Source organism: Brassica napus, chromosome C4 (assembly GCF_020379485.1).
Source record: "Brassica napus cultivar Da-Ae chromosome C4, Da-Ae, whole genome shotgun sequence".
NCBI lineage: Eukaryota > Viridiplantae > Streptophyta > Magnoliopsida > Brassicales > Brassicaceae > Brassica > Brassica napus.
Window position 1 is genome coordinate 17648280 of NC_063447.1, and position 72089 is coordinate 17720368.

A 72089-nucleotide genomic window follows, 5' to 3' on the forward strand; every position below is an offset into this window, starting at 1 on the left:
CTCTCTCTCTGTCCCTTTTCTCTCTCTCTCTCTTTGGACGTGAGTTTTATGTATGACACTAAATGATTTGACCCATGGACGTACTCCCTATATATAGGAAACTAAAGGTAACCTTTGTCCAATGCGGAAGAACACATCTCTTAAAGGCATCTTTTTGTGAACAATCTTGGCCATCGATTTCATCATCGGTCCAGATTACACCCATCGCCCATGGCAGTTACCAAACGCTCTGGGCCTGTCCATTCACTGCTAGACAAGTCAAACCCAAGCCCAAACTGATTGCCCAAGACAATGGCCCGACCGCAAGAGCCCACTAGCCCATAACCGCCTTTGGCCGACCAACCGGCCTGGTAACCGCCCGGACTCGACCCAACTGCCCGAGACCCAAACACTAAGTCCAGATGAGTTAAGCCGATTCCCAGCTGACCCAGCTGAGTGAGCTAGTAGCTCAACTAGTTGAGCTGTCATAACTTGGACCTAGCTAGACTGCACTTGATCAAGCTTCGTTCAGCTGATCGAGTTACCCGTCTACATTGTCCAGCTATCGTACAACTCGTCCATTTTTGTCTCTTCATCTTATTCAATCCGTCTATGTACTTTGGTCCATTTATTGACATGGACTAAGCTTTCCCAAGATCCATTCCGATCATTCTCCTCATCACACCTTGTTCACGATCAATTTCCATGATCTGAACCAAGGTAGTCTTGTTTCTATCAAAACATCTACCCCCAATGTCAAATTCCCGGGACGGAGACATAACATCATTCGTCGGGAAGGCTGAATGGAGAGAAGGCGGTCTCAAATTTATCTGTCCACTGCACAACGAACAGAGTTAGCAGATGCTGATGAAGATGTGAAGATTCTCGAGTTCCTCTCCTTCCATATTAAGTATATGCAAGGCTGGAACAAGAGCTTTACAATACAGCGTGCTTGAGGCGTAGAGGAATTTCGAGATAGATTAATCCAAGCAGTAGCTGAGTGTATGTCTAGAGGCGGGTTAGGCCAGATCATTTCAGCTAAATAAGTCCAAATGCTTGCTGAGAAACCACACTAAAAAGAGAGGTGGTGGTGAGTTTCAATTTTGCTCCCACACAAGACGCATTGTTCTGGGACGTTGAGGCCCCATCTTCTGAGTCTGTCGCGAGTAGGCAGTCTGCGGAGAAGCGCTAACCAGGATATGAAAGAGTTTCTGGGTATATAATCTTTAAACCATATGGTAGAGTGCCAAGGTTGGATAGGATATGAGGTTCTAATACAATCCCATGTCACCTTCGAAGAGAAAGAAGTTCCAAAAGTCCAATTTGCATGTATCTAGAGATACTTATCCTCTCCCCTTGACTAGTTTGGAGATGGCGTTGTTGTTAGCATAACCTGAAGAGATTCATTCCGTTCTGATCTGGCTGCACGGAGATTTCATGTATCATTCAAAGTTGCATCTGCCACTGTGGAAGACAATTTTTTTTAACTAACTAAACAAGTTACCCGAGGATGATATCTTTACTAGTAGAGTCTTCTGTTTTGAGGGTAGAGGTGCCAGGTTTGAGTTATACCAGCTGCGAAGAAAGGATTAAACAACCGGTTTTTATCTATGGCCTAAAGAGATCACAAAATTTGGCCCGAAACTTCTTGCAATTAAAAAAAAAGAAACATGCTAAGTGGGCTGCCGATTGATTGGCCACCTAATCATAAACTAATATCCACATAAAAAGAGCATAATAATATTAGACATCTTAAAGAATAAGGTTAAAATCATAGTATGTATGTCAAGATCGATTGCTTCAATTAACTGCTTTAAACCCTAGAACGAATCAATATCTAATGCATAAACAGTCAGAAGCACGAACACACATATTTTGTTGACTCTGAGTTCACCCCTTAGTGTGAGGGGAGCCACATTTCATGGGATAAAAATCAGGTCTCTCGTCATCTCCATTGATTACCAAGAGCTACATCTGTATGGGTAACAATAGAACTCTTACGCTCAGCTAACACCCTAAGTTGAGCTTCTCAACTACAAGGAACAATGAAGAAGAAGATGAATAAGAGAAGAAGAGATACACAAGAGGAAAACTAGAAGAACTCAACACCCAGCTCTCTCTTTCTCACCATGTCTCTCTTTGGAGCAGCACTACAAGAAAACATCGTAATTCTGACGGACATTCTGACGGAAAATGAGATCCTCGGAATATTCCGACGAATTTCCTCGGAATATACCGATGAAATACCGAGGAAGGCATATTCCTCGGAAAACATCGACGAATATCCGAGTATATATTATAGCCGTTGGGGATTTTAAAAATTCCGAGGAAAGAGCCGTTGCCGTCGGTATTCCGTCGGAATTTCCTTAGTACTGTCGGCAGCAATTCATCTATAAATACCCGCACCCCCCAACCTCTTCATTCACTCCATTTCTTCATCCTCTCACATACTATATTTACACACGAATTTGATTGAAAAAAGCATGTCTTCTTCAAATTATTATCGTTCTTGGATCGATCGACCTCATTTGGATCCGAACACGAGATTGCTTACGGAAGAATACCAACGAGGTATAACCGAATTCATGGGGTTAGTTCAACGACAACCGGAAGCAGAAACGGGTATGTTACGATGTCCTTGCTCTAATTGTAAAAATAGAATGATTATTAAAGAGTGGGATGTTTGGACTCATCTATATTTGAATGGGTTTACACGAAGTTACAAAATTTGGTATCATCATGGAGAAACTGATTATGAATATGGTAGTACTAGCGAACCTCAGCCTGCGGTTAGGTTAGAAGAACCAATTAGAATGGATGTAGATTATTGTGTAGGTACTGAGCAGATGGTAAATGATCATTTTAGAGGGGAAGATTTACCCAATGCAGAAGCTATGAGATTTTATGATATGTTGGATGCTGGAAAGCAACCCTTGTACGAAGGTTGCAGAGAAGGTCATTCAGCTTTATCATCTGCAACAAGACTGATGGGCATTAAAAGAGATTATAATTTGGATGAAGACTGTGTGGATGCGATTGCTGATTTTGTAAAAGGTATTCTACCAGAGGACAATGTAGCCCCTGGTTCATACTACGAGGTTCAGAAACTGGTAGCTGGTCTTGGTTATTCGTATCAGGTAATAGATGTATGCAGCGATAACTGCATGATTTATTGGAGGGCGGATGAAGAGCGGGTTACATGCAAATTTTGTGGAAAGACTCGTTATAAAGATACGAGTGGAAGAGTTCCAGTGCCATTTAAAAGGATGTGGTATTTGCCTTTGACGGAAAGGTTGCAGAGGTTGTATTAGTCTGGACGCACAGCGCAACCAATGAGATGGCATGCGGAGAATTCAACAAATGGTGAGATTAGACATCCTTCAGATGCAAAAGCGTGGAAGCATTTTCAATCAAAATATCCCGACTTTGCGTATGAGAAAAGAAATGTCTACCTTGGATTATGTACTGATGGTTTCAGCCCGTTTGGCAAGAGTGGAAGACAGTATTCTCTATGGCCAGTCATTCTTACACCATACAACTTACCGCCAAACTTGTGCTTGCGACGAGAGTTTTTGTTTCTCTCCATTCTCGTTCCCGGACCAGAGCATCCTAAGAGATCACTAGATGTGTTTCTTCAGCCACTAATATATGAGTTGCAACAACTATGAGCTCAAGGTGCTGAAACATACGATGTTTCATGTAAAAAAAACTTTCAAATGCGGGCAGTACTTATGTGGACAATAAGTGATTTTCCAGCATATGGTATGTTATCTGGATGGACAACGCATGGAAGGCTATCATGTCCATATTGTCAAGATGACACAGATGCTTTCCAACTAAAGAACGGAAGGAAAACGTGTTGGTTTGACTGTCACAGACGATTTCTACCACCTGATCATCCATACCGCATGAGTAAGACTTCGTTTACGAAGAACAAGTATGTGTTTGATGGTCCACCTGAGGAAGTTAGTGGGAAAGATTTGTTGAAGCTGTTTAGGTATTTTGATGCAGAAAGGACGCCAGATGTAGGTGGACTTGAAAACATTCGAGTCAGTGCGGTTGGAGAGCTACATAACTGGCACAAAAGAGTATTTTCTGGGATCTGCCATACTGGAAGGATCATCTGCTGAGGCATAATTTAGATGTCATGCATATTGAGAAGAACTTTTTTGACAATCTCATGAACACGATCCTTAACGTTCAAGGTAAAACAAGGGATAATTTGAAGTCAAGACTGGATTTAGTCGATATATGTGCTCGTTCAGAACTTCATGTTGATGAGAATGGTAGGGCTCCTTTTCCGATATACCGACTTGATGCAGAGGGAAAAGATGCGTTCTTTGATTGGATTTCAAACGATGTGGAATTTCTAGACGGTTACGCATCTAATTTGCGTAACTGCGTCGACAGAAAGGAATGAAATTTTATCGGCTTGAAGAGTCACGATTGCCATGTAATGATGCAGCGCCTCCTTCCGTTTGCCTTCAAGGAACTATTACCACGAAATGTTCATGAAGCAATTACAGGGATTAGTGCTTTCTTCCGCGATTTATGCACGAGATCAGTGACTCTTGAAGGTATTGAAAATGTGAAGACTAACATAGCCGTGATTCAGTGCAACCTTGAGAAGATATTTCCTCCATCATTTTTTGATGTTATGGAGCATCTTGTTATTCACCTGGCAAGAGAATTGGAACTTGGTGGTCCTGTGCAGTATAGATGGATGTATTTTTATGAGCGGTATATGTACCATTTGAAGAAGATGGTGAAAAATTATAGTAGGGTGGAAGGTTCTATAATCGCACATATGATAAATTCAGAAACTTCAAACTCTGCCGAGTTCTACTTTCCAGGAAAGTGCAGACCAAAAAAAGAAGACCTGCTCGGCATGATGATAGAGGCGAACGGGCAACATATCATGTTACGGTTCCAGACATCGTCACAGATTTTGGATGACTTAACGGAAAACCAAAGGACCGTCGACTTACTGAGCAGGAGCGCAGTCATTTGCAAACATATTTGCTCACCAACTGCGAAGATGTTCTTCAATATGAGAGGTAAATAAATTAGCTTACAAATTTTTATTTTAACAAGTTGAAAAATAAATCTTAATTAATTATATTATTGTCAACATATGTACAGGATTTTCATGGCAGAAAAGCGGTTTGAATATAGATACGCCACAGAGGAGGAACTTGAAGAACTGAAGCAGAGAGAATTTTCTGGATGGATGCTTACTTATGTGAGTGCTTAAAACAAATTAAAATATTATTTATCACATATTTATACTAATTCACATATATTGATAAACATATATATGTGCTATTAATAGGTGTCTGCTGGTATGACCAGAGGTGAAACATTTGACGATTGGATACGCGAGATGGTGCGTGGAGCAGAGTATGTTGTGAAGTCATATCCGAGATTTTATACTCGAGGATATGCATTCACAACTCAAAAGAGGAGACGTTCGAGTACGACTTATGATGCTGGCGTTTGTTCTGCATCTGGAGATGATGTATACTACGGAAACATACGGGGGATTATGGAAATCAAGTATGGGGCATGGTTGGATTGCACTGTACTGTTTTCTATTGTGATTGGTACGACAACACTCCAGATCGAGGTGTGAGAACAGATGCATTTGGTGTTACATCAGTACATTCGAGGCGAAAGTTGCAATATTATGATCTTTTCATTATTGCTTCTCAGGCCGATCAGGTAATTAAATATACATATATCAATTATACATAATGATTCATCATCATGTGTATTAATAACACTTATTTACAAATTAAATAATTTTTTAAATGTTACAGGTTTGTTATATCAAGTACCCCCAGGTTAGGAACAGAGATGATCCATGGGTCACTGTTACATCACTCAACCCGAGAGGCCGAGTTCAGGGAAGTTCTGACCTGGAAGACCCACTACAACCAAGCACATCCGGTAACTTACGTGCAGCAGAAGATTTAGCTGCAGTTGGCCTTGTAGTCGATTTAACCGACTTTGGAGAGAAAGCCGTCGTTCACGTAGAAGATGAACAAGAGATTTGAGAGTTTCACCAAGATCCAGATTCAGATTCATCTGGTGATGATGACTCAGAAACAGAGTAGCATCGCTTTTTTTTTTAATATAAGAATACCGAGGAAATTCCGAGGGATAATAGGATTTAGGGATTTCCTCGGAATTTCCTCGGAATAGTCCGAGACTTTTCCGACGATTTAAGGCTTTTCTTTTAGGGTTTCAGTTTCCTCGGAAAAGCTTCGGAATATTCCGAGGAAATTCTGAGGAAGTAGGGTTTTTAAACCGAAAACAACGTTTTGCGGTTTGAATAACACTTATATAACCCTTATTAAGTGTCTTAGACTGATTATGAAGTCAAAAATTTGTTCCTTACCCTATAATAAACAATTTTCTGATTGTATGAACGAAATCCCCACAACATAAGAGAAACACTTATACACTTTAATGAACGGTAAAGGGAATACTTACAATTCGTTTTGAAATTTTGTTATTTCATAGTTTATGATCATATTCAAAGATTCCTCAATGGTACGCATTGCATTTGTATAAGAAATGATATATGGCAAAAAAATTTGATATTTTGAAACCCCAAACATGTGTTCCTCGGAATTTTCTCGGAATATTCCGAGGAAATTCCGAGGAACAATATAAACCAATAGAAATACATGCATAGGATATTCTTTTTCCTCGAATTAATAAAATATTCGAGGAAATTCCGACGGATATTTAAGTGTCCGTCGGAATTTCCTCGGAATATTTTCATTTTACCGGGCAAACCAGCCGCGAAATATATCGCGAAAATTGAAATTGAAAATACCGAGGAAATTCCGACGGATAGTTTCCGTCGGACCCTAGGTTTTATAAAGATGAAACACTTCTTCTTCCCCATTTCTCTCTTCTTCCTCTCCGGCTCCTCTCCCTCCTCTCCGGCGATCTCCCCCTTCTGTCGCGACGATCTCTCCGGCGAATCCTCTCTAAACCTACACAAATCATGTAAGGACCCTATCCCACTCTCATAGGTTCTATTTGTTAGGTTTTTGTGTAGATTTGATGATTTTAGAAGTTTTTTGATAGATTTTTGTTAGGGTGATTGGTTAGGATTGTGATTTGGTTGTGTAATAGGTTTAGAATTGTGATTTGGTTGGATAATTTGTTGTGGTGAATTGATTTAGATTTTTTTTATAAATTTTTTATTATTTTTGTATTTATAAAATCGATTTTTGTATATAAATTCAATTTTTGTATTTTACAAAACGTTTTTTGTATATAAATTCGATTTTTTGGATTTTACAAACCGTTTTTTGTATATAAATTTGATTTTTGGATTTATAAAAGATGATTTCATATTTATAAAAATATTTATATTTATTAAAACTAATTTTGTATTTATAAAACATTTTTTTGATTTATAAACACTATTTTATTATTTTTTTTATTTATAAAAACTATTTTTAAATATGTTTTTCAATTAATATTTATTAAAACTATTTTCAAATATGTTTTTTTAATTTATATATTTATTATAACTAATTTTAAATATTTTTTCAATTAATATTTATTAAAACTATTTTTAAATATGTTTTTTTAATTTATATATTTATTATAACTAATTTTAAATATTTTTTCAATTAATATTTATTAAAACTATTTTTAAATATGTTTTTTTTATTTACAGGTCTACTGGTGATCAGACCCGGTCTCGATCTCGTCGTGCCTCACCACGAGGTCGTAGTGGTACGGGGAGCCACTCTCAGGGTTCTTCCAGCCACTCTCGTGGGTCGAGCAGCCACTGTCGGGATTCTTCATTTCCCGCTCCGGTTTTTGCTCCCGCTGCTGCACCCCCTCCCGTTGCTGCACCCCCTCCCGCTCCTCCAGTCGTTCCGGGAGTGATGACTGTTGCCCAGTTGGTTCAACAACCCGGTCGTGAGCATCTTCCCTATCTCACTCCGTGTCCAAAGGGACGACGTCAAACATGGTAATTAAAAGTCTTTTTTTTTTCCTTTCATTAAAATTTGATTCATTATTAATAATTTGTTTCTTATATTAGGTTCGACCGATCCGGGAACGGGATCAGCGCATGGATCAACTATATGATGTACTCGAACCTCAGCAAGGGATATCCGACTTTCACTCACTTCCCTGCCGAGGACCAGGAGATGTGGTTTCGTCAGTTTGCGGTAAGTATTCTTATTTTTTAACTTATATTTTTAATCTTTAATATAAAATTTCTACAAATTGTGTTTTTTTTTCAGCAAGAGTTCACCTGGAATCCCGATCACACGAACTTTATCCGTGACGCCTTCGTCCATAAAGTTATTAACAACTATGGGAAACAGATCTACGAGTGGAAGTAGAACTCATCAACCAGGCTTTTTTTTAATTTATTAAACAATTTTTTGAATTTATTAAACTATTTTGGATTTATTAAACTATTTTATTTTTTTTATTAAAAGGTCCCGAAGTCGATCAACAGCACGGTCTGGGAGGAGTTGTGTGTGCATTGGGATAAGGACTTGACGAAAGCTACCTCCGTGACCAACTCCGCCAACCGCAAGAGCGATCGTGGTGGGAAGGGCATGTACAAGCACAATTTGGGTGCCCAGACTATTGCCACTCTGGGGGATCGCTTGGTAAGTTCAATCTTTTTTTTTAATTATTTAAGTATTTTTATTTTATTTTTTATGCATTTTTTCTAATTTCTAATGTTTGTTTAACTTTTGTTTTTTTCAAGGCGGATGAAAATGATGGCGAGCCAGTTGATGATTTCGTCCTAATGAAGACGGCGCATACCAACAAGCACACCGGGGAGATTGATGATGGTGTTGTGAGGGATGTGCTCAGCCTGATCGAAACTCAGAAGGAAGACGAAGAGACCCGTCTATCTCAGCTTCAAACCGACCTGGACGCCACTTCGACAGCTTCGACCAACTTGTCCCGGATTCGAATCAACGAAATCGTTGAATCGGTATGTTCTTAATAAAAAAGTTCAATTCATTTATTTCTTTATTTTCATTTTATCATCTTTTCTATTATTTAAATTTGTTTATTTTCTATTTCAGTCGGTTCCAAAGAAGAAGGGACGTTTGGTCGGTTTGGGTCGTCGAGCCCGGTCGGTTCTTCCTTCTGCACCACAGCCCTATGTTGATCCAGAAGTGCTGGACCAGTTGAAGGACAAAGATGACCGCATAGCTGCGTTGGAGCAAAAGATGGTGGATCAAGAGGCGGGATGGGAGGCAACGAGGAGGCAGAACGAGCAAATGATGGAGATGATGAAGAGGATGTACCCAAACGAGCAGTTCCCGTAGTTTCTTTCTTTTTTTTTTTCAAAAACTCTGAATGTTTTATTTTGGTACGTACAACTTTGAATATTATCTAATATGTTTTCTATTTCAATTTTAATTTATATTTTCGAATTTCAATTAAAAAAATAAATTTTTAATTTTTTTAAAAAAATTATTTTTGGGAATATTCCGAGGAAGTGTATCCCTCGGGATATTCCGACGGATACACTTCCTCGGAATATTCCGACGGCAATGGTTTCTCGGAATATTCCGACGGCCGTAGTTCCTCGAAATATTCCGAGGGCATATCTCCTCGTAATATCCCGACGGATACACTTCCTCGGAATATTCCGACGGCAAAGGTTTCTCGGAATATTCCGACGGCCAAAGTTCGTCGGAATATTCCGATACCTCTTTTCTCTCGGAATGTTTCCGAGGACCGTTCCATCGGAAATATCTGAGGAGATACCGACGAATAGTCCTAGGAAACGTTTCTTCGGAATGTCCTCGGAATCTTTAATTCTCGGTATTCCCTCGTAATTTTCCGAGAAAATTTTGAGAAAATTTTACTTTCCGACGACCATTCTCGTCGGTATGTCCTCGGAATACCGTTATTCCGAGGACATACCGACGATATTTGTCGTCGGAATACCGGTGTTTTCTTGTAGTGCAGTCTATAGCCCTATATATATATGGTTTATATATCACCTCAACAGAAACCCTACAAATTAGGTACAGTGAAACCTATCTTCTATTCAGAGCCTTTTTCCTTCTCCTTATGTTTTGTGAAGCTAGACTTCACAGACTTATAAGCCAAACTTCACTATACTCCACGCTAGACTTCACTATAGCTTTTTTGTTCTTGTAATTGTTTCTTATTTAGTTCTAGGTTGGATCACAAGACAACAATCTCCACCTTGACCCAAGCTTGAAGCTACCTTTGAAGCTTGTACCCTTAAAACCTTTGAATCACATCACTAACTTTGACACATTACATGCATAAGTAAACTTTATGCAAGAACTATTCAAAAAATTCAACTCTTGAATTTTGCATAATACATCAATTCATCATGCTGTGAATAACCGCAAAACCTTCATGAAACTTTGACTATTGCATTGTCCTTCCTTCATTGGCGCAAGCCAGTACTCCACACATCCTTGTGGTAGACTTATCATGCATTGAACTTTCCGTGATATCTTCATAGCTTTCATCATGATAACCCACTCATAAGCTAACCCTCAACCATGTTACAACACCATCAACATATTCACTCAACAGAATACTCCACAAGCTAAACCACTTACTAGCTATGCAATCACACAAGTTCCACCATAGCTTATGTTAAATACCATTGACCTGTTACAGTGATTGCAATCAACTTCTCTTTTTTGCAGAATATGTTAAATACCGCTGGGAAGTTGTTGCAGCTGGGACACATAAGACATCATCTCGTCTCACGATCAAGATCACCTCTTTTGCCTCAAACCAAGCTTCAAATGCTCCAAATCCATAAAATGGTATTCATAAGGACAAATGCACATAAAATGTGCATAAATATACTCCAAATGCACCTAAATGATTCAAATGTGAGCTAAACTAGGGTTAAAACTTAAAACAATGCAAAAACACAAGATATCACCTAGCTTAAACTTTGCAACTACAACGAACAAGGAAGAAGAAGGTGAACAAGAGAAGGGGAGATACACAAGAGGAAAACCATAAGAAGTAAGAACTCTACACCAAGCTTCCTCTTTCTCTCTTTCTCTCTTTCTCACCTTCTCTCTCTTTGGAATAGTCTATAACCCTGTACATGACTCTTAAGTCTGCTCAAAGAGGCAGAAAAGAGTATATATATATCACTTCACCAGAAACCCTACCAATTAAGTACAGTGAAACCTCTTTTCTATTCAGAGTGTTGTCTTTCTCATTTTGTTCTGTGAAGCTAAACTTTACAAACCTATAAGCCAGACTTCACTATACTGCACGCCAGACTTCAAGTGAAGACTTTCTTTGTTAGCTTTCTTCTTCTTGTAATCTTTCCTTCTTCAGTTCTAGATTCAAGTTGGATCACACAAGACAACAATGTAAAACATATAGTAAATGAATTGTGCCATCCCTGCAAATACACATGCATTTTGGGAGATAAATTATGCATCTATTTCGAATACGTACCTACGTACCTGATACAACCTCATTTTCTTTTTTCATTTAAGAATGTATCACTGTTCTTCAATTTTTTTTTGTTGCTTTTTACATCATTTCTTAACACTCATATCGATAATATATATTTAAGTCTTTTCTTGACTATATCCAAATTCCAGTTGAATAAACATATATGTCAATATTGAAAATAGGTTTCTTTTTCATTGCCATGTCTATCTGTTCTAAACTAACTACTTTATCAAAACTTATTGTTCCATCACCATAAGAAATATTTAAAACAGCAACCATTAGCTCGTTTGTTCAAGAACATAGTTGAAGATCCAAGAATAATTTTAAAACCAAAACTAGGTTTATAGGAACTCTGACTTCACAATGCGAACAATACGGTTAAAATGAAAATAATCAGTTACTTCCTATATTGTCATAATATCACGTACATTTAGTATGACACACATATCATGGTCTTTTTAGCACCTGGTTATGTAATTATTCATCTCATCAGAGCATTCATGATTCCAGATCAATCATTATTGATATCTGATCGAATATAATACCGGCGATATTGATAAGCATTACGTAACAAGCTCCCACTAGCACAAGCGCATCATGTCTAATTTCAGTAAGAAATGAGGCCATTGTTATTGTGAGTGAACCAATATTTTAGGGTTGTCATGATAGTCCCCCCTGAACTACACATACCCATGCTTGAGAGCACTTCCAACGGAGATTCTTGCCGTTGGGGTTCTTAATATATGTTATATATATATATATATGTATGTATATATTATATATGTATGAATGATTGTGGGGTCCACAATTTTTGTGGAACCTCGTAGGTAAGAGTTTTTAAAAGAAAGTTTTAAAAATTCTTAAGAACTTTTATTTATGGGTTTCCACAATAATTGTGGACCCCACAATTATTTACATATATATAATATATATATACATATATATACATACATATATATATACATAATACATATATTAAGAATCTCAATGGAAAAAAACCCAATTGGAGATGGTCAACCCCACCCCCCTCCTCCCAAAGTTTTACTCTCCCCCCCCACGAGCCCCACAAACTTATTTTTTCCAGCAATTCTCCACCTAAATTAAATAATCCAGTCTAATTCCACGAAACTAATAAAATCAATATAATCACGTTGCATAATCTTAATAGCATTTTAAAAACTGCAGTTACCCATAGCCATTAAAACTTGATTATGACCCGTCAACGTTAAACCTTATTTCTCACGTTTTTGAATTATCTCCCTCGTCTCCTTCCTTCGACTTAACAGAGAGACGACGTAATGGAGAGAGACAGAGAATAGAGAGAGCGAGAGATGATAGGACAGAGAGAGCGAAAGAAGATAGGACAGAGAGAGACAATTGAACAGAGAGCTGATCACTTGAGCGTATGCAGACTTAAAAATATTCAAAGTCCAATGAAAAAGCTCCTGTTCGGGCTCCTTTACGTTATAATTACATGTTTGTGAAATAAGAAAACTGTTTGATTATTGTGGTTGTCTTTGAAAAAAAAAATAGAACATAGCTTTTCTGGTACTCTTGTTTCCTACATGACTGATAAATAGTGTACACAGATTATAACAAAATTTTACATATAAATAATAAGAAATATACAATCCTGGTCTTCAGTAGCAGAGCCAGGAAATATTTTTAGTGGAGTCATAATTTATATTAATATTTTTAAATATTTTTTTAATATCAGTTAAAAATACTATTACATAAATCATTAGATATTAAAAATCTTTTAAATTTTAAGAGAATATTCGATAAAACAAAAAAAAATACAGTGCTAAAAGTATTTTAGTAAAAAAAAATTATTTGTTATACCAGTTCCAAAAAAAATATTATTTAAGGCTTTGAAACAAAGTAGAAAATGATCTTAAATAATTGTAAAACAAATAAAAATTCAAAAGCTTTTAACATGACAAGAAAAATATTATCTGTAGAAAATATTTTAAAGAATGAGAAACGTTTGAAGCTAAAAAAACATACAATCAAACATCTAAGAAACAATGGAAAGATACAAATAAGTTTGAAAAGCAAACAAAAACTAGTTTGACCCATATATTCAACATAAAATCAGGCTTTTAGGTCCATAATTATGTAAAGAAAAAGGTAAAAAAAATGTCAACTTGAACTAGGTGCAGCATTGAGGTTTGATCGTGGAAAAGGGCGGTCAAGGCAAAGGTATTTAAACCAACTGAGCAATTGATATTAACGTGTCTAAGCTTATATATTTTAATTTTCATATTTTAAGCTGACCCCCTCCTGCCCATGTAGATCCCCCCCTGCTGGTCTTGGCTCGGTTACATTAGAATAAAATTTTAAGGATCCTGTTTTTCAGTCTGTTGATGAGTTTCAATCTGGTCATGCTTAATAAGCAATGACAGAAGATGACTTGACGAAAGTGCATAGGCTTCACCCGACTTGACAAAGCACCCCTTCACACGCCTTCTCACATTAAACCTCTCCTAGAGACATAACTCACTGTTCTCGCCTCTCTCTGTTCTTATCTCTCTATGTTCCTGTTCTCTATCTCTCTCTGTCTGTTATGTCGTCTCTCTGTTACGTCGAAGGAAGGAGACAAACGATATATAATTCAAAGACGTGAGAACTATGGTTTAACGTTGACGGGTCAGGTTTAATGATTATGGGTAATCGCAGTTTTCTAATCGCTATTAGCAGGATGAAACGTGATTATTCTGATTTTATTAATTTTGTGGAATTAGGTTGGATTGTTTAATTTAAGTTTGCGGGGGTTGTCGATGAGAGTAAAACTTGGGGGATATGAAACTTCTTAATAATATGCATCAATAAAAAGAACAATGCATATTTTTAGATATATATATATATCTCGTAGACATTAATTGAAAAGTGATTTGCTTAGATTTTTTCACCATAATCATTCTAACAAATAAATGATGACATGTACATTAAAAATGATAATATGGATTAGCATATGTTGATAACATAAAATGAGTGGATGGCGATATTGGCGACGGCGGCGTGAGACTGGAGATCTACTCTAATCAATACACTCTTTGGTGATTGATTGATTGATTAGTCTCTCCCCATCAGATCGATCCTTGTCGTCTGGTGGTGTATGTCCTCTTTCATCACAACAAAGTTTCTGCATTCGCTCCTCGTTCTATCGATCTGTAACCAGTCATCACATCATCTATTGTTTCTTTGAACGATAGTATCAATACCAATGGCATCTAGCAAGGGCAAAGGCATACTCATTGAGGACGATGAGGAACCGATCTTGTTACCGGATCAAGATGATGAAAATCACATTCGGGATTATAGTTTGTCTCTTATTGGCAAAGTATTAAACCCAAAAAAAAACGTAGACCGTCTCATTGTAGCTATGCCTGAGCAATGGGGTATGTCAGAAAAGATCTCAGCGTGTAATCTGGGAAACGGGAGATTCTTGTTCAACTTTGACAACGAGGAGGATCTTAATTCTGTCTTCAGCCAAGGACCCTTTCACCATAACTTCTGTATGTTCGTCCTTGTACGATGGGAGCTTGTGATTGATGAGAACTATCCAACGATGATCCCATTCTGGATTCAGCTCCATGGAATCCCCTTACATCTCTGTACTGAACATAACCTCAAAGCTATTGGAGATAGACTCGGAAAGCTTGAGAATGTTGACACTACTGATGGAAAAATCCAGGTTGGGATTGATTCATCAAAACCATTGTTGTTCTCCCGTAAACTTCAAACAAGGAATAAGGAGGACATCACAATTAAGCTGCATTATGAGAAGCTCTTTAAGCACTGCTCTACATGTGGCCTTATGTCACATGAGAACCAAGACTGTCCTATGAAAGCAGTGGAGAGCCAAGTGACACCTCGTGAGACAGTGTTTGACAGAGTAAGTTCGGACAATACCATAGGGCGCCTACCTGATGAAAGGCAGGTGGGAAGCTCGCGTATAGAGAGTTCACGGGTACTACGATCCTCACATTCAACTCGTGCTCAAAGAGATCTTACTTCTCGAGACACAAGATACAAGCCATATACGCATGCTCGAAACCGGCCCAATGAAGGTAGATACGCAGAGCCTAATAAAGATCAGGTGTGGAAAGAAAAACAACAAAGGCCTCTGCAGATAAATGACAAAGGTGCAAGGGATTCAAGAGCTTACAAGGGTTCAGGATCGGGGACAGCTCTTGTGGCTGAAACATCCCAGGCAGTAACGGAGAGCTCAACTGCACGGGAAGCTAGGATGAGTACCAAGACAGTTAATGATCACAATGTTACTTTCCGCCCCTCCTCGGACAGAGCCGGTTCTCAGGTCAAACAGAGTTCTGTAGCAGATGACCTTATACCTCCCTATGATGCACTCAAGATAGATGCGCTTAATGAAGATGAACAGGGGAATGAAGATCAGATAGTCGATGCGGAGATGCATGACCCTATCGTTGGTAATGAACTCATGTTGCTTGATGAGGATGACCTGTTGGGTGATGAACTCACAGAGGATAAGAGCCAAGATGAACAAAGCCTCGACAGAACATTGCAGGGGAATGAAACTGATAACTCAATTCTTATGATTGAGGCTAAGGAGTTAAATGAGGAGGCTGATAAAGCACTTACAAGAAGTGCTACTCGCTCGTTGGTCTCCGCAGGTTCTAATCAAAGACGAGTCTCTCCAAGAATCAATGCAAAACTGTCAGCCGAGAGTGGTACTCAGGCCCGAAGGGGACAGCAGCTAGTATCAGCATCGCGGAAGCCGCGGGCAGGTGCGATCGTTCAGAAGAAAGGTATGGTGGATACCAAACATCCACCCCACCTTGATCAATGAAGGTACTCAGTTGGAACTGTCGAGGGATAGGGAACGACCTCACAGTTCGACGCCTCAAGGAGATGTGTCAGAAGCATCGCCCAGGACTCTTGTTCCTCTCTGAGACTAAGAATAGGTTTTAATAAATTGTTTACCGTTGAGCCTCTTGGCCAACGTGGTGGTTTACCTTTATTTTTTATGGATGAATTTCAAGTTGATGTTTTATTTTCTAATAATCGAATGATTGATGTTAAAGCAGTCATTAATGGAATAAAAGTCTTTATGACGTTTGTTTATGGAGATCCTGTGTTAGAAAAAAGAGACGAAGTTTGGGAACGTCTTACGCGTTTCTCAACAACTAAAGAAGGACCCTGGTTTATGATAGGCGACTTTAATGAGATCACAGGACACAATGAGAAAGAAGGGGGAAGAAAACAATCTGATGCTTCATTTCTTTTTTTAAATCAAATGATATCAGATTGTGGAATGCTAAAATTCTCTTGTACTGGGAACCAACTGTCATGGGCAGGAAAACGTACTATTGGCACTGTTCGATGTCGAATGGATCGGGCTCTTGGTAATGAAGATTGGCACAAGAAGTTTCCACATTCCAAAGCTCAATACTTAAGAATGTGGGGATCAAATCATCGTCCGGTTCTAGCAGATATACTATTCAAACCAACCAGGAAGAGGAAAACTTTCAAATTGATATACGCTGGCTGGAAAGTGAAGAAATACAACAAGTAATCTTAGATGGATGGAACTCCCCAGAAATTTCTCCTAATGCAAATATAATGGATCATATATCAAGCTGCTGGAAAGCACTAGCTCAGTGGAAGAGAGAAAGGGATTTGAACTCTGCAAAATTGGTCGAGGACCTTAAAGCTAAGGTTGATAATCTTTACTCGGACGATGATGCCACAACCGAAGAGATAGCAGAGGCTTTGAAAGAACTAACTGATGCTCTTAAGGCAGAAGAACAATTCTAGAAACAGAAGAGCAGAATTCTTTGGCTTTTGGAAGGTGACTTGAACACTAAATTCTTTCATGCCATTACAAAACAACGACGAGCCAGGAATAAGATCACAAGCCTTATAGACTCAGAAGGAAACCTTGTAGAGGAGGAGGAAAAACTAGTAGCCGTTGCTACTAGTTACTTTAGAGATTTGATTCAGTCATCCAATCCACAACTCATTGATGAGGCTTTGGAAAATGTTACTACAACCATATCTGACCTGTGGAACACAGACCTTACAGCTCCTGTTTCGGAATGGGAAGTTAAATTGGCCCTCTTTGCAATGCACCCAGAAAAGGCGCCGGGTCCTGATGGTTTCACTGCTTTATTCTACCAAAAGTTCTGGGACATTGTGAAGGAAGACTTAACTTGTATGGTTAATGAGTTCCTTTTTGATGGAACAATGGCCAATGGCCTCAATGATGCAAACATTTGCCTAATACCTAAGAAGGAGAAACCAAATGAAATGTCACAGTTTCGGCCCATTAGCCTGTGTAATGTCAGCTACAAGATAATATCTAAGGTCCTATGCCAAAGATTGAAGAAATTGCTACCGGATCGAATATTTGAAACTCAGTCAGCCTTTGTTGCTGGAAGACAGATAACAAATAATGTTTTGATAGCACAGGAAATGTTACATGCTCTACGCACGAATTCCAGGGGAAGAGAGAAGCGAATGGCGATAAAGACTGACATGAGTAAGGCCTACGATAGGTTAGAATGGGATTTTATCAGTGCGGTCATGAAGAATATGGGATTCTCAGATACTTGGATTGAGTGGATAATGCGATGCGTATCATTGGTGAAATACCATGACCTATTCAATGGTCAGCCGCGAGGAAATATAATCCCAAAATGGGGATTGCGACAGGGAGATCATTTGTCTCCTTTTATATTCATCTTATGCACGGAAGCGCTCATAAGCCTTCTGAATCATGCAGAGAATCAAGGAAAGATAACGGGGATGAGCGTTTCACGCGCTAGCCCTCTGGTATCCCACCTTCTCTTTGCTGATGATATCCTGTTCTTCTGCAAGGCCGAGCCATGTGAATGCGATGAAGTCATGAAAGCACTTTAGACCTATGGAAAAGCTTCTGGACAATGCATAAATTTTGAAAAATCTTCCTTACTCTTTGGTAAGAGAATACCGGGACATGTTAAGGATACTTTAAAAGCGTCAACTGGGATTGCAAATGAGGGGGGGGGGGAATGGGTACTTATCTTGGTATCCCTGAAGATATTAGCGGTTCAAAGGTAAGGCTCTTTGCCTTTCTGAAGGAACGACTACAAGGCGGTGTAAATGGCTGGACATGAAGATGGCTATCAAAGGGAGAAAAGGAGGTGCTCATAAAGTCTATATTGTTGGCTCTGCCCACGTATGTAATGTCAACCCTCCTTATACCTTTAGAGACATGCGAGAACTTAGCTAGTGCCATTGCACAGTTCTGGTGGAGCTCAAACCCTCCTAAAAGAGGAATTCACTGGGTTAAGTGGGAGAAACTCTGCAAATCAAGAGATGAAGGAGGAATAGGATTCATGATGATTCATGAGTTTAACCTCGCATTACTTGGGAAACAGTTATGGCGATTAGTGCAATTTCCTGACTCCTTATTGGCAAGGGTTCTGAGAGGACGATATTTCCGATGTAGCTCACCGTTGCGACTAAACGTTGTGAACAATCCCTCATATGGGTGGAAGAGTATAATGGCTGCAAACCAATTGATAGAGTTGGGGATTAGACAAAGCGTACATTCTGGTAATGAAATTAGGATCTGGGAAGATCTTTGGATCCCAACTATACCGGCAAGACCAGCTAGGCCAATTGCACTGGTGCTTCACTCAATGTTGCCAGTAAGTGAACTGATGATTGGGAACCCGAAGAGATGGAATAATCAGATGCTAGAAAACTATGTCCATCAGGATGACATCCCATTGATCCAATCGCTGGCCATAAGCCAGGATTATCATCGAGATGGATATTGCTGGAGCTATACGAAGAATGGAATGTACACTGTCAAATCAGGTTATTGGGTGGCAACTAACTTGCTTAAGGAGGAAACAATGGAGGCACAAGAACCTAGTATTACAAAGCTCCAGGCCTTTGCTTGGAAAATAAAAGCGCCTTCAAAGATCAGACATCACATCTGGCAAATGATACCTGGACAGTTAGCAGTAACGAGTAATCTTACTCATCGTCATATGAGATGTGACAACCATTGCCCTCGGTGTGGTGCAGATGATGAAACTATAAATCATGCCATCTTCGAATGCCCTCTGGCCCTACAGACTTGGGCACACGCGACAACACCAACCCCGCCAACACTATTCCCAAGTGGAAGCCACTTCACAAATATAGATTACCTCTTCTCGCGAAAGAATGATAATGAAGATCCAGAATTGGACAAGAAGGATCCATATCCTTGCATCATATGGTACATCTGGAAAGCGAGAAACGATAAACTCTTTAGAGGGATAGATAGGGACCCTTTGGAAACTGTTAGACACACGGAATCAGAATGCCAGGCCTGGTTTGAAGCAAACCAAAGACCAGAAGGATTGGTGGAAGCACAAAACCCAAAACGGGCTCCAATCTTAGAGAGATGCATGATAGATGGATCCTGGACACATAACGCACTCTTTAGTGGCTATGGGTGGACATGGATAAACTCAAGAGGAGTGACGCAACTTTTGGGAGCAAGGAATCAACGCCGACGAATCTCACCATTGCATTCAGAACTGGAGGCTTTATCTTGGGCAATGGAGTGTATGCTTCAGGTATCGACATGTCAATCCTTTGAGACCGACTGCAAGGGCTTAATCTCGATGATCAAAGACCCCAGAGCATGGCCAAACTTTTCTACTGAGCTGGAGGAGTTTATGAAGTTGAAGATCAGATTCACGGAGTTCTCGATTGTTTTTATTCCTCGTTCGAAAAATGTATAGTCTGATTCATTAGCTAAGATAGCCAGATCCTTTCATAAGGAATTGTATTACATTGGTTGTTCTGTTCCGATCTGGTTCCCCAAACCACCTCAAGCTTGAGTAATAGAATAGCCGTTTGAAGAAAAAAAAAATGAGTGTAGGAAGGGGGGGGGAAGGAATATGACACTTCTTAATAATATGCATCAGCAAAAAGAACAATGCATATCTATTAGATATATTTTATCTCCTAGACATTATTTGAAAAGTGATTTGCTTAGATGTTTTCACCATAATCATTATAACAAATAAATTAATAATGACATGTACATTAAAAAATGATAACATAGATCAGTATACGCAGCAAAAGGAACAATTTCTATCTTTAAATATATATATATATATATCTCCTAGACATTACTTGAGAACTGATTTGATTAGATGTTTTCACCACAATCATTCTAACAAATAAATGATGACATGTACTATTAAAAACGATAATTTGGATTAGTATACGTTGATAACATAAAATGAGTGTGGGTATGTGTTTTTCGGAGGAGGGGGGGGGGGGAGAGGGAATATGACACTTCTTAATAATATGCATCAGCAACATGAACAATATCTATTAAATATATTTTATCTCGTAGACATTATTTGAAAAGCGATTTGCTTAGATGTTTTCACCATAATCATTCTAACAAATAAATGATGACATGTACATTAAAAATGAAAACATGGATCAGTATACGCAGCAAAAGGAACAATGTCTATCTTTATATATATATATATATCTTCTAGACATTAGTTGAGAAGTGATTTGATGAGATGTTTTCACCATAATCATTCTAACAAATAAATGATGACATGTACTATTAAAAATGATAACATGGATTCTCTATAATTATGATTTAGTTTAACAAAATTATGATGTAAAGTTCAGTTATAGAAATATGACACTTCTTAATAATATGCATCAACAAAAGGAACAATGTATATCTTTAGTTTAGATATATATATCTCCTGGACATTATTTGAAAAGTGATTTGCTTAGGCGTTTTCACCATAATCATTCTAACAAATAAATGATGACATGTACATTAAAAATGATAACATAGAATCAGTATACGCAGCAAAAGTAACAATGTCTATCTTTAGATATGTATATCTCTTATACATTATTTGAGAAGTGATTTGCTTAGGTGTTTTCATCACAATCATTCTATCAAATAAATGATGACATGTATCTATTAAAAATGATAACATGGATCCTATGTAATTATGATTTCTTTTAACAAAATTGTGATGTAAAGTTCAATTATAGAAATTAAAATATAAAATAATAAATATATGGGACTTACTATAATTATAAAGTTATAAGCAAAGTAACTTAAATCTTAGATAATTTATTATAAAGTTACACACTAAACAAGTTACTAAAAAATATTCATTTATTTTCTTATTATTTTATATATTTTTAATGTTTGTAATGAGAAACATCTATATATGGTAAAATTGTAATAAAATATTGTGTCACTAATATGCATCAGTATACAGAGCAAAAGTAACAATGTAGATATATATATATATATATATATATCTCTTAGACATTATCTGAGAAGTGATTTGCTTAGGTGTTTTCACCACAATCATTCTAACAAATAAATGATGACACATACTATTAAAAACGATAAGGAACAATGTCTATCTTTAGATATATATATATATATATATATATATATATATATATATATATATATATATATATATATCGTAGACATTATTGGAGAAGTGATTTGGTTATGTGTTTTCACCACAATCATTCTAACAAATAAATGATTACATGTACTGTTAAAATGATAACATGGATCCTATATAATTATGATTTGGTTTAACACAATTATGACATAAAATTCAATTATAGAAACTCAAATATAAAATAATAAATATATGGTAGTTACTATAATTATAAAATTATAAGCAAAATAACTTAAATTTTAGATAATTTATTATAAACTACACACTAAACAAGTTACTAAAAAAATATTCAAATATTTTATTAGTATTTCATATATATTTTAATGTTTCTAACGAGAAACATCAATATATGGTAAAATTGTAATAATGTATTGTGTCACTACCTTAATTTTTATACATAATATAATGTTAAAAGAACAAACCTACAGTAGTACATGCATCAAACTCTTCGCAAATCTAAAGTCTGACAGAAGTAAGATACAACTTACCTTTTTTTTTTTGAATGACTTCAGTAAACGGGTCAGCTACCATATCTAAAGACCATCTCTTTCTTTGACACAATGTTTATGTCTCAAAGATGTATGCTGACTTTTAGGTCTTCTGTACTCTCATGACATTTGTGAATTGTGATCCTTCATTTAAAAATACAAACTTGACTATTCATATATGAATAGTCAGATGACATAAATCATCTGTTGTGACTTGTAAGCTATTTAAGAATATATTTAGCCATAAAACCTCTTTAACTTATGCTAAACATGCAATGAACGTAGCCTCCATTGAGGATAAACTTGCTAATAAATCAGAAAGATCTACTTCAATCGAATTATATTACAACAGAAAAGCTAAGAAGTTACTCTTTCTCTTAATAGGTAAATGTGAGAAATAAAAGAATATGCTCTTTTATTTAAATAACCTTAAACGCACAATTTCATTTGCAGAACCTTTATTAAATAAATATAGTATAAAATTGCTTATCTAAAAAATATATATTAATTGATCTTATGGATTTCTTTCATATTACCAATAAGTTAGATAGGTTTTTATATATTTCCTTTATAAAAATATCTAAATTTGTTAGCAAGTTTGAGAATCTAATATTGATTGATAGTTGTTTAGATACATATAAATACTTATTATAATCTACTAATTTAGAGTTATCCTTTTTATAAAATAAATCCACATATAAACGCATACACAAACTATTCATAGTTCATATAACCAAGCTATGAAGAATGAAATAGAAGAGAGGTTTGAAGATTGGAAAGGTAGAGAGGCAATCCCTGGCAAACATGGTGGGATCGGACCGGCATCTATTGCTTGTGGTAAAAATAAATAATCTGAAATGTTCTTCTTTATTTGTAAGAAAGTAATATTTATATAGTCATTATATGTATTTGTTGTGGTAACTGTAGTTGTAGAGGTGATGGAGAACATAGTGTTCGTTGCTAATGGATTCAATTTCGTTGAATACTTCATGAGTTCGATGCACTATTCACCAGCCACAGCAGCAAACATGGTCACTAACTTTATGGGAACAACGTTTTTGCTCACTCTTCTTGGTGGTTTTATTGCCGATTCTTTCCTTACTAATTTCACAACTTTCATCATCTTTTGTTGCTTGGAACTCATGGTAATTTAAACTTCATAAAGTTTCACCTAAACGTACCTGGCATTTACATAGTGTATTTAATATTAAAAAGAATATCACATTTTAACGCTACGGTTTACTCATATTAATAGGGATTAATCTTGCTGACATTCCAATCTTATAGCCCCAAGCTCCAGCCTGAGAGTGATAAAACACCCTCAACTCTTCAAGCAACGATTCTTTTTACAGGACTTTATGCGATGGCTTTTGGTGCTGGCGGTATCAAAGCCTCGTTGCCCACCCATGGAGGCGATCAACTTGACAGGGGAAATCCAAGACTGATCTCAAGATTCTTTAATTGGTTTTACTTCTCTATATGTTGTGGATCCATCTTGGCAGTAACTATTGTGGTGTCAATCGAGGAGAGCAAAGGTTGGTTTTGGAGCTTTACTATCTCAGCCGGGACTCTAGCCCTTGCACTTCTTATTTTCATGGCAGGGTTACCGTTTTATCGATTCAAGTCTCCTACTGGAAGTTCATTGACAAGGATCACAAAAGTGATTGTTTCTGCTGCACGAAACCGAAATAAGTCTGATTTGGATGAGGAGATGATGCAAAGTCTTACCTCTACGGACGAGGGCATTTCTCATACCAAGTTGAAGTAAGTGGTCTAACGCATTTGATTATTGTTTGTATTAAAAAAATATTTTATATTTACTTGAAGCTATTTTTTAGGTGTTTAGATAAAGCAATGTTGAACAAAAACATCTCAGCAATAGAAGTTGCGGAAACAAGAACATTTTTGGGTCTCCTGCTAATCTTTTTTAGCACGATTGCTATGAACTGCTGCTTGGCACAACTATCGACTTTCTCGGTACAACAAGGCATGATCATGGATAGAAAACTCTTTGGTTCCTTCGAGATCCCCGTGCCTTCTCTGGTCGTTATTCCTCTACTCCTCGTGATTTTATCAATACCTTTATATGACTATTTCGGAAAAGGGATCTCATCAGACATATCACCAAGCTTCAATTTAAATCGCATCCGACTTGGCCTAGCTCTCTCATCTTTTTCGATGGTGGTTGCAGCGATTGTGGAAACGACGAGGAAATATGTAGCGGTTCATTACGACTTCAAAATATCTGTTTTATGGCTAATGGTTCAGTATCTGATGCTAACTGTGGCTGATACGTTGGCATTTGGAGGGATGCTAGATTTCTTTTATAGAGAAGCTCCATCGAACATGAAAAGTATGAGCACGGCATTGGGCTGGTGTTCGGCCGCATTTGGTTTCTTCCTTAGCACAGCTCTTGTGGAGATCACCAATACGATCACAGGTTGGCTTGGTCATCAATGGCTTGGTGGAGAAGATCTCAACGAAACAAGTCTTGAATTGTTTTATGTGGTCCTTTTTGTTCTTAATACTCTTAATCTTCTTAACTATAACTTCTGGACTAAGGGATATTAAGCGACACAACAAAGTATCAATTATGTATGAATTATGTCAAAAATGTCCATGAGATATAGTTCTAGTATTATCTAGTATGTTGTATTATTTTGATATGTCATCATCCAGATTCAACATGAATATCATAAATATTGTTGACAAAATAAATGAATTTTGAAAATATTTATTCATAAAAAATTGAGTTTCACAAAGACGCTTTGAATTATTATTTTACTGCAAAAAATAAAGTATGTATACTGAGAATCAGTTGCATGTTATGCATCACATTCTTTAAACCTTTTATTTTTAGGGTTGACATAGTTGGCAATTGGCATAATAAGCCATTATACGTACAGTGGAATTGGTTTGGTGAATATATGTTCTGTGAAACGAAACAAAAAAAAAATTGTGCAAGGAAACGAGTAACGGTCTTGTAGTGACGCATGCGCGCAGTTTTTTTTTTTCCTTTTTAGTGAAACTTTTTTTTATTGATTTTCAACCCTAAATGGCAACCGAAACAGTAACCTCCGGCTGGGATTAAGGACAAACAGTGGCTAAATGGAAGGGAAAAAGTCGGTGACATTGGGGAGGAAGACCGAACACCGGTGGACGTGAGCATAAGAACATAGCCATCGCGCCGGAAGAAGAGCTGAGCGCCGGATTGTCCAGACCTGGCACATAGAGCCCCTGGAAATAGGATAATAATCCTATCTCCGGGATCTGGTCTTTCTCTGACCCACGGACAACAAAGTTGCCTACCGCCAGAGAAATAGCTGACCACCGCTTTCCACATCTGGACCAGCTATTTAGCCGCGTTTGTCACCTCCACTCTCAGAGTTCGGTATTGCTTTATTCATGCAACAATGGCCCAAAGTAAATAAAACTTGGAGATAGTATATATATTACTAACATAAGCGGAGAACGTATCACTGTATCAATCACGGACTTGTTCATATCCTTCAAGAAGATCGCATGAGCCTGTAAATATTAAAACCACACCAAAAAAGGAGAGATGGTTATTGCATGGTTTTGTTAGGTTGCAGATAAATTTTATATTAAACATGCAAGTTAGAGATGGCTAATGTCGACAGATGCCTCATCAGGACCTCGGATGGATACAATAGAAGACTCAGTGAGACAACCGTAAGCTTCCCCTGGAGCAATCAAGTAAGGATGATAATCGTTAGCTCAGTGACCAGCTAGGCATGTTAAAATAAATTGCAATTACATATATGATATTTAAGCAGTACATAAATGTGAAGATAATCTATATATTTACAAAACTGATTGCTTTACTGAATTATAAACCATATATTTGAAATTTTAATCCAATAAGGTGAGAAACCTTTTTATTAGCACCTCACTTGGTCAATCAAATCTGGATTCGTAAAACCCCAACATTTGTTTCTATATGTGTGACAAACATCTTCACATGAATTGTAGCAGTCATGCGCTTGTCCTGCAAGGAAAAACAACATACGTCACATGAAAGCTAGGAAAGAAAAATTGAAAACAAGCCATCAACTATTCTGAAATAATGTCTCATACCAAAAAAAAAAGTTACGTTTGTGCTAAGCAATGAAGATCTACTATATTTACGCAGTTATCTATTTTCTCCTTGTTCAACGTCAGGTCTGCATCACAAAATGTAACAGTAAGGACAGTCCATATGAAATTACATGGTTTAACGAATGGAATAAGTAAAAGACGCACCCAAGGTTCAAGAGAAGAGTCTGTCCAACACGCTGATGAACTGCTATGGAGACCTGAGCTTTGGAGTAAGGTACTGTAAACATTTGCTTTAGAATGTAAACCGATTGCTCCATGTGTCGTGAAATTAATATCAATTCTAGCAGAAAACTGAGTCGTGACGATTAGGAGGTTTGCGGGGAATACAGATTTCTGGGTTATTTCTCGGGTGAGTTTTCTTAGAGTTGTATAAATCCATAAGAAGACGCTGCTGTGGACAAAGAGAAACGTTTTGCAGAGATATTAATACACTGATTTTGAAGGTAGGAGTTGAAGCGGCTGGGTCTGGTGTGTTCACTCCATTTTATATAAGAGATATATGAGTCCACAAAACGAAAGTCCAAAATCGTGAAAGGATAGGTTTTGCGAAATGGTGACATGTCATTCTTTCAATCTTTACTTGTTTAGGTGGCAGCATTAGAGAAAAGATGATTCTACTTTATATATATATATATATATATATATACTAGTGGTATTCGGGCGCTACGCGCCGAGTTTGTATGTTTTATTTTAATGAATTTTAAATTAATTTTATGGTTTTAGTAAATAAAATATTTTCAAATATATGAAGATGTAAATATCTTGAAATAGAATGATAACTTTTCCGATTCATTTTATAGTGGTTAGCGATCGTAGTGTATCACTTTGTTTTGAAGTCGGTTAGGTAAAAGAGGAATAGCATAGGTAGTTTTCACTGATCGATTCAATAAAAATAGGATAAATAGCTGATAGTCGTAATAAAATTAATATAGTTAAACTTTCAATATAAAGTAAAGTTGATGTTCGAAAAGGAAAAATGTAGGGCTATGCAAATAAACTGAACCCAAAAATCTAAACCGAATTCGATCCGATTAAAATGAATCTGAATCGATCCAAACTTGACATAAATACTAAATGGATATTCTTATATGGTATTTTGGGTTATGAGTTTTATCCGAACCGAATGCGAACCTAAATGGATATCTGATAGAACTCGAAATATTCAAAATCCCAAAAGAAACTTATACCAAACATAATTTCAATTCCTAATATGTATTAATATCAATGTTTTTATATTTTGGAAATTACATTTGAAATTCGTTTATGAATAAGTTTCTTGCCTGAGTTTAAACAATAATTATCTTAGACATTGCAAGACTGTTGGGTGTGCCTAATTCATTTAGTGTAATGTAAGTGTCTCTGTAGTGGCTCAACTTTATTTGCTTTTGAAGACGATCAACGAATTTGTTCATCCAAAACATACGCAGAAGCTGAATAAAAAATTGTTATCTTTATCTTAGGGAACTCATCCAATTAATAACCGGTGAGATCAAAGGGAGGACAGACCAGAGTGAGTCCAATTTCCAATCAACTCAACCATGATCAGTTCATAACCGGAAACTCATCCAATATGTTGATCAAGCAGACGTGCTTCTAGGGGATCCGATAAGGAGCAAGCACCTGCTAAGCGGACCTAATGTATTTAACTGTAATCAACATCGTACTTATCTATAATTCCTTACCAATTGCATTGTGTGACTGTTTGAATGTATATAAAATGACTAAGGTTTAGACGTTAGTCATTGTTATTTGCTTGATTATCAAGGAATCAGAGGTTTTGTTTTCGTAGTAATATACTTTGTTCCGAATCGTTTTTGTAAGACTAACTTAATATTAAGTTTTTCAGCTAAGTAAAAGTTTTGAAAAAATCTTCATTGGAGCTTCCTGTCTTTGGATGTGAAATAACTAAAGACAATAAGCTTTTATAAATGGGTTTAAAAAATAAATTTGCGCCCAAAAGGTTTCTGGGTGACCTAGCCAAGAAAATAGTAAGAAACAAAGTGAAGACCGAAATAAATCATAGATGGGAGTTCGTAGAAAATTTATTTAAGGTAAGAAGAAGATTTAAAAAACGGAAAAGCAGGTTGTTTAAAATAAAAAAAAAGGAAAAGCAGTAACAGGCATTGAGCTTGTACATTCCCAAATCTGGCAAGCTAAACATTGCATGGTTTTTTACGACGTCAACATCCTCCGGAAGTTTTGTGCACCGTCAGCTGTGACTCCACCCGAAACAGGTTTTACAATGCTGCAACTACTCGCCCCTGTAGCTTCTTCTGTAACGCTACAAGCAACCATACCAGTGTGGTTTACAGGGACAACGTTGGTAACATTACTGGAGGGCTGAGGTTTAACTGCTCCAGCTCCTGGCATATCATCGCCAAGGTTATTGGCACCTCCCTGCGCATAGACAAGTAAAAGACTTAAAGTCCTAGACAATATAAAAGTCTGGAGACCTTAGAACAATAAGTTGTAAACATGTTTACCAACTGCTTAAACTTACGTTTCCAGTAGAAGTTCGGGAGTGGAGGACATTGGTTGCTGTAGAAGATCCTTGATATTGTGAAGGGCTGATGCTTTGAAAAGAGGTTGAATGGAGAAATCTTCAACTGGAAAGTGAAGGTGCTGCCAACCAAATCCTTTAAGCGCTGTGGTAGGGGTCTCTGATCTGGGTCATCCACACCTGGGTCATGTACAGAAATGTAGGCTTGGTTATTCTACAAACATGAACTTGCGTAGAAAAATCATAGAGTTAAGAATAAAAAACTTGGAAAAAGGCGTGATTGTAGAGTTGGAGTCATAAAAATGAAAAACCTTGAATTAATACAATAACTACTTTTCACTTTTATGTATTATTTGCAATGAAATACATTGAAGACAAAATAGTTACGGAAATAAATATCAAGCAAATGTTAACCATGAATTTAAGTAAATAAATATATTTGTTACCATAAGTTAGGCAACCTTTGAATCTCCGCATTTTTTAGCCTGGTCATCTCACCATCAAATGCTACGAACCTAGCAGATTCTGACACAGAGAAATGGACATGAAACCTGCACAAATCACAACGTTGAAATCGTCCAGTGGTTGTTACTTTACAAACGCAACCAAAATGTGTACTTCTAAGAGACCCAAATAGCGCCAGTCTATGCATGATCACCTGAGAACACCAATAGCGTGTTGTCATTATAGCAGGCTGCACATGTAAGTATGAGAATCCTCTCTAAGCTTTCTATAGAATTTTGAGCAGGAGGTGTAACACAACTCATTAGTGATATCAATACTATCAACTTCACCGGCACAGAGGAACTCCACAGACTATGATCAAATAGATTAGAGAGCATTTTAGTTTACAGACAGGAATCAACAAAAGACGAAGAGTGTTAAAATAGCACCTGTGGGTCAGAGTTAAGGACATAAGCGCTAAGCTCAGCAACAGTGACGGTCTCAATTTTATGTACACCTTCGTATTAAACTAGAGGAAGTAGTGACATCGTGGAGAAATTTTCTGTTGAATCAAAAGTTTAAGAAGGTGAAAAGGAAAACATGAATTTAGTTAACAGAAAAAATAGAGGGTTTTAATCTTACTCTTCATAAAGACTTTGGCCAGCACCACTTTCTTTGTCGTAGTGGAAATGGGTGCTTACGAAGAGACAACCTGCCATGAAATTAAAAGTAAAAACTTTAAGAGCCGCGTCATGAAGTTGATGATTAACAAGATTAAGTTGGCTAGAAATCGTAGTACCTCCAAACACCTTAGGCTCAACACATGAGGCCACCAATTTCTCATGAAGGAGAGTGGCCATCCCATCAAACACAGTTAAACAAATAGTCGGCCCTTGAAGATTGGTACAAGTTTTTTATTTCAGAATTGAAAAAACAACCTTAAAAATCACTGCATCTAACCAAAATTTCCAAACAGTGAGGCTTTAACATACTGTGGTAACTGAATGTTAACTATAAAACTCTGAATACTCTGGAGTTCACCGATATAGGTGGTTTTGAACCCCATGACTCACCACAATATCTAATATGAAACCGTGATGAAGTAAAACAGTTCATCGTCAAACCGATGAATTTAATCTAACCAATATGGAGTGAAACCGTGAATAAATAAAACATTCCCATCATCAACCCTATGCATATAATTCATCCAATATGGAGGAAAAGTTCAGAAACTGCCTTGGAAAGTAGGTGTTGTGTTGGCGAGTAATATCATCTCATCATAATGGCCTTCAACTCAGAAAGAAGCAGTTGAGGATTTGCCATGATTGTAACCTTCCTTGCAGATTCTTAAGTATAATTGAACACTGCAAGACGACAAGATGCACAGGCGTCCTCTTCAACTCCATATATATAGTGCACAAAACAGTGAAAATTTGAGGAAAGCTGGAAGGAAGGAGAAGTCGTTGAATGAAACGAATGAATGCCATCATTAACCTCTTACAATTAACCGAAGGGAAGTGGAGGCAACAATTAACGCCATCGGTTACAAAGATCCCTAGGCATGAGTTTGGTGACAGAGATGAAGTAGCAAATGGTTTCGGTGGTGGACCCGTTGACCTAATTTTTAATGACCCAATACAAATTAAGTTAAATGGGCAAGAGATTATATAACAATTATACATGAACGAAAATCTAGTTTCGTTGATTTTTTTAACATGACACATGGCAAAAAACGCCTTCATGCTCTTGCTGACGTGGCTTAAAGAGGAGAGAGCAAACTCAACTTTATTATTATAGATAGATATATTAAAGTTTGGAGATATAATTATTTATTCATAAATTACTCTGCCACACATGTAAAACACACAACAAACAACATCAAAGAAAATGTTGACAGAACAAAAAACAACAAAAGAAAAGGAAACAAATATCTTATACATAGATTAAATTATTGAAAATAGACAAACAAGATAACCACGTTGAAGGTGATGAAAATCATGATTGGGATTATGTTGCCTCTTCCTTCAGACCTTGGTCCTTGTAGTGATCATGGTTTACTCAGGCAAATTCAGATTGGATCTTGGACGGAATGCTTCAAAGACATTGGTTTTATGATTATTTTCAACCATGGGTCCATGATTAGAAATAATCATATTAGGATTATAGTTGGACGCATTCCCATCGAACATGCTTGTTTGGTCGAAAAGATCGACATTGCCACCACCAACAATGTTGTTGTAACTTTCACCATAATAATTGGGAGGATCAATTGCTTGCAATTGTTGGGACCGTTGACTTACCAACTCCATTTTCAGATTTTCCAGAGCTCTAGTTAGACAAGTGTTTTGACTTAAGTCAAGTTGATTAGGAGATTTTTCCCACCATTTTTCTATTTCTTCTCTCTTATTTTTTATCTCATCCAACTCTTTCTTCCTTTTTTTCTCCATTTCAAGGATTGTCAACTCCTGCAATGAATTTTATCATGTGTAACAGTAGAACCAAACTGAAATAGAATATGTAGTTTTTTCACCGATATTCTTAAAAACAGTGTCTGATATTATAAACTGATTAAACAAAATAAACAGCAATCGATTGATTAAAATATAATATATAGTAATAGAACTATATGTATATTATATAATATGAACATAATTTTTAATAAATAATTCTTTGTAATCAATAATTATTCAGTAAACTAGAGAAAATAGTATATTTATAATTTAGAGAAATGTAAATATTATTTTAATGTTTCAAAAAGTTTGATTTATAACCATATAAAATAAATTCAATAAAAATTCTTGAAAAACTAAATATAAGAATGGTTTTCGATTAATAAACATATACATCAAAAATGAAAATATTGAAACCGAGCCAAATAAATATATATATTGTTTTAATACAGTAAATAAAATTTATTACTAAAAAACTAAACCGAAACAAGAAAGAAATTCAGAAGATCCTAACAGTATTCAATACTTTTTCATATGAATATAAAGTAAACCTAGTTTAACAGTGAACTTTCAAATTAATTTGACCATGGAAATTTACAATTAGAACATATCTATGTTTCTAAACATGAGCGAGATTCTTACAAAACATACATCAGTTTTTAATCCTGGCACAGTCTAGAAAACTATTTGTTCTTTTAAATCGTGGAAAAAAATAATTAACGATGCTTTGGATTATATATATTTAGATTACTTCATAATCTTATAGAAGCGTACAAAGAAGAAAAAATTTGGTCTTTACCTGAGTGAGTAAGCTGTTGAGATTTTGGATTGTTGGGTTTAAACCGTCTTGGGTATATAAAAGAGGACTATGGTTGTGATTTTTAAAATTATCGATTACAGATTTAACATCTGGATTGCCAAAAGAAAATACTTTTTGACCTGGTGAAAACACAATTACTCCCATTCCTACATTACATAAGGTGCAAAGTTCACTAGCTTTTTTAAAAAGACCTTGTCTTCTCTTTGAAAAGGTAACTTGAAGGTTGGCATCCTTCTCCATTTTCTCAATCGGTATTTTTTTACGACCTCCTGTGCTTCTTGGCATTCTCAAAAATACTTTTAACAAATAAATAAAAGATGATGTTGGAAATGAAAGAGTATATTTATTATTTATAGAGAGTTGTGACATATGGGTATTTAATTTTTATGTCATTTTAAAGTAAATATATCTTTGACTTTATGACAATTCTAGAGATTTTTTTTTATTTCCACTACAAACTTTTAATAGTCATCCTCATACTTAATATGTAAGATACAATTATGATATTTAAAATGGAATGATATCTGTTACAGTGCACCATGATCTGTCAAAATGCACTATTTATTTTCCAAGAAAATATAGAAGTAGATTTTTTTTACAATATTCCCCAAAAGTATTACATAGAATTATCTTACCATGGAAATAAATTTTACTGTAGTTCTTATCTTTCTAATCTGAAAATAGTTAATGTTGTTCAATATGTAAGAACATAGTTAAAACTGAAAACACTAGTAATTGCTTTTTAGACTGATGCATTTTTTTCATGTGTGCGGAGAAAAAATATTTTTCACTTAGTTGGAGATATTTAGTTGAATAACCAAGTCCTTCTATTTTAAGTATGACGCCGATCTTTTTCTTGCCAAACGCATTTGATTTTCGGATCAGGTTTTTTTAATGTCTTTGAGTATAATAAGAAAGAATCTAACCTAGATTTTGACCATAATGATTACAGCTAAATCAATAGGTTTGTTCCGGCAACAGAGTAAATATTTTGAATTTTTCTTATCTTGCTTGTTGTAGGATTAGTGTTTTCGAGGTTCTTGGTATATATATATATTCAACTTTTACGGTTATGAAGCTCTTGATCGCATTGTGCTTAATCATGTAGGCATGTTTATCTTCTTTCATTGTGATAAAGCAGTGGACACGATGGAGAGCATCCTCCAACGAGATGTTGTTGTTAGTGTATAGATCTTTTTTGAAGGGCGGGTGTATCCACAGTGCATTACGCAGAGCCTCCACTGCTGTGGAATCTAGAACGTGAACTTTGGAGACCAGTTCTTTAAATTTTCCATGAAACCCATGAGCTCTTCTTTCTCGCCATCTTCCATAGGTCAGTGGCTGAATCCCCTTGTCAGATAAACATCGAGTAATATATAAATAATTCGGTAGACAGTCCGTAAAAACTGTCAACAAAATCCTCTTTGAGCCTTGAAAACCATGTCAAAACTGGTCTGTTGAGATTTTCCACGAACAATTCATAATATCCCGCAGCTTTCTCTTCAGCGGTAAAATGTGCTTGTTCCAAGGCTATGTTGAACACAATCATATAATCACTAAGATCATATTTGCCTGAGAAATATAGTACTTTTAGCTTATCCAAATATCGGACTCTGACGTTGGTGATCTCTCTTTGAAGGAGTCTTTTGCGGTCCACACTTTATCCCGGGAGCCAAACTCTTTACCAACTGGATCTTTGATGAGATATCCTACATCGAACTCCAAAGAACATCGATTTGTTGAGATGTTGTGTGGTTGGTCTGAGTCATTGTGGCTCCTTGAACTGTTAGATTCAAGTTTGTATGGGACAATTGTTTTCTTGTAGTCTCCATCATCAGGTGGTGTAAAACAGGCGACTAGGGCATCTAGGCACTTGTTGATTGCTTTGTTTGGTTATCTTGTTGATTGAGACGTTCCATTAGGTTTTGAATCATGGTCATCATAGTGGTGAGATATGTGACCGACAGGATAGTACATGTGCCTATCTGAGTCTCGTCTCCAACCATTTATGATCTTTTTTGGCGTTGCATTTTTTTAGTTTTCTATAGACAGTGATAATTACTTAATTTGAATTTGGCACGTATCAAAAATAGACGCGAATTCAATGATAAGTTATTTGAAAGACGTATATTCAGGGCCGGCTCAATTGTGTCATGGGCCCTGAAGCAAAAAAAAAAAATTAATTTCCAAACTATTGTTTTTCTTTCAAAAATCTGATAGACATATGTTCTTTTTCAAAATACCATAAGTGTTTTTAAAAATAAATCTATGGAAACAAAAAAATACTTTCATATAAAAAAAATTTGGACCCATTTTCTTATTTTTAATATAAAAATACATGTATTTTTAAAAAAAATCGAGCTCTTATCTGTTAAGAAATAGGGGGACAACGGATTGGGCCCGGGGCGGTCGCACCGCTCGCCTCCCTAAGCCGACCCTGCGTATATTGAGATATCAAAGGTTGAATACAAGAAAAATATAAGAAACTCGTGTAAGTTAAGAACTTGACAAAAACGATTAAGATGTGAACATTCTAATTCTTGTGTTGATTTTTGCGTAAATTTCAATGTGTCTTCTTTGAACTAGGCCTTCTCTACTTATAGGCGATTTTTCTTCTTCTTTTTTAATATTTAAATCGACGTACTCCTTTGATAGTCCCATAGTCTAATGGGCCGAGGTCAGTTTACTCAATGGATCTTGTCAACGAACAAAAACAAGCTATCTCTAATAACTAGGATTTGTTTTTGTTATTTAGAATTTAAAATTTGTCATGCTCAAAAATGATTTATAATATGACATGTGACTCAAACATTAGTTAGTTAGTTAGTTTATTAGACCCCAAGAAAACATTAGTTAGTTTATTTATTTTACCAATGAGATGTGCAACGCTTAACGATAGAACCGACGAACAAGTTATGATTCTCTTGAACATGTAGTAGTAGTCCATTTTTATGGAAATACCTTCAAACAAAGTCACGGAGAAGTCCCTAAAATGAATCATTCATGAATTTGAAATTTCAAAGTCCGCGTCCAAAAGTTTGAGTATTTACGTTATAGAGAACTCGGCGAGTATCTCAGTAATCTACTAATAATAGCAATCCTAATTAATTCCAAAATTTGTGTGCTTTTATAGAATCTCAATTTTTGTTAAAGGTTGTGTTTGTTCATTAAGGTGTCTTTTGATTAAAGGTTGTATCTATTCAATATGAAACTATTGTAAGAATTTGTGAATAAATGTTATGTTGTGTCTTTTCATCATAAACATGTATATTAATTGATTTTTGTTTAAAAAGTTATATATTACCATTATAAAGGTGGTATTTTAAATAACTAATTAAAATAAGTTTTGATTATTAATATGATTTTTTTATGAAAAGACATATCTTTATGAAAAAACACATCTTTATATATTTTCACAATCTATAAGAACTAATGCAGTGTTTAAGATGAAAAGTTGCATCCTTTCATATTTATTTGAATGTTTTCACTCTTTTTATTTTAAATGTATTAGTTTTGAAAGTTGTGTCTTTTCATAAGCAATATATGCAATTTATCATCTTAAAAACTAAGAAATGTAACTTTTCATATAAATTGTTTAAGAGATTCAATTTTTATATTAATACACTGATTTTTAGATATAAAACAAGTGTAACTATTTATATATAAAAAAGTAGATATGAGAAAAAGAAAAGTGAAAGACACAATTTTTCATCTCAAAAACTTAACAACCTAATTAATGTAGAAAAGTTTTGTCTTTTCATGAAAAAAACTGAAACCAGTTTTGTAAGTTGTCAAATTATAAAATGATGTGTTTATCTATAATTTTGTGTCTTTTCATTATAATGTCAAAAGTTGTATGTTTTCATTCTTTTATTTTTAAAATGTATTAGTTTTAAAAGTTGTGTCTTTTCATAAGCAATACATGCAATCTTTTATCTTAAAAATTAATAAATTCAACTTTTCATATAAAAAACTTAAGAGATTCGATTTTTATATTAATACACTGATTTTTAGATATAAAATGATTGTAGATATTTATGTAAAATAATAATAAATAGATATGAGCAAAATAAAAGAGAAATATACAACTTTTAATCTAAAAAAAAACTAATGACTTTTTTTTTCATGTAAAACAATTTTAAGAGATGCAACTTTCACGTATAAATTAAAAGATTCAAATTTTATATTAATACAATAGCTTTTAAATATAAAAAATTGCAAATAGTTATAAAGTATTAATGAATAGATGTGAGCAAAGTAAAAATAAAAAGACATAAGTTTTCATCTCAATGATAATAAATACAACTTTTCATATTAAAAACTTAAGAGATGAAAATTTTCATATTAACACTGATTAAACAATTATGAATATTAATATGGTGTCATTAACGAAGAGGTATAAATTTGTTTTGATCTAAGAGGTATGAATGTGTCGTAATCTAAGAGGACGAACATAATGTGATCTACGAGGTATGAACATGTTATAATCTAAAGGGTGCAAACGGGTCCTGACCGAAAATGTGCAAATGGGTCCTGGCCGAAAGGTTACAAACGGGTTGTGACTGAAAGGATGCGGATGGATCATGATTGAAAGAGTGTGAAAGTGTCGTGAACGTGACCAAAATGGTGCAAATAAATTGTGACCAAAAGGATGCAAATGGTCATAATGAATAGATATGAGCAAAGTAAAAATAAAAATACATCAGTTTTCATCTCAGTGCTAATATATACAACTTTTCATATCAAAAACTTAAGAGATGAGGTTTTTTATATTAACACTGATTAAACAATTATAAATATTAATATGGTGTCATCAACGAAGATGTACAAATTTGTTTTGATCTAAGAGGTATAAATATGTCATAATCTAAGAGGTACAAACGTGTTGTGATCTAAGAGATATGAACGTGTCATGATCCAAAGGGTGCGAACATGTCGTGACTGAAAGGGTGCGAATGTTTCATGACCGAAATGTGCATACAAGTCGTGACCGAAAGGTTACGAACGGGTTGTGACCGAAAAGGCGAATGGATTATGACCGACATGGTGTGAAAGTGTCATGAACGTGACCAAAATGGTGCAAATAGGTCATGACCAAAAGGATGCAAATAGTCATGACCGAAAAGTTGTGAATGGATCGTGAAAAAAAAGTGCAAACGGGACATGAACAAAAGGTGAAAATGGTCGTGACCGAAAGATTGTGAATGGGTTGTGACCGGAAAAGTGCAAATGGGTAACCAAAAGGGTGTGAAACGATCGTAACTGAAAGAGTGTGAATGAGTCGTGACTAAAAAAGGTACGAACGAGTCGTAACCAAATGGATACAAAATTTCAAGTAAAAAAACTTAAAGATGCAACTTTTCATGTAAAAATCTTAAGAGATTTAAATTTTCATATTAATACACTTATTTTTAGATATAAAACAATTGCAAATATTTATGTGAAATATAAATAAATTGATATGAGCAAAGTAATAAAAGAGAAGACATAATTTCATTTCAAAAACTAATAAATACAATTTTCTTGTAAAAAAAATCCAGAGATGTAACTTTCATATAATTTTTTTTAAGAGATTCAAATTATCATATTAGTACACTGAGTTTTAGATTTAAAACAACTGTGAATATTTGTGAAGCATTAATAAATTGATATTAACAAAGTACATAGGAAAAGATATAGGAAAAGATATGAGTTTTTATGTTGAATAAATTGATGTATCTTTTCAATATCACATTAATTGATGTGTTTTTTCCAACAAATGTTAAGTGATGTGTTTTTTCATCTATAAATTTTATTAGTTTTAAGAAAAAAATATCTAAAGATGCTTCTTTTCATAATGATGTATTTTTTCATCATAAAAAACTGTATAGACTTTTTAAAAGTTATCTTTCGTTTAAAGATGTGTCTTTTTATTCTAAAAATTACATATATATTTAAATTCATATAGAAATGTCTAAAAAGTGTATATTCATTCTAAAAATTGCATAAGTTTCTATTTTCATGTCTATTTATATAAATGTTAAATTAATCTTAAATTTTTAAAAAATATTTTGATATTTTTTGTGTTGGGTAATTAATATTTTATAATATTATATATTTAAAAATTTTAATTTATGGTTTTCAGTTAATATTTTGTGGTTTGCAACATGGTTTGGTACGTTTTTGGTTGATTTATTTTTATTCGGATTTCAAATAAAACGTTCTGACTTATTTAAATAATTTATTTGTTAACAGATAAGTATTAACAAAATAGAAACCAAAAAAATTATATTTACTTCTGCACATTTAAATTTATGTTTGAGTTTGATATAAGTGATTATTAAGTGAATCTCTAATTACAATTAAATGAGAAAAGATAGTCAGAGATTTAAATAAAATTTTGAAATCGTTGAAGTTAATTATTACATTTACTTAAATAAGAAATTACAAATGATTAAATGAAACGTTGCAATTGTTGGTGATTACATTTTTTGGTAATGGGTTGTTTTAATCATAGGTCACGAAGCATTATAATTGCTGGTAATTGTTGTATATAGTGATGTGTCCTTTAATCTTTTGGTATTAGTATTGCAATCATTAGATGAACATTGCAATATTTGGTTGTCAGTTATTATAACCATTAGTCTTCTATATAAATAATTATGGATAATAACCAATCATAACCAAAATAACAACAAAAAACTCAAAAATATATTAGAAAAGAGAGAGTTTCATTGTCAAATTTGTCATATATCAATTTTTAAATAAATAAAATGTTAATAATGCACAAAGAAGAATGTGTGATTTACCAATAAAAATATGTATTGTACAACATCTCTTAAAGTTGTCATATAATCATGTTTTGACAATACATATTTTTACAAAGCTTCAAAAATCATGAATGTAATACTTGTCATTATAAATTACCTTACTAAATTAGTAAATGATTAAATTTAAATATGTCGCTTATTTAATTAATTCAAAAATATTTTTTTTTTTTAAACTTACCTGAATTAATAGAAGATTTATATTTTGGTATTGACATATTTGTATTTTAGTTATAATCTAAAACTATAAAATATAAGTTTATTATATTATCTAGAATATAAACACATATATTCTACTTTTTGACATGAGAATTTTTTCGAAATTAAATTAATTTTTTTATATAAAAATTAAATTATAAAGTGATATGTATTTTTTTTTTAAATGAGCTCCCATGCGATATCGCGTGGGTTCCTTACCTAGTATGTAAAATCTCATATGAAATATTGTAAAATTTTATGAGAAACTCTTAATACATACTCTCTCCGTCTCTGAATAAGTGTCACTTTGACATTTTTCACACAGATTAAGAAAGTGGCTGAAATATATATGAGTTGTTATTAATTACACCTCTCTGACCAATAGTATTTTGTGATAAATAAAATTATTTACAAAGTCAATGTAGTTTGCAATTAATTTTCAGCTGAAAGTAAGTATAATTTGCATTGAAATTGAAAAGTGACATTTTTTGTTTAACAAGAAAAAAATGTTATAATGACACTTATTATGAAACAGAGGGATGTGTCTTGTTTCGACGGGTTCAGTTTCTTATTAGTGTTAAATTTTAATTCATTCTTATATTATATTATATTAAAATCATATATTTTCTTGTCTAAACTCCATTTTGAAAACTTTTGCCAATGTGGTGCTCTTACAGCCACCAGCAAACATAAACTTTTAAACATATTTTCAGACGGTTTGTAACGATTCCGATTTCAATTTTAAATACATGTTTCATTGATCTATTCAGATCGCTAGTCTTAACCGGCTATTGCTTCCGTATATGTAATTGGCACTGGAAGAAGCCAACTTTTAATGGTGCTATTCACAGACAAATTGTCTTTTACTTTTGTGTTATTTTCATGAATGATTATGTTTTTTATAAAGGTGGCACATCAACGATGGTGACATTGGTAAGGCACGGTAAAATATTGCACGTAGGATCATATATGCGGCATATCCACTACCTGGCATAACTTAATTGGGTAGACAAGATTTTTTTACATTATCAACAAATATTTGAAAACTTTTTTTTTTATTTGTCAATTAGTTTACCTACCGGCGAAGATATCCATTATTGGGAGTGACCAAAATTGGAATAGTTTACGCTTTCCAGATTTATAGTTTCTACACATGTTTATGTATCTTTTAAGGTTGAAGACTTGGTTTCCATGATGGGAAAGGGCACTCAAGTATTTTGTTGTGTGGCTAAGATAGCAATAAACCCATTTCTTTTCTTCGTTTCTAATCATTTTCAGTTTTCGATCTTTCTTTATGCCAACACAAACCGATGATTAAACTTTTCTTTCCTTTTTTTTCTTTTTTTTTTCTTTTTTTTTTCTTTTTTCTTTCTTTCCTTTTTTTGCTAAACAGATTTTTTTTCTCATGTCGGTCAATACACATTATTGTAGAAATGGTGAAAGCATTACAATTAAAAAATGATAGGAAATTCTATAAGAAAAAGCAACTGTAGTCTTTATGTATCCAAATTAAATTGCTTAAAAGTTAAAAATATAGGGATTAGATTATATATGTTACAGAAAATTATGTATTATTAAATAAAAAGGAGAAAATTGGTATTGTGATATTTCTTTGTAGAAAGAAAGTAAAAAGCATTACCAGTTAAACTGATGCATGAAAAACCAAAGATACAAATTCTAATCTATGTTACAGAAAACCAATTGTAATGTATAACAATAGTTGTGTTCTAAAGAAAAAATGTATAACAATAGTTATAAATTACTAAAATATATAAAGGATACATGGGATGTGAATTGGATACATAGTGATAGGGAAATGTCAAAATCATGGGAGCCAACTAATTTGGGAGGATCTTTAGGGGAAATGTGTGGACAAATGCGTTTCTACATTTTGGCATTTGTAAATATATATAAATATATGGTAGATTTATTGGTAAACATTTATTTCATTAGTAGTCAGAGATTTCGACCACCTGCCTCATATTTTTTGAATTGTATTTTTGCTTTGTTTTGTAAAAAAAATATATATATATAATATTATATCAAAATGATATATTCTCTAAATTTTGGTTTTGCTCGTTGATCATTTATTAAGAAAAAAAATCATTTTCTCAATTTTCTTAAGATTTTTTTCTAAAGTATTATTACTTAAACTTTTCATTTTTTTGTTTGTTTTGGTTAAAATTAAGGATGTGTTTTTAAGACTCATCCAAAATATTTATAGGGGTTCTAAATTTTTATCATGGATTTTAAAACATTTGAAACAAGAAATTAATTTTACAAATACATAATAAAACAAATTAAAAAAGAACTTTCTGGTGCGCGAATTTCATTTATCGATCATCAATAGTAATTCATATAAAAAGTGCCGTGAGCATATTGAGACGATGTTTAATCATATCACTTATCTAAATAATCTCTATCCCAATATTTGGTATATGTGTATTTTGCTTTGCTAGTTTTTCTTATTGTAAATTCGTAGAGTATAGTTGTAGTTTTCTTTTTGTACTGCTTGGATCTGTTCGGTAACCAGCATAAGAATTTTTTTAGTCAAATTTTTAATACTATACCAAAAAGGCAATACTCACAATTTAATGCCAATAGCATCTAAAGTTTAGTGTTGTTATGTTGAAAGAAATAAGTTCTTGTTACAAAAGTCAAGATGGTTTCGTAAGGAAATGAAGATGAAGCCCATGCCATTAATATTCACAGTAATATTTGTCGAATTCTCTGTCTATATAAGAGATCGTAATACGTTCATTTTATTTCATTTTACTTTGCCCCTTTTCGAACATAATAACATCCATCTATCTTCTTTGGTATACTACTTCTTCCTCTCATTTATTATGATTCTTACTCTTTATTATTTTTCCTCTACTTTCTATTATTTACGTAACGTGATCAAACAAATAAACAATTTATATATACGTAACACAAATAAAACAATATATAATATAATTATAACACGTTATCAGCACGATTACTCTATTATTAAATTTCTTTCCTTTGATTATCATGTTCGGAGTGGAGCCTCCATTTTTATTTGTTCACTACAAGAAAACACATGCTTAGCGAGGAAATTTAACGAGGAAAAACAATACTCGTAAATTTACGTCGATTTTACGAGGAACTTTCGTAGAAAACTAAAGTCATCGTTATTTCCTCGTAACGTAACGACAAAAGTGTTTCGTCGTAAAGTGGATGTAATTTAACGAGTATTTTACGAGGAAAAATGATTTCCTCGTAAATACGACGTAAACTTTGCGTGTTATTTACGAGGAAATAGTTTACGTGTATTTAGCGAGGAAATTTTGAATCCACCAACTTTGTAGGTGTTACACGTTCTTTTTTTGCCACCTAATTAATTTTCGTCGTAAATTCATAGGAAAATTACAACTACCAGATTCAAAATTTCCTATAAATATGGATGTTTGAACATCATTTTAAACACACCAACAACAAAAAACGTGAAAGAAAAAAAAATGGCTGGCTCCGGGACTATTTACGAGTTGCGGAAGTGGATGTATATGCATAGAGATGCTAACGGGAGAGTGACGAAAGAATACCTTGCGGGTCTGGAGACATTTATGCATCAAGCAGATTCAACACCACTCGCCCAAGAAAGTGGTAAGATGTTCTGTCCTTCTCGGAAATGCAACAATTCGAAACTGGCAAACCGTGAAAATGTTTGGAAGCATTTAATAAATATAGGTTTCACGCCAAATAACTATATCTGGTTTCAACATGGAGAAGGTTTTAATTATGATCAGAATGAAGCTAGTAGTAGTAATAGCAATTTTCAGGAAAAAGAACCGGTTGATCATCATTTGCATAATGAACATAGTTACCATCAGGAGGAGATGGTAGATTATGATAGGGTTCATAATATGGTAGCTGATGCATTCGTAGCTCATGATGAAGATGAAGAACCTAATATAGTATTTACGAGGAAATATAGCGACCTCCTTACGTGGAATGTTGACGTGGTCTTTACGACGAAATGATCTACTTCGTCTTTACGACGAAATATATTCCTCGCTACGTTACGGCGAATTAGCGAGGAAATATGTGTTACGACAGATGAGTAACGAGCAAACGTGGTTCCTCGCTAATTCTTCGTAAAGCCTCTTTTACGACGAACTCACGAGGAAAACCGCCCTCGTTAAGATTATGTTTTCTTGTAGTGGTTGCGTTTATAATTACCGGAGTGCGGCCCTGCCGCCCCACTTCTTAGTGTTAATTTTATAATGGTTGCTTAAAGCACCATAATGGCCGGTATACCGCCTAAAAAAATTTATGTGTTATTTTATAATTGACTATGTTATCATGATTCATTATTTTACTGATTTGGAAACCTTAATATTTTTATTTTCAAATTTGACGGATAATTTTATCGCCATATATAACTAAATATATTTAAGGAGGCACTTATATTATATTTATATTTATGTTTAAAGTAATAAAATTTATAATTGCTCACTGGTTGCTTACGATCAAATTTTATCTTATGTTTTTACTTCCAACGTTCATAAATAAATTTGAATAAAAAAAAAGAATTTAATTAATTACTTTTCAAACGGCTAGTTAACGGCTAAGGAATAGTGTTTTTAAGATCTATAAATACACTTATAATCCATTCATTTTATTTCACATTTCTCCAAAATCTTATTCTACAAAAAAAAAAATCATTCATAAAAAAATATGTTTAATCTGATTTTTGTTCTTGTAATCGGAGTTTTATCTGCTGATTTCTATAATTTGCTTGTTGGAGAATTCTCTCTTGAAGAAAATGTGTTTATTTTTATTTTAATGTTTTATGCATTTGTATTACTTGTAATCGCAATGCTTATCCCTGCACCTCGAATATTTAAATGAAATAATATTTCTAATTATGTTATTTATTATTATTTGATTTTAGAAATTCAATGGAAAACATGGAGAAGCTCCAATTTCCCGCTCTAGACATCACCGGTACCAACTACATTTCATGGGTTACAAATGTTGAACTTCATCTTGAATCTCTTAGTCTATCCCAGTCCATTAAAGAGAATAATACTTCAACGCCTCAAGAAAATGCTAAATCGGTGATCTTCCTTAGAAGACACCTTGATGAAAGTATTATTTATGACTATGCCAACATGAGAGAGACCCTAAAGAGCTATGGAAGTCTCTGAAAGATCGTTTTGATCATCAGAAAGACATAACACTTCCACCTGCTCGGGATGAATGGCAGAGTCTGAGATTCCAAGATTTCGACAAAGTGATGAATTACAATTCTGCTGTGTTAGGAATTGTGGCCAAATTGAGATACTGTGGTGAAATAATCACCGAATCTCAAATGCTTGAGAAGACATACACCACATTACACAAGAGCCACATCACCCTGCAACAACAATACAGGTTGCGGGGATATACCAAATTTTCGGAATTGATTGTGGCGCTTCTCATAGCAGAAAAGAACAACGAACTTCTGATCAAGAATCACATGACTCGTCCAACTGGTTCTAAACCATTTCCTGAAGCAAACGCATTAGATGCGAAGAAACCAGTCAAGGAAAATAAGACCTTTCGGGGTCGCGGTCGTGGTCGTCAAAACTACCGTGGACGTGGACGAAAGTACAATCCACAAGATAGGAAGTCATTCCAGTGGGTCCGCTCTGAGCAATCCCCTAAGGGAAGAGAACACCAAGGAAATATCTCCCAGTAGCGAGAAGAAGCTTGTTTCAGATGCGGTACTAAGGGACATTCGTCTCGTTTATGTCGTACCCCTGCACACCTTTGCGCTCTATACAAGGAGTCCGTCAAAGGGAAAGAAAAAGAAGTAAACTTTGTGGAACATTCTGAGGGTACAACGCACCTCGATGCGTCTGACTTTGTGAATGATTTCGAGGAGACCGCTATCACGGAAGCCTAAGTGCCCATCATCTGACTCTTGAAATTCCACAATTATACCATAAATAATTGTTGTTTGTGGAAGATTAATGTATAGTTATTGTGTTATTTTCACCTTCTTATGTATAATTATTGTGTGTTTAATGTTTCCTAATGATGTATAATATTTTATGAATAATATTATCTTATGTTAATTCTTTTTGTTTGTCTCAGAAATGGACATTACAAATGGAACATCAACCAACATCAATACTAAAGATATTTGTATACTAGATAATGGAACAACGCACACTATTCTGAAACACATAAAATATTATTCTGAACTAAAACCGACAAATATCACTATTAACACAATATCAGGTCCTGCAGACTTGATTGAAGGGATTGGTAAAGCCTATTTCACGTTACCCAATGGGACAAAATTATCGATAAATAATGCACTATTTTCTCCAAATTCTAAAAGGAATTTTTTGAGTTTTAAAGACATATATCTTCAAAGATTTGATACTCAGTCTGCAACTGAGGATGGAAAGAAGTATATGTATATTACTCTTGAGAAATCGGGAAAACTAAAGGTGTCGGAAAAATTACCAAAACTCCCTTCTGGTCTGCATCGTACATATATAAGTGCCATTGAATCACATTTGGTGATTAAGGAAAATTCTAGTGATTTTACACTATGGCATGATCGCCTTGGTCATCCAGGCACTACAATGATGCGAAAAATCATCGAGAACTCACATGGTCATTCACTGAAACCCCAAGAAGTTTATCAGGGGAATAAAATGACATGTACTGCGTGTTCTCTTGGAAAGTTGATTATAAGACCATCGCCAACCAAAATAGATAAAGAGTTACCAAAGTTCCTTGAACGAATTCAAGGCGATATTTGTGGACCTATACATCCACCTTGTGGACCATTCTATTATTTTATGGTAATGATCGACGCGTCGAGTAGATGGTCACATGTTTGTCTATTGTCCTCTCGGAATGGGGCATTTGCGAGATTTTTATCTCAGATAATCAAACTAAGAGCTCAGTTTCCTGATTATCCGATAAAGAGAGTTAGACTGTACAACGCTGGTGAGTTTACCTCTCAAGCATTCAATGATTATTGTATGGTAGCTGGAATTGATGTTGAACACCCTGTCGCTCATGTTCATACACAAAATGGTTTGGCTGAATCATTAATTAAACGTCTGCAACTGATTGTGAGACCATTGATCATGAAATCTAAACTCCCAACTTCCGTGTGGGGACATGCTATTTTGCATGCAGAAGCACTGATTCGGGTGAGACCAAGTGCATATCACAAATACTCCCCAATAAAGTTAGTATTTGGACGAGAACCAAATATTTCTCATTTAAGAATTTTTGGTTGCGCTGTATATGTGCCAATTGCACCTCCCCAACGTACAAAGATGGGACCCCAAAGGAGGTTAGTGATATATGTTGGTTGTGACTCTCCATCAATTATACGATACCTAGAACCGCAAACTGGTGACGTATTTGCGGCACGTTTTGCTGATTGCCACTTTGATGAAAAAGTATTCCCAGTTCTAGGGGGAGAAAATAAACAAGTAGGAAAGGATATCAAATGGTGTGTACCATCTTTGCTACACCTTGATCCCCCTACAAAACAGTCGGAATTAGAGGTCCTTCAAATTATGCATTTACAAAGCATCGCAAATCAACTACCCGATTCTTTTGCAGACACCAAATTGGTTACAAAATCACATATACCGGCTGCAAATGCTCCTGCTTGTGTAGAAATGCCACATGAACGTGGAGTAGAAGATAATACACGAGAGTCTAAAATACGCTTGAAGCGTGGTAGACCTATTGGTTCTAAGGATAAGAATCCTAGAAAACGAAAGGATGCAGAAAAACAAAATCATTCCAATATAGCAGAGAAGTTGAAAGAGATGAACAACGAGGTCGATGATAATGTCAAACATCATGATTCTGAAGAAAGTCATGAGATTTCTATTAATTACATTCATAATAGAAAAATATGGAATCGAAACAAAGTGAATGGTGTTGATGTTTTTTTCTCATACTTTGTTTCGAAGGAAATAAATGAAGAGAGTGATGACCCTGAACCAAAATCTATCTCGGAATGTCAAAAAAGACATGATTGGATAAAATGGAAAGATGCAATACAAGTCAAATTTGATTCACTTAACAAACGAGAGGTATTTGGTACTATTATAATCACACATGAAGCTGTGAAACCAGTTGGGTACAAATGGGTTTTGTCCGGAAACGAAATGAGAAAAACGAAGTTATGAGATATAAGGCTCGTCTAGTAGCTCAAGGCTTTTCTCAAAGACCTGGGATCGATTATGAAGAAACATATTCTCCTGTTAAGGATGCAATCACATTTAGATTTTTGATGGGTCTTGCGGCTAATCAAAATCTAGAGATGCGTCTAATGGACGTTGTTACTGCATACTTATACGGATCTTTGGAAACTGATATCTATATGAGAATCCCTGAAGGATTTCAAATGCCAGAACCATTAAGTTCTAAACCTAAAGATTTATGTGCAATAAAATTGCAAAGATCATTATACGGTTTAAAACAGTCTGGACGCATGTGGTATAATCGTCTCAGTGAACATCTAACTAAAGAAGGATATGTAAACAGTCATATATGCCCATGTGTTTTCATCAAGTAAACATCATCTGGATTTGTTATCATTGCCGTATATGTTGATGACCTAAATATTATTGGGACTAAAGAAGAAATACAAAAGGCATCTGATTATTTAAAAGGAGAATTTGAGATGAAAGATCTCGGACAGCTAAAGTATTGTCTTGGCCTACAAATTGAGAATTCTCAAAAGGGTATATTTGTACACCAGTTTACATATACGAAAAGAGTGTTAAAGCGATTCAACATGGACAAAGCAACTCCACTTAGCACTCCTATGGTCGTCAGATCCTTTAATATTGAAAATGATCCTTTTCGACCACATGAAGAAAATGAGGAGATACTTGGCCCTGAAGTGCCATATCTAAGCGCAATTGGAACACTTATGTATCTTGCTAATTGTACTCGACCTGATATATCATTTGCTGTTAATCTTTTGGCAAGGTTCAGTTCATCTCCTACGCAAAGACATTGGAATGGGATCAAACATGTTTTTCGCTACCTTCAAGAAACGATTGATTTAGGATTATTTTATCCTAAAAACACTAACGGAGAAATGGTTGGCTTTGCAAATGCAGGGTATTTATCTGATCCCCATAAAGCTCGATCACAAACAGGATACGTTTTAATTTACAGTTGGAAGAACTGCTATATCATGGCGCTCTCAGAAGCAAACACTAGTAGCTACTTCCTCCAACCATGCTGAAACAATTGCTCTCCACGAAGCTAGTAGAGAGTGTGTTTGGCTTAGATCAATAAGTCAGCACATCCATTCAAGTAGTGGAATATACATCAGTCCAAAACCAATCATCTTATACGAAGACAATGCAGCGTGCGTCGCCCAAATAAAAGAAGGATACATCAAAAGTGACCGAACCAAACATATTCCACCGAAGTTCTTCTCATATACCCAAGAACTCGAGAAGAATAAAGAAATTGAAGTGAGATATGCTCGATCTTGTGACAATGCTGCAGATCTCTTTACAAAGTCATTACCAACTACGACATTCAGAAAACATGTTTACAACATTGGAATGCGTCATCAACAAGACTTGTAATGATCGCCTACTCGAGGAGGAGCTTCTGAGTTATACTCTTTTTACCTTGCTATGGTTTTTTTCACTGGGTTTTCCAAAAAAGGTTTTTAACGAGGCAAAAAATATTAATGATGATGGTCTCCAAGGGGGAGTGTTACAAAAGTCAAGATGGTTTCGTAAGGAAATGAAGATGGAGCCCATGCCATTAATATTCACAGTAATATTTGTCGAATTCTCTGTCTATATAAGAGATTGTAATACATTCATTTTACTTTGCCCTTTTTCGAACATAATAACATCCATCTATCTTCCTTGGTATACTACTTCTTCCTCTCATTTATTATGATTCTTACTCTATATTATTCTTCCTCTACTTTCAATTATTTACGTAACGTGATCAAACAAATAAACACTTTATATATACGTAACACAAAGAAAACAATATATAATATAATTATAACAGTTCTGAAGTTTACTTGTTTTTTTGGTCGACATTTTATACTAAAGCCACAAATGGGGCCAAAAATTACACAGTGTTCAAAACAGTGAAAAATCATAACAAAACATTACAAATTTAAGCCAAACACAAAGAATAAAGAAATAAGCATCAACTTTAGTACATTGGTATTTCGTCGATCCTTAATTTGATGATGTATGCTTCGGTAGTTTCTGCTATCACCTAGAGAAATATCGCCGAAGAAAGGTTGCATGAGCTAAATCCACTGAGACTGACAGAGATGAATGTCAATCCAAGTTTTTTAACACTTTGGGTGAGACTTTTTGCTTATCGCCGTAAGTTAATAATCAAATAGAAGAAGATTAACGGCGACCATTAGCAACAAACACTCATCAAAACCACCACCTGAACACAGCGAAAAGATTTTGATTCGTCATCTTTGGGGCTAATCAGTCTCGATCACTCGAGAGATCAAATGCATAGCTACTTGGCTTTAGCCTATTTGAATTATAAATAAATATTTATATATATATATATATTTACACACATGTGAAAGAAGAATTGAATAGTTTGATTAGAAAAATAGAGACACACGCATCATTCTGGAGTATGATTTTTTTTAGATCTGGCGAAGAAATAAAAATTATGATAGTGCAAATGATTGAAGAAAAAATCAAAACTATCCAGAGGTAAAACAAAACCAAAAACCAAAGGTTTACTATGGAAATCACAATCACAACCCATAAACATATGTTTTCACAATCACATCCCCATAAATATTATTTTCAACCATAGTATCCAACCAAAACAATTCACTATATTTTCTTCAAATTTATTATATTCAGATAAAAAGGCTTTTTGCAAATATGATTCAAAAATTGAATTCAAACACTAAACTAACCCATGTACTTTTTGGAACTTTGACTTGCCTCTTTCACCCCAAAAGTTCAGATTATTCACGAAAATGCCATCACTTTTTTTTCTTTCAAAAATGCATATTTTACTCTATCACCATCATCTTCCTCAAGTATTCACAATATTGTCATTGCCATCAATACACCAACCACCATGAACAACCAAGTTGAAGCTCTTAATGTACCTAAAAATCGATTTACACTCTTTCTTTCTCAATTCTTACGAACTAAAAACAACTTCTCTTTCACTTTATCTCTAATCCATCCAAAAAAACCCAAGATTTTGATTCAAAATTTTTTTATGGTTCATAGAGCCATTGAAGCTTACGATTCTTGGTGGATCACTTTTGTTTGAGATTCTAGATGCTTGGAGAAGACTTATGTGTGCTAAACAAGTTATCTCACTGGTTGAAACTATGAAATCAGTTTTTTATCCAGATCTGTTCGTCCAGACGATTTACAGGTAAGTCGTCTAGTTGTAGACGACTTACATGGAAGTCTTCTGCTCAATGCAGAGTTTAGTTTTGCAATTGACTCTTAAATGTGTTTTTATAGACGACTTACATAGAAGTCGTCCATCTTTGTTTGTTAAAAAAAAATTCGAGACAACATCCATGTAAGTCATCTAGGGTAAACGGGTTAGTTTGGCATTTGACCGGATTGTGTCAAAATTTTGACTTTTTCTGGACGACTTACACGTAAGTTGCCCAGTATAAAATTTAAAAAAATCAATATTTTGTTATACCTAGACGACTTACATGGAAGTCGTCTCAACTTAGTTTTGCAATTGAAAAATAAAACAAAAAAAATTAGTTTTTTCTAGACGATTTCCACGGAAGTCGTCCGTCCGACGACTTATATTGAAGTCGTCCATGATTTTATTCCGAGATTCTGGTCAAACCTTGTTTATCTTGGACGACTAACATGTAAGTCGTCAGACGGACGACTTCCGTGTAAATTGTCTAAAAAAATAATTTTTATTTTATTTTTCAATGGCAAAACTAACCTTAGACGACTTACATGGAAGTCGTCTAGGTATAACAAAATATTGATTTTTTAATTTTCTATTGGACGACTTACGTGTAAGTCGTCCAGGAAAAGTCAAATTTCTGACACAATCTGGTCAAATGCAAAAGTAACCCGTTTTCCTTAGACGACTTACATGTAAGTCGTCTCGAGTTTTTTTTTTAACAAACAAAGATGGACGACTTCCATGTAAGTCTGCCAGACGACCTCCGTGGAAGTCGTATGGGACAATATTTTATAAACTTTCATTTTCTTGTTAATTCATGTCTATTAATCAATATTTTAGCTACTGAATGAAATTATAACTTAATTCGTGATATTTATGAGGTTACCAACATTCATGTTTATTAAAGTTTCTAGCTTATCCGAAAAGACTACCACGGAAGTCTTCTACGCTATTTTTTGAATAACTTGTATTTTTAAAAGTATTAAGTAACTTCAAGATATGTAAAACTCATATTTTCAAAATATGTTTTCTGCCTTAGTTTTACTAAATTTGACTAAGTTTTTCAATACAAACTTGTAAAAATTATGATATGTTTTGACTAGTTACTATTGTTTGTTTTCATCTCTTAAGTATGCACCAATGATGATTATTGCTATGAGTGGGTAAAATACTTTTTTCTTAAAATGTTGTATCATTGACTTAAGTATCATTATTGTTATATGCATCAATGATGTTTTTTGCTATGAGTGAGTAGAATGGTTAAAATGATTCTCCCTTAATTGTAATAAATTTGATTAATTTTTTCTGTTATTGTGTTTTGCTATTGAAGTTTTATTAATAACTTCAATTATGTCAAGTAATTTTGGCAAGATAATATTGTGAAATATGAACATATTTACCAAATTTTTTATTAATATCTCTTCAAATTTACAAAATAAAATCACAACTAAAGGAGTACACATGCAAATCACAAAACAAACCAGAAACAAAACTATTATAAATCATTTTTCTACTAAGACAAGCTTGGACTCCACTTGATATGGAAGAAGACTCCGTCAGAAGACTTCCAAGAAGACTTTCACAAGAAGTCTTCTGGAAGACTTCATGGAAGTCTTCTAGCACATTATATTTTAGAAGACTTTAGAAGACTTATGGGAAGTCTTTTCGGAAGTCTTCTAAAATATAATGCACTAGAAGACTTCGACTTCCCATAAATTTTCCAAAGTCTGCTCCAACTTTGAAAAACATGCATATCAAAAAATGTTCAAATGGAAGATTATATAGATATACTTTTATAGAACACACAAAGTACATATCCAAGTGGAAGATGAGAACCATCTGGTTAAAAACCTGCAACAAAAATATAGATGAGTGAGAAAGACATAAGACAAAAATGAAAAACTCATATAAAGTTTGGTGTTTTCAAGTCAAAGAGATTACAATGGGTCTGGGGAGTTTTAGTTTGGGAAAAAGATAAGAACTTTATGCGACAAGAAGTTACCAAATGAAGAAAAATCAGACATAAAAACTTACCAAAACGCTCAGATCTGTTATGAAAGGGGGATATGTGAGAAGACTCCGTCTGAAGACTTCCAGGTAAGTCGTCCTGGAAGTCTTCTAGCACATTATATTTTAGACGACTAACAGGTAAGTCGTCCCAGAAGTCTTCTAGATCTAAAAAACCTGCATATCTAAATCCAGATCTGAAAAACCTGCATATCCAAAAACGTTCAAATGGCTTAAAAACAGAGAAAATGAGTGGAAGATTAGATAGATCTACATTTATACAACACACAAAATACATATCTAAAATTAATAGATCTACCTTTAAATTAGTGGAAGATGAGAACCATGTAATGAAAAACTTGCAAAACAAGAAAAAATGGTGCGGAAGACATGAGACAAAAACAATAAATTGATATAAAGTTTGGTATTAATAAGTTCAAAGAGATTTGAGAGAGGTCGGAGAATTTTAGAATGAGGAACATACCATTTTTGCTGCAGCTATTTGAGAAGAGGAGAGAGAATGTGTAAATTTTTCTTTATATATGGAGACAAAATTCCAATAAGGTTAAATATTTTCTATTCATAAGACTTTAATAGACGACTTACTTGTAAGTCGCCCAGAAGACTTCGATATTTTTAGCGGAAAACTAAAATACTTTTAGTGGGAATCTAAAATATTTTTAGCGGGAGTTAGAAGACTTTCAGAGAAGTCTTCTAATCGCCAGACGACTTACATGTTAGTCGTCTAGACCCTAAACATAACCCCTAAACTAAATTAACTAACTAAACACTTCATAAAATAAAATTAAACTTAAAAAATGTTTACTGTACACAGAAATAACCACATATAGGTAAAATTTTAATTTTTCAAAAAAACATTTAAGCTTTCCAAAATCTAACCCTAAGAATACATACAATACTACAACATATGTTGTCAAACCCTAAGCCAAAGAATATCATGATTAACTACTTTCACTCATCTATGTTGAAAACTATTCAATTTTATTATATCTTCATTTATATTAGTTAAAACTGTTTATAATTACATGATTTTAATTTTTCACTTCTCAAAATATTTATTTTTTAAATTTAAAAATTATTTTTAAGATCAACTACACCAGAGGACTTCCTTGGAAGTCGTCTGGATGACTTACAGTATTTCAGAAGACTCGGACGATTTTTCGGGGCTATATTCGTAAAAATGAGTTCTTTTTTTTGTTTAGTCACAAGGGGCTGACTGTAATTTCACAAGGCTTATAGGTTAGTTTTGCATTTGATTCAAGTTTGGGTATAGTTTTGTATTTAAAATCAAGTTTTGAGTCTTATTTGCCAAAGCCCCCAAATAAAAAGGAACATTTATTTACCCACTTACATTTTTTCTTGTCGGCAAGGTGTGTACATTGCCTGCTTTTAAGATGTCGCTTATATATATTACTAGGGTCGGCCCACCCTACGGGCGGGATATAATATACTTGTGATCTAGGTTATTAATTTGTGGTTTGTGTTTTAGGTTTCTATTTCCAAATGATGTGTATGATAAAGATTTTTGTTTTTTAGAAAGTTTTAAGTGAGGAAAAATTACCTGTGATAAGATATATTTTACTTGTTTACAATAGCTGTTTGTATATCAAAGAGTTGTGGCATTATTTGTGGTTTGTAGTAATTTGGGTTCGGAAGGATTGGTTTTTGGGTAATTTTTTGTGTATGTTATTAGAGTAATTACTTTTTATGTTGAAATTTTAGTTTTTGACATGCTATTGGAGTGGAGTGGTGTTTATTTGAAGTTGTATTTCTTATTAAATGTAGAATTTTATATTGAATGTGAAGAAGGTAGTAAAAATTAATCAAAATATGAAAACATTGAAACTGAAAAGTGTAAAAACTGAGTAGTGGTCGATGAGTGTAGGAACTTGTTAGTTACCGTAAAACCAACTCTAAAAACTTCTCCATTTGTTTTCCAAATTATTGAGATGGTAATTTTTTGGTGGCATTATAAAAATCATATTAATTACATAACACCTCTTTTTCAATATATAGACATCGCATAAGGGACGTTTGATCTATTTCCAGCATTTGTCAACTCAAAACATGTCGGTTGGCCGTTCATGGCTAACCATAAATTTCAAGCATTCTGCATGTTATCATCCTATGCATAGCAAAATTATGGCATAGAAATCGTTACATTTGCCACAATTGTTATTTGCCCATATGGGCAGATGTTTTAGTCCTTGTTAATTTCCTGATATTAATTTTTGTATAGATTAAGTAAAGAATTTCTTACTTAATCTCATACGGTGACTTTTACAGTTATCGAACTAAACTGGACTGAACGGTTATAAGATATTTTAAATCCCTATGTTACAATTAAAATAAAAAGTAAAGAAAAATACACCGGTTAAATATTTATTGTAAATTTCAATTCAAGTATGATATTGTTTCTAAAATTTTTTAAATTAAAATAGTTACGGATTTTAGTATTATAAAACTTAATTTTAAAAATATTTATATATATACGCATTTTTAATGTATAAGGTCATTTTATTACATAGAAAATTCATTTTACAGTTGAGAGATATTACTTATATGCACTACTTTATCGAGTAGAACTATGTGAGGAGTTGTTATCCAAAACCTTAGTTATCTAATGAGAGGTGAAATTATTGCAAAATCCCAAAAAGGCATTTAAATAATAGGTTTAAAACACAGAAAACTTTAGAAGATGACAAAATATAAAACCAGCAACGATGCCGAAGTAATATTCAAATATTAAAAACTGACTCAAATATTCAAAATAGAAAACTATATCAACTCCATTTATTTCTTCCATGCCTTCTTGACCACTTTCGAAGCAGATGACACCTCACGATTAGTACCACCAACTTTAAACTTAGAGAGGACTCCATTATCATCGTCACCCTCCTGTTAATCTGAAATATCACTATTTGCATTCTAGAAAGGAATGATACTGGAATATATGTTTCAACTTACGTCGGAAACAAAGTCGGGGAGTGGCAGATGATGCGAGAGATTGTGAATGACTGATGATTGGCAGTAAAATTGTATTGGCTTATCTTGACCTGGAAGCTGTATGTATTACCACTGCAATAAAAGGCGGTGGCTGCATCTCATCTGGATTAACTCCCTGTCCAGCCTATGTGTTGGATGTATCTGTTCCAAGTTCATAATACAATTTATTGAATATGTCACACAATGCTATATGATGCAATGTATGGGTACCATAAGAATCTTATTCCCGACATAGCATTGTTATGTAGTTTAGTCATCTCTCCATCGAAACCAACAAACAGACCCTCATCAGTGTCATTAGCAATGCTCATCTCCACACGATACCTATGAAAGTAGATACAATGTGTGAAAACCATGTTGGTTGTGGGTTGGTGGTGATGTTTTAGGTTTTTATGAGATTAAATTTAAAAGGAATAAAAGAGGCAAGTGGTTCATAATATTGGAGCACACCAACATCGTTGGTGTTATTGCAGCTTATGCAAGTAAAAGACAACACAATTCATTGGAGTTTCTTTGTGCACCTAGAGCACCTAGAGCAGGATACGTAGCACCACCCTTTGTCCATCTTGATTCCAGTGAGCTTTCCAGTACATACGAATTCAATTTCCTACGGTGCATAATTATTAGAATCGCATACGGAGTATAAACTTGTGGAATCTATATATATGAAATTTTATTCTACAACCTGAGGTTGGGTGGTGATGATGAACTCATTCAGCTCAGATATATGCTCAACGGCTCAACGTTGGAGTGTTCTCAGTTCTTTAGAGACCAGTCTACATGATTGTGAAGTTTCACCATTAGATACTTAGTAGAACAAAATCCCCAGTGCTTAAGTCTCTTTATCGAAAAATTTGTGTTGCTGACGTAGCGTTCAAAACAGACATCCTACAAAACACAGATTTAATGTGTGTGTTCAAGAACTATTAGATAATCCGATTTTTCCTAATAAAAAGTATTAAGAAACACAATTAATATTGTAAAACGCAAACACTATCGAGTTAAATCACAGTAAGAATTGTACCTCTGACAATTTTAGGATTGATAGTCGCGACAACAACTCTTGGATCACCTTGAAAGCCTTCCAATAAAATGATCAACGCATAATCTGAAGAATAATTTTGAAAAATTAGGAAAATGATGAATGGCATCATATGAAGAGATATTAACTTATCCATTTTGATTGTTACCATAACACGTTCCTTTCCCTGTGGAACGTCACACACTATACTCTTCACAGCAGTGAGCCCTTGAAGAATATCTGAGAGACTATTGACATGTTTATTATTTATCAGTTACAGTAACGAAGCTGGGAGGACACAGAAATAAGTGGTTGTACCTGGAAGATGTGTGTTTATATTGGCTAGGCCATACATCAAATCGTGAGCATGAAACCTTAACCGCTCTTGAGGTATCGGTGAGACCCGTTCGTTTAACTCAACAACTGTGATTGAATCACTGAACCGAATTGTTAGAGAAGTGTCGGTTAGTCCAATGTTCTGATTGCACCGTGTCACATCGAATCCGCTTAAGGTGAACAGTGAACCAGCCTTTAGAAGGTGTAGGAAAGTGTGCCGAGACGGTTGACATTCACGGTGGCTGCCATGACTGTCGACGGAAACACATGTGTGAAACGGAGAAACAAACAAACGGATTAAAGATTCAACATTCAAAAGAGTTTGATTAAAATCTTAATACAGAGTTTTGAATATTTATGTATATACTCACCAGAATCTATATAAAATAAGATGTTTATGAGTTTCAAGAACGGAATACCTTAGAACCGTGTGCGATGGATCGAAGAAGAAATTTAAGAGGATTGAATCTGTAACCGATTGATCTTTGGATCGGCCGGAAGAAGAGGAATAGATCGATCAAAACCCTAGTATCGATACGGCGAAGATGAGAGATGGATGGAACCAAAAATCATAACGCCGCGTTTCGAAGCAATCGTATCACGATTTACAATGTACTGTGTCACACATACGGACGTCGTTTCTTCGCTTAGGGTTAGAGGCCACATTCATCTCAGCGGGCCCAATAAATCTTCCACTTTTAGAGCCCAATCCCACAAAACGTTAACAAAGCCCACGACGACAAAGTTAAATGATACGGTGTGTTTTAACTCGGATTGACACGTGTCGGCTCCTCAATAAACGACTTTCTGACCTGGAATCCTAGGTGGCAGCATCAGGAGAGAAAAAAATTTTCTTTATATATAAAGATTCCGCATGATTCGAACAACTAGCATGAGCACATTAGAAAAACTTAGGGAAATTGGGTTGCCCAAAAACTTATGGAAAATGATTTATTTCTATAGTGCTATAAAGTTCAATTTTTTTATAATTTGTTGTAAATTTGCTATTTCTATATGTGATATATGTATCAGATACTTCCATACGATTGGGCCTGCGTAGACAAACGAGTGTGCAAATCTTATGTTAAGCTATATCATTGCCATTTGCCAGTGTCCCCACTGTGGGTCTCCATGTCCAAAGTTTATGTATTTTCTCTAACGTACTCCTTTTTTTTTGTCTAACATACGATTTTATATCTTTAACAGTCTATCAATACTATTAAAATTGGAGAAATTGCCAAAAATAACTCAAAACTTGATTTTAAATACAAAAGACTACCCCAAATTCAATCTACTACAAAAATAATCTAAAAAACTAGTGAAATTGCAACAATTTTCTTATGACCAAACAAAACATGTATTGAGTTTTACCATTATAACATTTCGAGTGAGAAGACTTACAAAAAAGTCTTTTCATAAAATTTTCATAGAAAACTTCTTTGTAAGTCTTTGTAAGTTTTCTCGTTCAGTAGATCTTTAAAATAATTTAATTTTTTTATAAAAATCATTTTGATGAGAAAAAAATTGAAATCATGTAATAATAAACATTTCTAAATGATGTAAATTTAGTTTTACTAGAATTGAATTATTTTCAATATAGATGAGTGAATGTAGATTAACTCATAATAGTCCTTGGTAAAGGGTCTAATAACATATGTTATAGTATTGTTGGTATTTTGAAGGCTAGATTTTGAAATCTTATCTTCTTCTTTTATAAAAATTTTTTTGACTTATATGTGTTTAGTGAATATCAAATACCTTGATTTAAACACTTTCTAAGTATCTTAAAATTTTAAAGAAATGTTTTTTGCTTAGTTATTTGATTATAGGGTATAAAAAACTCACAAAAGACTTCCTAAGAAGTCTTCTGACATATCCCGCCTAAATTTTAGTAGAACTTAGGGTTCCCACCTAAATTTTAAAAGAATTTAGGTTTCCCGTCTAAATCGAAGTGTTCTAGAAGTATTCTAGGGGAAATCTTCTTATGAATTAGATCTTAAAGATAATTACTAAATTTTGTAAAAAAAATATTTTGAAAGAGAAAAAATTAAAATCATGTATTAATAAATATTTCTAAGTGATGATGGAAATTTAGTTTTACTAAAATTGAATTATTTTTAACATAAATGAGTGAATGCAGATTGAGTCATGATAACATTTGGTTTAGGGTTTGGTAACATATGTTTTAGTATTGTTGGTATTTTTAGGGTTAGATTTTGAAATCCTATCTTTTTTTTTTTAACATATATGTGTTTAGTGACTATCAAATAACTTGATTTAAACACTTTATAGGTTTTTTTAAAGTTTAAAGAAGTGTTTTTTTTGCTTAGTTATTTGATTATAGGGTCTGGAAGACTCTAAGAAGACTTTGGTTTAGGGTTTAGTAACATATGTTATATTATTGTTTGTATTTAGGGTTAGATTTTGGAATCTTAACTTAAATTTTTTTTGACCTACATATGCTTAGTTTTGTGTATATTAAACACTTTATAAATTGATTTTAAGTTTAATGAATTGTTATTTGCTATTTAGTTAGTTATTTTATTAGTTTATGGTTTGGAAGACTTCCCAAAAACTCTTCGTGAAGACTTCTCAAAAAGACAAGACTTCCCAATAAAACTTTTGACATATTTCCACCTAAATTTTAGTAGAATTTTGGTTTTCCGCCTGAATTTTAGTAGAATTTAGGTTTCCCGTCTAAAGCAAAGTCTTCTCTTGTATTTGATTTTAGGGTTTAGAAGACTTCATATCGAAAATATTTAACCTAATTGAAATTTTTGTCTCCATATATAAAGAAAATTTACACATTTTCTTTCTTTCTCTCAAATGGATGCAGCAAAAATGTAATGTTTATCACTCTAAAACTCTCCAACATATCTCTAATCTCTTTGAACATCAAAACACTGTATTTTAAATCTATTTATCATTTTTTTCTTATGTTTTCTCACTAATTTATTTCTTTTTGCAGTTTTTTCATTACATGGTTATAATCTTTCACTCTTTCAAAGGTAGATCTATAAATTTTGGATATGTATTATTGTGTGCTTTATATATTAGATTCTAAAAAAATATAGATTCAACATAATATAACTGTTTTGTTTATTATTTAAGCATAAAATTATATTTTTGAAGCTTTTCTCTGTTTTGAAGTCATTTGAATGTTTTTGAATTTGCATGTTTTTCAGATCTTAGACAGACTTTGAAAGACTTCTCAGAAGACTCACGGAAGACTTCTCGGAAGACTTCTAGGCAAGTCTTCTAATGCATTTTATGCTAGAAGACTTCCCACGAAGTCTTCCAAAGTCTTCTTTCAAAAGTGTTACAAATTTTGGATATGTATTTCATGTGTTTTATGTATTAAATTCTATGAAATTATAGATTCAACCTAATGTGACTGTTTTCTTTATTATTAAGCATAAAAAAATATTTTTGACGTTTTCTCTGTTTTGAAACCATTTGAATATGCAAATTATTCAGATCTGGGTCAGACTTTGGAAGACTTCTCAAAAGACTCTCGGAAGACTCTCAGAAGACTCTCAGAAGACTTCTTGGGAAGTCTTCTAATGCATTTTATGCTAGAAGACGTCCCACGGAGTCTTCATGTAGTCTTCCGAAGTTTTTTGCCCAAAGTGGTACAAATTTTCGAAATGTATTTTGTGTGTTTTATATATTAGATTCTAAAAAGTTATAGATTCAACCTAACGTGATTGTTTTATTTATTATTTAAATATAAAAAATTATTTTTTAAATTTTCTCTGTTTTGAAGCCATTTGAATGCTTTTGAATATGCAGATTTTTTTAGATCTGAGTAAGACTTTGGAAGACTCTCGAAAGACTCTGGGAAGACTTCCCAAGAAGTCTTCTAATGTATTTTATGTTAGAAGACTTTCCACAAAGTCTTCCAAAGTCTTCTGCCCAGAATGGTACAAAAGAATGATGTCAAGTGGAGTCCAAGCTTATTTATGTTGAGGAATGATATCTAGTTCCATGTATAATAGTTTTGTTTATAGTCTGTTTTATGATTTGTATGTGTACTATTTTAGTTGTAAATTCATTTGTAAACTTGAAGAGATTTTAATCAAAAGAATTTGGTAAATATATTCATGTTTTGCCAAAAGTACTAGACATCATCGAAGTTGAATTTCTATAGAAGTTTTTTCCGAGAAGACTTCCCGAGAAGTTTTCTATAAAAAGTCAAAATTTTGACAAACTTCGGTCAATTGCAAAACTAACCTGTTTATCCGAGAAGACTTCTCTTGGAATCAAAATCTTGGTTTTTTGGATGAATTTGAAAAGAGAGTGAAAGAGATGTGATTTGTGTGCATAAGTAATGATATATATAAAAAGAATAAAAATTGAAACTTTAGTGCATTAAGAACTTCAAATTGGTTGTTCATGGTGGTTAGAGTATTAATGGCAATGTCAATATTGTAAATACTCGGTGAAGATGAGGATGATAAGGTAAAAGATTCATTTTCAAAAAAAAAAAATAACGGCATTTTCGTGAATAACTTGAACTTCTAGGGTTAATAGGAAAAAATAAAGTTTCAAAAAAAGAATAAGTTATAATTGTGTTTGACTTTAAATTTTAGGTTATATTTGAAAAAATCCCATTAAAACTTCAGTAAAAAAAATCAATCAATACTAATTTAGATAGACCACATGATATTACCAAATTCGAATCATTATATTAATTATCCGTCTTAATATATCTTATAACAACATAATTATTTAACTAATTCAACTAAATATTTAAATAATTATAAATTAAAATAAGTAAAAATATATTCATACAGATTTTTATAATATTACAATCCAATATTTTAAAATATAAATATACGGTTTTCAGAAAATATTAAAAAAATTATAAATATTTAAATAATACATAATTTCGTAATTAATATTAAATAATTACTATACATTAATAATAATTTAATTATAACTTATAAAACATAATATAAATTTATAATATTATAGCATGATCAAATATTAGACTGGATAATAAATGTAATCTATTAATTAATTTGTAAATTATAAAGTATATTTAAAAATAAATAACAAAAATTTAAAATATACTTTAGTGTATAACAATGTTATAAAAGTAAATATTAAATTAATAATAATTAATTATAGTTAGGTAAGTTTACTAGAATGACACAAATATATTGTGTTATTACTAGAACTATATTCTTTTTCCGCGCTACGCGCGGATTACATATCCTAAATTTGTTGATTTTCATTATGTATTATGAATGGTTTTATTTTCTATTTAGTTTTATTTTGGGTAGTTCTAATTCAATATTTTCCTACATTACTTTATTTTGTAAATGCTAATATAATTTAAAAATTTGTGATCAAGTAGAAAAGAACTTTGGTTATTTTAAAATAGAGTTATAATCTATGGAAGAATAAACATACTCAGTAAAACAGTAATGATGCAATTCATATTCTTCTTCTTTTGAGTTGAAGTACTTAGTTTACTTCTTATGTAATTATGTGAATAAATTATCATATTTTGTATTTTATTTTTTATACATGAGCGGCAATAAAACACAAATTCAGAGGGGATTATTGGTTGATGTATTTTAATATATTTGAAAATCTAAATTAAATCTAGTATTATTGGTTCTACAATTTTAAAATCCATATCATAATCATGTCTTATTGATTTCATGATTTATAAATTCTAATTTAAATCAGGTGTTATCTAATCATATACGGATTTATTAATGGATTCGATTTCATATTTGAAATGCATTTTTATTGATTTATTTGCTAAAAATATAAAAACTAAAATCCGAAGAAAAAACTTCCGGATTTGTAAATACTAATTAAAATTTGTAGGTTAGATTTTAAAATATGTTTAGTTTACTTGAATTTGTAAATACTATCTGTATTTCTAAAATCAGTTTAAATACATAAACCAATAACACCTCTAAATGATGATACTCTCATATGTAATATCAACTTTAAATTATAATTTAATAATATTATATTCAAAAACATATAAATTGTAATGAACGTATCTTGTTTTTTTGAACTTTTACGTATCTTGTTGTTTATAATAACATTAATTTTACATTTAAAGATAATGCATTATGTGTTAACTGTAAAATGTCTTTGAAATCTTATGAGTTATAACTCTTGTTTCGTTTGTTTTTTGTTTATTTCTAACAGATGGAAGTAGGAGTCATACCCAAACTGCTAAGACCTTTAATTTCTCTTCATGATAGAATCAAATTATATGTTGATCATTTATATACGTTACAGACTTTAAAATCTGTTTTCATTGTTTCCCCGAACTCTGAGAAGAATACTTCTTTTCTTCTCTTTTTTTACACTGATGGATGTTCCAACATAAAAAAAAACATATTTAGATGGCAAAATAAGACAGGCGACTCATGAATATACATGCGAACAATGTACGAAGATTCTAGCTACATTAAGCTTCGTTTAACCTTGAAGCATTCAGAAACTTCTGAGCATGCGAAGCCTTGTTTACCTGTTCGAGAACCAAAAATATGAATCAGAGGTAACATTATTAGAGACAAAAATATTGAAAAAGAAGGATAAACAAAACTTACAACACTAAAAATCTTGACCACTATAATTCGATTAGTTCAGTGTGAAAAAACTGAGTAAGTTATTAAAAGGAGGAAAAAGCACACCAAACAATCAGAAAGAGATGACTAAACCGGATTCAGTATTGAGGAAACCATACCTTCTTTAGTGGCAACACCTATAACAATCTTCTCATTGGAATTCAAATAGCTTGGAGATTTAATATATCCTATCTGAGCAAGGTTAACGAATTGTTACAGACTTATAGTGAGTAATCATCAAAAGCAACGTGCACAGGAAAAAAAATGGTTAGTGAGTTTGGCCAGTACCATACCAAATGTTTTGCCGTTCTGGCTTGATCATTGGCCTTCATTCAAACTTACTCTTCTGCTGGCATCTGCGCAATAAGACGCTTATGTGCTGATAATACCGAGACACGATCATGGAAACTCAAAACTATTATTCTAAACTTTGCATATCAGAATAGGTTTTCTATGCTAAATAGATCTCACCATTGCATCATCTCTTTTATTCTTCATGAAAGACTTGAGAGAAATTTTGAATGCGTCTGCAAATGGAATTACAGTGAGATCCATCATCTGTTAGACTATTTCTACATTTCAGAGTTCAACCAAAATCTTAATAAAAAGATAAGTATTACCTTGAAATCATTAGTTATACAAAAGCCTCGGTGATTCCAGATTGAATCTTCTGTGGTCTTCACCATCAGAATCATCGTTGGACCCTTCTTTCTCATCGATTTCGTCAAAGTTCGGCGGCATGTTAGCATCAGAGAAGATCTTACGAATGGTTACCACTTGTGGCTTCATCGATTCATCTTCTTCGTCATCGTCGTTGGGTTTGTAGTTTTACGATCTCTTCTGCTCTCTTCTTAGAAATCTTCTGGTAATCTGAATCATGTCAACTGACAAAGATATCATATTTGAGTGAATGGGTTGCTTTGACGATATGTGGTAAGGGCTGCACTTCCCGCAGATTTATAGTGGTGGTGTAATGGATCTTTGAAACGGATGGAGAACAAATCAATAGTGATTGATTCTGGGAATTGAAAGAATGATTTAAGATAATGCGTTAACTCGAGAGATTAATAACAGAGATTGATGAAGAAAGTAGAAGAAGATTTGAAACTGTGACGATTTGGTTACGCAGACGGCGAGGTAGGTTAAATGACGTGGCTGAATGATTGGTTGTGAATATTTTAGCTGACGTGGACAGCTTAGAATTGCTTCAATTTAGTTGTTTTTACATAGTAGAGATAACTCATATTTTAAAAGAATTACTATAATATTTTTTTGTCTACACTACCCTTTTTTATAGTTGTAGCAAAAAAAACGAATTACAAAATCTTCCTTGGAAATTAATCGATGGCAAATTTGTTTCCAGAAAATAAATCTATCGAATATTAAGTCTATCTACAAGATCTGTTTAGAAAATTAAATCTGACAGTAGAGTGGTGTCAGACTTTTTAAAAAACGACAGATTTGTTTGTACGACAGAGTTGATTAGCCGATTTGATTTGAAAATAGATTTTTTCAGACATGTCTGCTGAATGATGTAGCAGATTTGTTCATACGACAGAGTTGATTGTCCGATTTGATTTGAAAACAGATTTTTAGAGATATGTATGTCAAATGATGTAGTAGATTTGCTATAAATGATAGATTTTTGTGTTATTCTAGTAATTACAAAAGTTTATGAATTACTCTAGTAATTACATGTATAATTTGAGTCATTATAAGTAATTTTTCTACTTTTTTAATGAATTTACATACTTTCGTACTTAATGGAATAATAAAACTTCAATTTTTTTTTTTGTAAACTAATAAAACTTCAATTTTACCCCTTTTTATCCTCCTCTCCTCCCAAATTAAATTTCAAATTTCAAATTTTTAGTTCTAAATAATCGATGTGAAATTTTTCCAAATTCTAAAGTTTTACAAAATTTTACGGTTTATGAGATCACTTGTTTGGCAGGGAGAACATCTCAGCATTTGATTCATTTGATAAAGAGTTTCGTGGAATTGAGTTTTAAAGTCACTATCATTTCTTTTCAACAGAATATCAAGTTGAACAAAAAAAAAAATATCGTGAATCGCATGCAGGAGGGGTAAATTCGAAATTAAACCAGTTCTTACTCTTCTTTAGATTAGCTTTATTAAAATATTATTATAATAGATTTGAACCTACCCCAGCCGTTAGATCACTGACCCACCTTGATGTGAAAGGACAATGCCGTCCAAGACCGAGCTCACAATCTCATGTTGTAGATTTATCCTAGTAAATGTGGCTGGTTCAAACGTAGCAGTTTCGGTTACGAATGCGGGAATTTGCAGATACGGATAATTACGGTTTTAAGAGATTTGTATGACTGATTCTGCAATTAAAAATTAGTGTGTTTGCGGGATACTTATGACTGATTAACTACCAAATACAGCAGCAGTTAAATAAGAAACTAACAATATTTATATTTTACATAATTATAAAAATATCAAAAATCATAATAATATAATAACTATAAAAATTAGATTTAGAAAGTTATAGTTTTAAATTTTTAAAAATTATAGAAAATATTTTTATTTTAAAATTTCATAATATTAATTAAAAGATAATAGATATAATTTAGTATTTTTATAATTCCAATTTAAAATTTTTATTGAATATTTTTATTTTTGTATTTATATTGTTTTAAAAAAAATATTCTCCTGCAGCCGCAAACACTAGCTGGAACCATCTTTTAAATTTATGAGGTTTAAAACGGTTTAGAGCGGTTTGAGCGATTGTTGCAAAACGCCAACAATCACTACCAACCGTAAAAGCTGCGTTTACGGATAGTAACGGGAAACCAGTCATTCCCTAAGTAACATGTGCCTTGGTTTCTCGATTCCGATCGACTGGTCGGATAGTCAGATGTTTTCTCAACCTTGCTATGTGGCAATATGTCAATGGTAGGTGATATACTATTTTCTTGTTCGCTGGGGGTTCATCAGAAGATATATCTAATCTGATTCAAATCAATTTTCGTTTAGAAAGAGTTTAAGATACAAGTTACATGCTAGTTGTATTCGCGGTTGACTCAAACTAAAAGAAACAGTAGAAGCTTTCAAGAAACTGTACTCAATCAAATATGTTATCCGGCGGCACGGTTTGGTTTTAGAGACAAAAATGTAATCTCTTACTAATATAAACTAGGATAAGAAGGTCGAATTTATATGAAAATTATTTAAGAAATATCGTATGGAAAAATAAAATTTATATTCTTGATCGAATAAACAATTTTGGTCCTTCAATAATTTTTTAAATTTTTTTTAATTATATAATTTATTTACTGATGAGATGATCCCATTTCAAAAATATTTTAGGTCAAAAAATAATTATTGCATAAGAATCTAACGTTTTGGCCGAAGAATCTCAGGCCTACTATTTGGTTACAACAAAAATATGAGAGCTCGGTTTTATATCATGATTTAACAATTTAAAAGTTAATTCTGGTTATGAGAAGTTTACGTTCACGTGCCAATTCTAAATATCTTCAATATTTTTTCATTTTTGTGTCGTTTATTTCATTTTGGTTATTGCTCGATATAAATATTGATTTTTGAGTTTATTCTCATTTCGCTATTTTGTTTTGGCTTGAAATTTAGAAAATGTTTAAGATTTAAAATTATTAAAGAGATACATATTTAGGTTAAGATTCGCGTCTTGAGCAGAATAAATATTTTGTATTTATTACTTATTTTATGTTTTTCTGCATGTAATGAAATAATAAAATAAAAACTATATATTAAATAACTAAGAAGTAAGTTACTATTATGTAATAAATTGACGTGTGTTTATAAATCAAACGATCGCTCTTGTTTATTCGCAATCATTTTAGGCTAAACAAATCAAAACAACCAATTTTATCTATCGTATATGATATATTATTAAATTTAAATGATATTAACATAGATATATAGTATACCTTTAATATGGATATTTATTAAATGATGTTTCTACTCATATGATTTTATGATTATTTGCATATTTGTATAACAAAATCTTACACGAACGATTTTTTTAATGTGGAATGTTTAGTGGTTTCAATAATTTATAGTTATTTAAAAAAACAATGAAGATTTCAAAATTAAAATATTAATTTTTCAATATATGTTCAACGTAGATATCAAAATATAAGTATGTATTTTCATATGATGTATATAGTTTAATTTAAAAGATATGATATATATATATATATATATATATTAATATAAAAATCTATTAAAATAAAATTATTTATTCATATGATTTTATAATCATTGTATCTTATTATAGAAAAAAATTTAAACCTTGATCACAAAAGTTTATGTGAGACTTTTAACAATTTTAGTAATTTATACTCGTTTTAAAAAATTTAAAATACAACATAAACAAAAAAATATAAATTTTTATTATATGATTAATGTAATTATGTAATTTATTTTAATAATAAATAATTAACGAAAAATGATAGAAAATATACAGATTGTTAGCAAATCTTTATTATTTAAAATCATTAATTGCCATATATATCTTAATCACATTAGGTAATTCCGTAGGTTTTATTTAAGGAAAGAATTCAATTTGATAAATGAATAGTCCATAATGGACATACTATATAATATAACATTCCCTAGAATTTTAATTTTGGACTAACAAAATTCTCAATTGATTCTCAAGCTGCTACGTAAGGAAAATTAACATTCTAATTACGTGACAATTCAGCATGACATTTTTTTAATTAATATAAACTAAAGGTTATAACTTTTTAAATGTTTCTCTACAAATATATAGGAGATTTTCTTGCCAAGCTCTTATTAGTAAAGTTTGATTTTACTGGGCGCTAACATTACACGTTGGGATACTTGTTCATTCGGATTTATGCTTAGTATTTGAATTTTGATTCCATAAGAAATCATGAAGCAAAGAAGCAGTGCCGGTAATTTTGGTGGCCTAAAGCCAAAAAACAAAATCAATCATATAAACTATAAACATCTTTAAAATGCTTTTAAACCACAAAATATATGAATTAAAAAAATTGCACTAGTGCGGTTTGAGCGGGGCGGGACAAGCAGATTAGTTAGTGCGGTGCAGTTTAAGTGTGGTTTGTGTTAGAAAAACGCATATTGCGGGACAAGTGCGGTTTGTTTAAAAGAAGCGGTTTAAAACAAAAAGTGAATGGTGACATGTGTAATGAATAATGTAACTACGAGATAAATAATATATTTATATTTTATAAACTAAAAATCATTAAAACTAATATTATTTTATATATATACATATATATTAGTTTAAAAATATTATATATATCAAATCTGAAATTTAATGTGTTATTACTCACTAATTATCTTGAAAATTAAAAATTGTATAAATAATATATTTATGATAGTGATTTAATGTGTTTTTAATATATCTGAAAAACAATAAAATATCTATCTTTAAAAAAGAAGGTAGTATATTATAAGAATTATTGTCCTTAAAATTAGATACATATTATAATGTTTAAGAGAAACGCATGCTGCAGAACAACTGTGGTTCGTCTTAAAAAGCAGTTTGAAAAAGTATGAACGGTGACATGTATAATAAATAGTATAACTGCGGGATACTTCCTCGTCTAAAATAGTGTAACTGCAGAAAACTTTACAAATCATATTCACATATTTCTCCGTCTAAAAAATTGTATTTTCAAATTTCAAAATTGTAGCTAATCATCGGTAGATTTATTTGGAACCGGTTTGGGTTTGGATCATGTCAACCAGACTAGTGGATCTTATATCACTAAAATCTGAAAGCCATAACCGAACCGAAAAGCTAGAACCAAACCGCTACCGAACTGGGAACCGAATCCTAAACCTCTAGAATCAAAGAACGAAAAGAACCAAACCGGAAGAACCTAATTAACTAAATAATACACATTTAAAATAAAAAATTATGAATATTATATAAATAAATATTAATGATTGAATATGTGTTTTGACTTTTTAGCAATTTAAAATAATAAAAACAAAGTTTTCTATGATATTATACCTCTACCTACATTTTTGATTTTGTTAACTAGATAATACACATTTAAAATATGTTTTTGCATATTATATAGATAAATATTAATGGTTGAAGTTTGTTTTTTTGTCTTTTTACACCAAAAATTAATAAAAATAAATATGCATGTTTTATAATGGCCTTGGATTTTTTTTTTTTTTTTTTGAGCTGAATGGCCTTGAATTTTTGCTGTGTGATTAAATTGCAAAGTACAAAAACATAAAATGCATTAATTTTTTAAAAGTTAAGTAAACACAGTAGGTAACAATTATTTGAAATAAGAAAATAATATTATAACATAAAATATATTTTCTTTGAAAACACATGTTATATAATGCAAACCACACCTAAAATCATGCATGTGCGGTACAAGGTGCGTTCCAATATTTAATTACTAGATAAAACAGACACACAATTCTGTGTGAATGGTAACACTGCCCCGCACCGCAATGCTACCCGCCCTCTCCCGCTCTAAACATTCATACCCTAGACTCACCATAACAAAATACAAAGTCGTCTAGGAATTACCAAAAGTAAGAGATTTTTTAAAGATAAAATTATGACAATCAAGTTTAAGATTAAAAGATCAAAACATTACACAACGTTGTTAATAAGAAAGCATAAATAATGTGGCCTTCAAATGTAATTTAAATCTGTGGCATAAATCTTATATATACGTCACATGTTTTAAGGTAGGAGCTGTTTAAAAGGAGACACTCCTAGAACTTCATAGACGTTTTGGCGAAATCTGAATAATGCCATATTACATAAAAGAAATGGAAAATATTCAGTTAATGATATGTAAAGTTACATTCAAATATTTTTTATTAGTAGAAATATTGGGTTTGCGACTTTGAAATGGTGTTTTATAGACTCAACTCTCTTAAAATTAATTTTTATTTTGGTATTTCAAGATATTTAACATTTATTATACACTATAATCATGCCTTAATTTTGTAAGACATTGCATATGAAAAAAAAAATCTAGAACACGTCGAAACTCCTAGTATTTAAATAATATATATATGAATTTCAATATCATACTTTTAAATGAAAACAGCGAGCACATAACATCAGATCATATCTCTCTACTAGTATAAAAGCTTTAAAAATCAAAATAAAATATTCAAAGCAGGATCTAGAAAATCTAAAAATCTCATGAAAGTTAAATATTAGCACCCCAATAAATAAATACTCAGTTATGACATTGAATATTTTGTTGGTTAAAATATTGGTTTATGAATTTACAGTGTTCATACATATGGGTTTTAGTATTTCACAATTTTCTGTTATTAAATATGATAAATAACGTATTTTTAATATTTTGAAACACTCAAACCTTTAATTAACTTTATTTTCTAACATATCAAGGTATTAATTTTTATTATATAATATATGTAAATACTGTACACTTACTTGTAAAATTATATATATAAATAATTCAAAACTATATCCGAGTATCCTAGTCTTTAAATTAAAATACTGAATTTTGAAAATTGAATTAAATATTTGAAATAATTAAAAATCTAGGAAATTTCGAAACCAAAAGTATATGAAGTACTGCCTCATAATAATTTAAAATTTTAAAATGTAAGTAAATATTTATAGAAAATTTACCAAACCTTGTGTCAGTAGCTTAATATCTCAGTTATGTTCTGCTCCTTGTAAATTTTGTCTGCATGCAAATGATAACTTATATGAAAGGGAAATCATTATAATTTCGATCCACATAGAACAAAATCTAAACACAATTAATATTTATGTGTTAATATAATTATATTTTAAAAATTGGACACACATAAACTGAGAAAAATATACATTTTCTTCACCAAATACCATTTTCTTCACCAA

General features: G+C 33.1%; 4 protein-coding genes across 4 annotated transcripts; 3 read left to right on the forward strand and 1 right to left on the reverse strand.

Moving 5' to 3' along the window:
• The first annotated feature begins 7526 nt into the window (after positions 1 to 7526).
• On the forward strand, positions 7527 to 9391 carry LOC125585443. Its single transcript, XM_048754511.1, has 2 exons — positions 7527 to 8971; positions 9066 to 9391. Exons 1-2 carry the CDS (start codon positions 8780 to 8782, stop codon positions 9309 to 9311), a joined length of 438 nt encoding a protein of 145 aa, XP_048610468.1. The 5' UTR covers positions 7527 to 8779; the 3' UTR covers positions 9312 to 9391.
• A 13147-nt stretch (positions 9392 to 22538) lies between these two features.
• LOC111213878 (protein NRT1/ PTR FAMILY 4.2-like) lies at positions 22539 to 25026 on the forward strand. The gene is made up of 4 exons (XM_022715717.2): positions 22539 to 23284; positions 23375 to 23592; positions 23703 to 24211; positions 24286 to 25026. Exons 1-4 carry the CDS (start codon positions 23188 to 23190, stop codon positions 25016 to 25018), a joined length of 1557 nt encoding a protein of 518 aa, XP_022571438.1. The 5' UTR covers positions 22539 to 23187; the 3' UTR covers positions 25019 to 25026.
• A 2410-nt stretch (positions 25027 to 27436) lies between these two features.
• LOC125585444 (agamous-like MADS-box protein AGL62) lies at positions 27437 to 34082 on the reverse strand. Its single transcript, XM_048754512.1, has 2 exons — positions 32760 to 34082; positions 27437 to 31975 (listed from the first exon to the last, which is right to left on the reverse strand). Exons 1-2 carry the CDS (start codon positions 33147 to 33149, stop codon positions 31565 to 31567), a joined length of 801 nt encoding a protein of 266 aa, XP_048610469.1. The 5' UTR covers positions 33150 to 34082; the 3' UTR covers positions 27437 to 31564.
• A 10636-nt stretch (positions 34083 to 44718) lies between these two features.
• On the forward strand, positions 44719 to 45491 carry LOC125585849. The gene is made up of 2 exons (XM_048755551.1): positions 44719 to 44868; positions 44979 to 45491. The coding sequence occupies exons 1-2, from the start codon at positions 44719 to 44721 to the stop codon at positions 45489 to 45491; spliced, it is 663 nt and encodes a 220-aa protein (XP_048611508.1).
• The last annotated feature ends 26598 nt before the right edge of the window (positions 45492 to 72089 follow it).

What these genes read in the sequence shown, in the direction of transcription:
- LOC125585849 (XM_048755551.1), top strand. Translation starts at nt 44,719, where the DNA reads ATGGAGAAGCTCCAATTTCCCGCTCTAGACATCACCGGTACCAACTAC. An exon ending in CTCAAGAAAATGCTAAATCG is followed by an intron (nt 44,869 to 44,978) that starts GTGATCTTCCTT and finishes TTTGATCATCAG; the next exon opens with AAAGACATAACACTTCCACC.
- LOC125585444 (XM_048754512.1), bottom strand. Translation starts at nt 33,149, where the DNA reads ATGTCACAACTCTCTATAAATAATAAATATACTCTTTCATTTCCAACA. An exon ending in TCAACAGCTTACTCACTCAG is followed by an intron (nt 31,976 to 32,759) that starts GTAAAGACCAAA and finishes AATTCATTGCAG; the next exon opens with GAGTTGACAATCCTTGAAAT.
- LOC111213878 (XM_022715717.2), top strand. Translation starts at nt 23,188, where the DNA reads ATGAAGAATGAAATAGAAGAGAGGTTTGAAGATTGGAAAGGTAGAGAG. An exon ending in ACCGGCATCTATTGCTTGTG is followed by an intron (nt 23,285 to 23,374) that starts GTAAAAATAAAT and finishes TGGTAACTGTAG; the next exon opens with TTGTAGAGGTGATGGAGAAC. An exon ending in ATTTCTCATACCAAGTTGAA is followed by an intron (nt 24,212 to 24,285) that starts GTAAGTGGTCTA and finishes GCTATTTTTTAG; the next exon opens with GTGTTTAGATAAAGCAATGT.
- LOC125585443 (XM_048754511.1), top strand. Translation starts at nt 8,780, where the DNA reads ATGAAGACGGCGCATACCAACAAGCACACCGGGGAGATTGATGATGGT. An exon ending in TCAACGAAATCGTTGAATCG is followed by an intron (nt 8,972 to 9,065) that starts GTATGTTCTTAA and finishes TTTCTATTTCAG; the next exon opens with TCGGTTCCAAAGAAGAAGGG.